Source organism: Blennius ocellaris (assembly GCF_963422515.1).
Source record: "Blennius ocellaris genome assembly, chromosome: 5".
Lineage (NCBI taxonomy): Eukaryota > Metazoa > Chordata > Actinopteri > Blenniiformes > Blenniidae > Blennius > Blennius ocellaris.
In genome coordinates, this window is record NC_137654.1 from 4,839,746 (window position 1) to 4,911,834 (window position 72,089).

Below are 72,089 nucleotides of genomic sequence, written 5' to 3' on the forward strand. Positions count from 1 at the left end.
TTTTAGGCACAGAGCCGTCCAGCTGTCATTTGGATGGTCAATTTGTGAAAAGACGGCCCGAAAAAATAGTGGACGTGTTGCTCAAAACTTCTAAAATATCTGTGTAATAGACCTTTTTCACGACAACCAACCATGAAGTCGAGTCTCAAGGGGAGAAGCCACTTCCTATTTGTGCTGGTCTCATTAAAAATGGACTGTATCTTTTCACCAACACTCCAGAACTGCAGAGGCAATGGCAGTGGCGAATACACAAACAAATACACTTGAAAAAGGGTATAAGTTCTTCTGTGAAGTTTTTCATGCGCTATCGCTCATGGGTCACCACCTCTTCCTCCTTTCTAAAGTAAATTATTCTAAACAAAACAACGCACAATTAAAATGATTTATTTTCTGTATTTTAACAATGTTTGAATGTCCACGAGTTATATTTTAACTATAGATTATGTATTTTAACTCGTTACTTAACTAACCTACATTGTATTAACTGAGCTTAACCACCACAAATTATTTATCAGACATAAACTGTGAGAGAGAAAAAATAAAAACATATATTTTTCAGGTTATTACTAGGGATGAGCCGGATACTCGTTTCAGATGACTATCCGGCACGGATAATGCATTTTTGATGAGTACGAGCATGATACGAGTAAAACCTGTCAGTGTTCGGTGCTGAAGGAAAATCCTCATTTGGTAACTGTCTGTCTTCACAGGCGATCATTGGCCAGTCACACACAGCGCCCGCCCCTCCTGACACATCTCTGCAGGCAGCTCATGCACACAGAGTGGCAGTTGCTCTTTCAGTACTGTTTAGATTTTCTTCAGCTCACCTCAATTTCGGTTTGTACGATATTTAAAGTTACTTGGTGAACTTGTTTCGTAACGCACAGTGCATTTGACAAGACAGAGCTGAAAATGGCTCGTGTCGCGTTGGACACTGCCTCCACTCTGTCGCGCTTTTTTCTCTTAGTTTGGCTGGTGATGTAAAGTGAGTTGGAAAACTTTGCTCATAATAAACGCGATGCTTTTGAGAAGAATACAGTGAACAAGGTGACATATTATTTCCCTGTTTGCCACCACTGGATGTTTACATGAATCACCAGGTTCACACAAATTATTAAAAAATAAACAGTATTACAGACCACTTACACACGTACACACATATATCTGAACACACAAAGTAGCCTATATTAATATATTTATTGTATATGGCTGTTCATAAAAATATAATATAAATATTATAAATTGAGTTTTATATACTGTATATAGTATAGTTTATTAAATATAAAACATTGAATCTCAATTCTGAGGCTGTTCTCTAAAGTTTTCAAATAAACAATAAATAAAGCAACTTCTGATCAATCATATCAATTTCAGACTTAAAATAATGAACTGATTTAAGCCCGACCCAGTTTCACTACAATCACGGCCACTTCCGGTTTAGGCCCCGCCCATTCCGAGCACAGGTATGGATTCAGATTATTTAGATGGTTGAACAGATACAAATAGTGGTGTACTCGCTCATCTCCAGTTATTACAGTCATAATGGATTCTTCTATACGTCATATTTTAGGACACTACAGATGCCACTGTTGGGAAATGTTCTCTGTTGATTATCTCCCCAAAAGTAAAACAACTTCATTCACGTAAATTTAATGACATTTTGTCAGAAGGACATGATTGGCCAGGGAGCCCATGCAAAGTTGCACCTGACGTGAAGTGTTTTGTTGTTTACCAGAGAAGATGTGAACACCTCCAACGTACCACCACATTACCGGTAATGACTACCATGGCTGATGCTCCTGGTGAAGCTCGCTGGAGCAAGAGCGGCTGAATGCAGAGTTGATCAGTTTCACGCTCCGGTATGCTGAATGATCGGATCACAATCCCCGGTTCAGTCAATCAGCGGCTTGTTTGTGGCTGTACGTGTTAATGAGGTCAACATCACTGCAGTCATACCAGAATCTGTTGCCCTTTGTGAGTTTATTAATCACATTAACCAGCATGTGTCAAGGCCTATTTTCGAATGCACACTGTGTGTGTAATTATGTGAACGTTGCAGGTTTCTTGCTCTTGAAGAGGAGGCAGATCATTATAGCCACTGAGGCGCCCAGTGAATTACCGCCTGTGGTTTCCGAGCTGAGCCCTGTGTGGAGAGAGAAGATGAACGTGGGACGGCTAATGAAGTTCAACAGTGTGAAGAGTTGATCGAGGGAGCTTATTACTGAAAACAAACAGCAGAGGGAAAATATACATTTCTCTATGGGAGATGCTTTACTTTTAATTGAGTTAGAAGCAGGAACTTCATTGGCTTAATCATACGACAGCAAAAAAAAAAAAACAACAATCATGCGAGACATACTACAGAGTGGAAAACATTAATTCTCTATTGAGGAGCTTGGCTGCTGCTGCTACTTTACAAAAATGTTTTTCATTATGGACAGATGTCCTTTGTCTTATTCCTGGAACATGGAAAGAGTCAAATCTACATAAGATGCATAAGACAATATAAAAAAACAAACCAATTTGCAGACTACTGCAAAATTGTTTCAGAGATGTAGTTATACTTCCATTAGTATAAACAGGTCTGTGTACTTCAGGCAGGGAATCATCGATTTCAGACTCAATTCCTGGAATACAAAGACATTAAAAGGCAGCGAGCCAGCCATGAAGGTTACACTTCATTAATACTTCAATAAGACTCTGGATTGCAGAAACATTTTTGAATGTTTTTCTAACTGTAATCTCCGGGAGTGATGGACTCTTCGGTCAGCATGTGAATCTGTGTTTTGTGCTGTAATATCACAATCCACATTATAGTGATGGTCTAAAAACTGTCCACTTGACATGTGCAGCTTCTTGTTATTCCATGGAAACTTTCAGATCCTGTGTCACGAATTGACACTGACTATTTGTTTAACAGTCGATGATATGTAACTATATTACTATATTTATTAGGAATAAAATTCTTGTTAAAATGAAGTTGAAACAGCTGAGGCCAAATCCACACCAGGCAAAACGATCTTTTTTCTCCCTGAGGTTCTCAAAAAAAACTTCCATTCACACGTCACTATGAACACGATTCAACACGAGGCTTCAGGGCGTGTAGTACACATGCCAGGCCATGAGGGGCGCTGTGACTGACCAAACACACAAAAAGTGCTGAAGAACACAGAGAACATTGAAATTTAGAAGTGGACTCCTGCTCATAAACTTTTATATAACTCTGAGTTCTATAGGTCTATGGCACCGCTCCTCCTGTTCCTCCTGCTCCTCCTGCTCCTCCTGCTCCTCCTGCTGCTAGCGTCAGTAGCTTCTGCAGCTCCACTGGAGCTTGTGGTCCATGATTGGTGTGGTTATTGATGATATTGCGGCCTGCGGTATGGAGGTGGGGGGAGAGGGAGGCGATTACATCATCTTTTTTCCACAGATGATCGTCTTTGCCAGGGTTTTAGAATTTCCCCTCTCAAAAAAATTCATGCTTCTAAAACACTGCCTCGTGTGGATGATAGGCCAAAAACAGCTTGTTTAGGTGAAGCGTCTCGCTGGTGTGGACGGCCTCTGAATCAGAACAACTTGGAAATGGCAAATAGCTTTCACTTATATAACTCTTTTCAAAAATGTGAGCAGTCCCAAAGAGCTTTACATCATTATCACCTTCACCCATTCACACAAACAATCATTCATGCATCAATGGAGGCTGCAGCCATGCAAGGCAATGTCAGTCCATCGGAAGCAACTTGGGGTTCAGTGTCTTGCTGAAGGTAGGGGGGGTGGATAAAATTAGAATTTGCATGTAACAGGTTTAAATTGACCTTATTTATATACAAATCACATATATAATATAATTTTTTGATTTTCAGGTTGCTACTGCCTGCTACTGGCCATATAAGGAAAACCGCGTTTTGGGCGAATTTCTCGAATTTTGCCACTTTTGACAAGTTTTGTGATTTAATGGCTCAACAGTAACGTATCATATATTACATTCACACATTTGTCATGCTAATCAATGTTTTATTTGTTTATTTTAGGTAGTCTGAGACAAGATGGCTGCCAGTAGTACCTCCACTATTGGTATTGTTACAAAGAGAACAATGCTAACACCAGAACAATTTGGCAACAACCTCAAGATAGTTTTGGGGAAAACAACTGACAGATCCACTGTTACCTTGACAGAATTCCGTGCCGCGATGGAAAGACTGTCTGTTCAGCCATTATAATCATTAATAATGTGCATGCTATTGATTTTTTTTTGGTGTGTTCTAGTATAAACCATACCTTTTAGTTCATAAATAAACAAAATAAAACAAGTAATCACTATATTTGTACACAATGTTGAGACAGAGTCATTGTCCATTATCATATATAGCTGAAAAAAGCGTGCAAAAGTGTGATATACGCAGTACATCAAAACATGCCAGTAGCAGGCAGTAGCAGAACCAAAATTGAAAATGCAGGTTACTTGTGTGTTTTATATATAAATAAGGTCAAAATAAACCTGTTACACGAAGGTTTTGGGAAAAAAGGTCATTTATCCACCCCCCCTACTGAAGGACACTTCAGCATGAGGGTAGATGGAGAAATGGAAACAACACTGGTTGTCGTAAACAAAAATGTTTGATTAATGAAAAATCTACCATAAAAAAGTGTAAATGAATGAGATGTGACTGCCAGTATTATCAGTGATGGATGAGTGGAAATGGTTTTGAGATAAATATGTGTTGAGGTACAAAAACGGAAGCAGCCACAACCCTGGCAGAGCTGCAGCGTATAGTCCACACAAGAAAGAGCTGGCGAGGAGACACAGGTTGACGGCCAGCTCACACACACACACACACACACACACACACACACACTCCCGAGCCTCAGCGCTCTTGTGGGATGTTCCTGGTCTGCAGTGGTCAGCAGTTATTCGTCCCTCCAGGATTAATTATTTTGAAATGGTTGTGGGCCAAAATCCCTGATTTGCAATCGAAGTTGATGTGATTTTTAGGTTGTTGTGATGAAATTCAATTCAATTCAACTTAATTTATACAGGAAGAAACCTGCAGAACCAGGCTCAGAGGAGGAGAAACCTGCAGAACCAGGCTCAGAGGAGGAGAAACCTGCAGAATCAGGCTCAGAGGAGGAGAAATCTGCAGAATCAGGCTCAGAGGAGGAGAAATCTGCAGAATCAGGCTCAGAGGAGGAGAAATCTGCAGAATCAGGCTCAGAGGAGGAGAAACCTGCAGAACCAGGCTCAGAGGAGGAGAAACCTGCAGAATCAGGCTCAGAGGAGGAGAAATCTGCAGAATCAGGCTCAGAGGAGGAGAAATCTGCAGAATCAGGCTCAGAGGAGGAGAAACTTGCAGAACCAGGCTCAGAGGAGGAGAAATCTGCAGAATCAGGCTCAGAGGAGGAGAAATCTGCAGAATCAGGCTCAGAGGAGGAGAAATCTGCAGAATCAGGCTCAGAGGAGGAGAAACCTGCAGAATCAGGCTCAGAGGAGGAGAAATCTGCAGAATCAGGCTCAGAGGAGGAGAAACCTGCAGAATCAGGCTCAGAGGAGGAGAAATCTGCAGAATCAGGCTCAGAGGAGGAGAAATCTGCAGAATCAGGCTCAGAGGAGGAGAAACTTGCAGAATCAGGCTCAGAGGAGGAGAAATCTGCAGAATCAGGCTCAGAGGAGGAGAAACCTGCAGAACCAGGCTCAGAGGAGGAGAAATCTGCAGAATCAGGCTCAGAGGAGGAGAAACCTGCAGAATCAGGCTCAGAGGAGGAGAAATCTGCAGAATCAGGCTCAGAGGAGGAGAAACCTGCAGAACCAGGCTCAGAGGAGGAGAAATCTGCAGAATCAGGCTCAGAGGAGGAGAAACCTGCAGAATCAGGCTCAGAGGAGGAGAAACCTGCAGAATCAGGCTCAGAGGAGGAGAAACCTGCAGAATCAGGCTCAGAGGAGGAGAAATCTGCAGAATCAGGCTCAGAGGAGGAGAAACCTGCAGAATCAGGCTCAGAGGAGGAGAAACCTGCAGAATCAGGCTCAGAGGAGGAGAAATCTGCAGAATCAGGCTCAGAGGAGGAGAAACCTGCAGAATCAGGCTCAGAGGAGGAGAAATCTGCAGAATCAGGCTCAGAGGAGGAGAAACCTGCAGAATCAGGCTCAGAGGAGGAGAAACCTGCAGAATCAGGCTCAGAGGAGGAGAAATCTGCAGAATCAGGCTCAGAGGAGGAGAAACCTGCAGAATCAGGCTCAGAGGAGGAGAAATCTGCAGAATCAGGCTCAGAGGAGGAGAAACCTGCAGAATCAGGCTCAGAGGAGGAGAAACCTGCAGAATCAGGCTCAGAGGAGGAGAAATCTGCAGAATCAGGCTCAGAGGAGGAGAAACCTGCAGAATCAGGCTCAGAGGAGGAGAAACCTGCAGAATCAGGCTCAGAGGAGGAGAAACCTGCAGAATCAGGCTCAGAGGAGGAGAAACCTGCAGAATCAGGCTCAGAGGAGGAGAAACCTGCAGAATCAGGCTCAGAGGAGGAGAAACCTGCAGAATCAGGCTCAGAGGAGGAGAAATCTGCAGAATCAGGCTCAGAGGAGGAGAAACTTGCAGAATCAGGCTCAGAGGAGGAGAAACCTGCAGAATCAGGCTCAGAGGAGGAGAAATCTGCAGAATCAGGCTCAGAGGAGGAGAAACTTGCAGAATCAGGCTCAGCGGAGGAGAAATCTGCAGAATCAGGCTCAGATTTGGCTAAATTGAAAGAACAAGTGAAAGTATTAACCCGTGAGTACATATTGTGTGTGACCGGGTATTAACCCATGTGCACATATTGTGTGTGACCGGGTATTAACCCGTGTGCTCATATTGTGCGTGACCGGGTATTAACCCGTGTGCACATATTGTGCGTGACCGGGTATTAACCCGTGTGCACATATTGTGCGTGACCGGGTATTAACCCGTGTGCACATATTGTGCGTGACCGGGTATTTACCCGTGTGCACATATTGTGTGTGACCGGGTATTAACCCGTGTGCACATATTGTGCGTGACCGGGTATTAACCCGTGTGCACATATTGTGCGTGACCGGGTATTTACCCGTGTGCACATATTGTGTGTGCGGGTGCTGTTTCGTAACAGTCATCCGTGAAATGTTGACTGCAGAGATAGGAGGCCTCTGTTGGTGTCCAGTTGGAGCGAGTGCGCTGCACTTGTTTTGTCCATAATCTCCTCAAAGTTTCATCTTTTGGGAATTTATGGACACTTACAGACGGACTGGGCATTTGGGAACACCCAGCCGCAACACAACGCTTAGGCATGACTCTAAAAAACTGCTAAATAACGCGATAATGCAGAGCACATGTAAACAAGACACTACGATCAGCTGTTGTGGGCGGAAGTAAATAACCCCTCATACGTCACAGCGCAAAACTACGGCAAGTTGGGAAAACTAGGTCAGATTCACAGGGCGGGAGATTTAAAGGCATTTTTAGACGTTCGGCGCTCAAGAGCAAGATAGTGGTGTGATTGTCATTGGTGTGTCATATATCATTCGAAAGGGGGAAAAATAATGCTAAATACTGGTGTATTTTAATAGAATTATTTCAGGGACCCTTTAAAGGTGTGTATGCTCTGACTAAAGTATGGTCTGATATTGGTGTGATGTTTTGAAATGGAGGGGCTGAAGGGGGCTAGAAAACATATATAAAGGCCAGTGTTACAGTGCTCAGTAGTCGTCGGGGAATCCATGGCGCTCAGTCATTGTTGAGATCCGCGGTTCAGAGTGTTAAAAAAGAGAATAAAGACTATTTTGCATCCAAGTCCGACTTCTCATCTACTTTTTGCTCCAAGACTTAAGTTTTTTTTACCATTAGAGTTGAATAATTAGAAAAAATGCTCATGGGATCATTCGGCACCACAACTGGCCCAGATCGATGTCCCATGATTTATCCACGACATTACAGAAAATATAAACCCTTTTATAGGATTGCTGAGTGAACTCTCTTAGGAGAATAATGCTTTACAGAGCAGCGATGTCGAACGTGTTGATCTGAGTGGCTGAATTAAAGGTATACAGGAGGATTTTCAGGAATTTTAGGAAAGAACCGCCCTCTCCACCGTTTGAAAAAAATGCACATGCGCAACGCTGTACCTGCTCCCGAGACGGAACGCCTACTAAAACGCGTGCGAGAGACGTGACGAGCCCAGTTCTCCTCGTGCACGCTCTGTTTACAAGTCACAAGTCGGCATCGCTCACATAAGCTCACTTTACAAGAAGATTTGCACCAGAGGGGGTGAAACTGTGTAAAAATGTCCGAGAATAATGCGTGGGGTCGGCCACCGGCATGATGAGAACCGTGTGGAGTGAGCTGCGCGCAGGGACGAGCACGTACGACGGGCTTACGTCATATATCACCAGAATGATTGACAATTGGGAGGACCAGTTATTTTGATGATCCACCCGGAAGAAGAAAATCCTCTACTATACCTTTAACATCCCCACACACACGTGCACATACACGCGTCTTACACGGATTGAGTAACACTGTTTAACTCATTGGTTCACCCCCAGGCAGTACACAGAAGTTTGTCCTCTGGAAAAACTTTTAAAGTTCTACTCTCATGAAAATGAAACAAAAAAGATATTTAAAACGAATCTAGTCTGAATATGTTTGAGAGAGGAAAGTTGATCTACTGAGGTATTTTGATTAAAGTATTAAACCTCGCAAACAATCATCTTAATTTTTTTTTCTATTTTCAAATTACAGCTTAATCTCTGTGAATCTTCTACGTATCATGACCACAGTGAAACAGTTTAGAGCATCACAGTTCATCCTCCCTCACTGTGTGGACAGACTGTTGTCACAAAGAATACAAATGACTTTGCTGGTGTTGCTGTTTATTGCTCTAATTTGTCCAGTACCATCTGCTTTTCAGAACACAAGCTAAAGGACAGACATCATTTGCCCCCATCTGTCAGTGCTTGTATGAGCTTCTCATTTGGATGTGGCCCATTTCCCCAGATATGGGCAAAAGCAAGTCATCTCACTGTCAAATCCACAGCAAAGTGTCATCAAGTGTATGCAGCTTTCAGTTTGCTCTTGTCTGTGATGGGAACAGTATGTTATAAACTATGCTATAACTATACTGTGAACTAACTATAACACATTTATCCGTCTCATAGTATCATTATAAAGTCAATAGCTTCACTAAACTTGCACCACTAGAATATATGCTACTTGTACTTTCTCTATACGTGAAGACAGTTATGGCGCTGCTGTCTCACTAACTTGATAATATATGGTGCTTGAAATGGCAGGATGAAACAAAATGGCAGCTTTGTTCTCTCTTGTCAAAAAGGTCAAGTTTTACTGACTTTTCCCAACATGTGTTACATTGTTTTGTTTGGCAGGTTCTTATCACACTTCTGATCTGCTCGCTTTTACAATTAGTCCAGGGTCCGAGGGAAATATTAGAGAGACATTGTGCAAATGTATCTACAAGCATGAAATTTGGTACAGATGTAGGTTAGGCCATACTGAACTCATTTGTTGAGGCCGCCAAAACCGATGATCACTGGAAAAATCCAATATGGCCGCCACTTAGTATCTCATTTTCCGATAGCGTCACGACTGAAGGTCATACAACATCGTGTAAAAGCACTTTATAGGGGTTTTCGACCTCAAGGAATCCAAATCCGAGCTCAAATTTTGCATAGCACATCCCATATGCTGAGTATATTTCCAAATTTTCTTTAAAAAACGATATTTCAGACTTTGCTGCTCAATTGTGGTCACGACTTCAATCACGACCAGATGCTGATATGGAAGAGTTTTTTTGTTTTGAAAATCAAAGGGAACCACCAAGTTTGGCTGACCATGGCTCACTTAGATCCGGCAGCAAGTCTGATATTCTGGAATGCATCAAAGCTCCAACTGGTCGGTCATCTCAAGCTAGGCGTGCAACAATTGTTGTGTTGGACATGGCAGCAGTTATTCCCATGGTGCGACCTACATCAGCAAAAACATTTGCCCAGTATGCTACACAACATATGATCCCGTTCCTGAAATCCCAGATAAATCCAGCAGTTTCCCGCATTGATGCCACATGGGACACCTATCCAGAAGAGAGTTTGAAGTCCCTCACACATCAACATCATGGTACAGGTCCACGAACTAGGGTTGGAAGTGGCAGCACACGAATCCCAAAACATGATTGGAAAAGTGGATTCCTCAAGAACAACGACAACAAGAAGGAGTTGTTCATTTTCCTTAGTGAGGAGATCGTCAAGAATGACTGGGGCGGGAAACTCCTGCTCAGTACCAAAGGCGAAAATGTTCTCTCCAACAGACAAGCCGATGTGTCAGCACTCCAACCCTGTAATCATGCCGAGGCCCATACGAGGATATTCCTTCATCTGGCACATGCAGCAGCCCAGGGCCACAAGATAGTTTTTGTTCAGACTGTTGATAGTGATGTGGTGGTCCTTGCCATACACTTCTTCTCAAGCCTTGGTTTCTGATCATTCATTACTAGCATATCAAAGAGGTAAAAGTGGAGGTAGCACATGAAAACACTCATTACCATGTTTACACAGCAGTTGATTTCATGTCATCTTGTGTGATTATAGGTGGAGGTGCTGAACACCTTGAAGGCTTTGGGCTCAGAACAGTTCAACATTGTGAGCTGCAACGATTCCTTCATGTTTAAAGGATTGTTGTGCATTGAGTTCAAGAAGCTGGATATTAGCCTGAAAGAATACATCAAAGCTCACGGGCCTCTGCAACTGAAAGAGATCCGTCCAATTCTCCAACAGGTTTCACTTTCTTATGTTCTTTGACTTTTAGTTGTTGTTTTTTTATCTTGTTTTATATCTGTTGATTTCATGTTTTGATTTACTAAAAATTCCTTGCTGCAACTTTCATTATAACATAGCTGCCATTTTAAAGTAAGAGAAAGAAAATGAAATCCACAGGAAAGGATTAACAATGTCTTTAAGGGTTGTAGATTCATGTTTATCTTCAGTTCTTTGAATTGATAGTAAAAATATAGAAGTTTTTGAAATGGATTAAATTTTTTCTGTTGTGTCTCCTGTTGCAGGTCGCTGTAGCGCTGAGTTTACTGAAGAACGAAGGAATTATTCACACGGACTTAAAGCCACGATATATTATGTTGGTCGACTGTGTTCAACAGCCACTTAAAGTAGAAGTAATTGACTTTGGCGAGGCGATGCGCGATCCTGAAAAACGGATGGGAAGAACTTTCCAAACTTTGGTGTTCCGGTATGACAACCAGATCTGTTCTGCATATCTGGAACACATCTGGATTGGCACTGTGAGTGGACATCTCAATTTCTTTATCAAACCACCACATAATCGCCTTCCTGCTTCGCTGTCGTCTTCAGATCTCCAGAGGTTGTGCAGAGAATTCTTTGTAACCACGCTATTGATGTGTGGTCATTAGGGTGCATTGCTGGGGAAATGCTGACCGGAACTCTATTGTTTAACATCTATAGTGAAACTGAACTGGTCAGTAGTACAATTCAGACAGAACACAAACAGTCATTCTAACCTTCTTGACAGGAACTTGCAATAAATTATTCATGATACAGTTTGTAGTCAGTGGTTTGGAGAACTTAGTTGTAGATGATGGATTGATAGATGTGTAATACCAAATACCACTCAAATTAGTACTTCTACAAATAATACATATTCCTGGAGTAATATTGATGTGTTTTTTTGAAAGCATGCTCTGACACTGTGTCTCCTCCACAGATGGAATGGATCGTATCCCTCATTGGACAGGCACCAGACAACGTGTTGAAGTCCGGGAAGTATACTGACCGTTACTTCAATAAGAGAAGCTCCAGCGATCTGACGCAGGGTTGGGTTTTAAAGGTATTATTTACTGCCTCTGTTTCAACGGTGCTTGATCAGTGAAAGTTGTCTATTTTCTGTTGCTTTCAGCATCGGTAGTGAATTAATTCATTCCTTTCTTCAGTCAGAAGATTCTGAAACGTCTTCAACAGAATGCAACCCGGGCCCCAACATGAAACTGCATGATCTCTTAAAGGTAGTTGAAACTTCTTGGAAAATATTTGTGTTTGTGAAGAAGTTCAGTTCTTGTGCTGAATTGTTTTTGCTTTGCTTTTCTGTCCCTGCCAGGTCACTGCTGCAATCCCAGCAGAAGATGAACAAGCTGTGGAGTGTGATCGGCTCTGCTTCATTGATTTAGTGGAAAAAATGAGGAGGAGACCCAGAGCACAACTCCTGACAGCCCCTCTGCTGCGAAGGAAAAAACCCACTTGAACAGTAAGACGGGTAAGAACATCGATAACAAGACCTCTTGGGAAAATCATTGAATAATGACTCCATCAGTGGGATGGGATTCATTTTACTTAAAGCTAACTTAGATAGTAGCACTAAGCTTGGTTGGTGAGATGTTTCACCTGTTATTTAACTAAACAAATGTAATTTAATCTTTCAGAATTCAGCACATCAACAAAGGACAACATCTTGTTGCTTTCCAAAGACTGCGGCAGAGAGAGGAACATTGAAAATAGACACCTGGAGACACCTTCAATCCAGCTCATGGAGGTCTGCAGCAACTGCAGCGATGATGGAGAGGAAGATCTTCATCTTTCTTCCTCCAACACCATCGGCTCTGACAGCAACCATCTGACCAGGAATCCTCTTCTGTCTAAGCTGAGCAGTGAGGACCAAGACAAATGGCTGAAGGCCATGATCAAAGTAAAGGATGAGAAGATTAAGCAGAAGAAAAGGGGGAAGAAAAGGAGAAGATTCAGTACAGAAGCCTCTGAGTGTCACACGCAACCTTCTAAAAGAAAGAGAGAGACACAGCAGACTTCATAAATAAATAAATAAACATGGAAACAGTATGACAGGGTGAAAATAAGAGCTGAGGATGGACTTTTGGTGAATTATAAATCAATTGTTTAAACATTCCTGTTCCATCTGGAGTTGAGCTCACCTATCGTACCTCTGTAGGATTACAGCAGGTGACAGGAGGGTCCAAGAGGTGATTGCCACACACTTCAGTAGCAAAGACATTCTTATAGACAGTTGGAATATAGCTGTTTGCTCCACTGTGCCCCAAAGACCAGACCACAGGTCCAATGGCATCATTCCTTTGCGAGTGTTAAACACAAAGATGAGGTGTTGAAGCAGTGGAAACGATTGAAGGGCACAGGTGGAAATGTAGAGCATCTGACTTAGAGAACTGACAAAATTCAAAGACAAGCCAGAATCCTGAAAGCAGAAAAGCTTGAATCCGCTTTTCCTTGTTCCAAGCCTGTTTTTCTCCACGAGGGTTGACCGGTGATAATGAGGTTAATGATCACACCTGACAGAACTGCAGAAACATGAATTAATGGAACACAGAACTATTCGTGCCGTCGCAGTGATGAATTAATATTGCAACACAAAACACTCACGCAATAGAAACTCAGCCTCAAAACAACTGGATAGAAACCATAAACTGAAAGAAGAGCAGTGAGGAAGTTCATCCCGACACCTTTCTGCCCAGTGACTGATCACAGTGCCGTCTGTTTATATCGCTGATGAATTAATCTATTATAATCTCATGAAGTCATGCATTAACAAGTCAGGAATGCTCTGGCTTTGGACGCAGCAGCAGTGTCATTTAGCCTGGTGGATGGGTTTTAATTCTTGATATTCTCAGAGAATAACTGATCTTTTAGTAATCTATAAACTGAGCTGTAGAGTTTCTCCGTGTGTGATTAGTCAGACGCCCCTTTCATGTGAACATGCCAGAGGTGGGACCAAGTCCTTGTTTAGTAGGTCACAGTCAAGTCCCAAGTCTTTGTGCTCAAGTCCCGAGTCGAGTCCCAAGTCCAGACTGTCAAGTCCAAGTCCTAAACATTTTTCAAGTCCTAAATAAGTAATTGAATGACGTACCTTTAAAATGAGTTGTTCTATCAGTGACACGCACCACAATGACTTGAATAGAAGCATAATTTAGATTTTTTTTTGTCACATTCCTTCAAGAAAGATATCTACTTTGCTTGATTGATTATTTAAAACATGTGTTGGCCAAATAAAACTCCAAAAAAGCTTCATGAACCACTGTCTATATTTCCTGACTCCACCAGATGGCGCTCTTGGTTTGCAGATCGAGTCTGAAAGACTGGTAATGAAGTGTGTTTTCAAACATTCGTTGAACAGACAGTGCCATCTAGTGGCTTCAGAAAATAAAGACAGTGGTTCATGAAGCTTTATTGTAGCTTCATGTGGTCATCACTACTAACCACTGATATAAACTCAGGCATCACAAAGTTTTAATCGAAATTAATGTGTCACCCTTTTCAACTGATTGGTCAGAAAAATCAAAATCTTCAACAACCTGGTCATCAAAAATCTTCAAGATATTTTACCTCCACTCTCTTTAAGGCTCACGAGGAGCCTGGCAATGGATACTCAACCGTGAGAAAGAAAAAAACCTCCAAACCAAATGAGACACCAGCAATACTAAATGAAAGTTTGAACAATGTATATTTCAACAAATAGGAACATGTGAATTAAAAAAAAGAACATGAACAAGAAACAATATAGGTTCATCTGATTCAAACTTTGTTATGTTTTGATACCAGTTCAATGACCAATGTTCAATCCTCTGATTCATCAGTTCTTTGTGGTATCAAGCTTGACCCAAAAAATAAACAAAAAAAGAAAGTAGCAACTAAAATGATCTGAGATCTCAGTCATAAAGAAAATTGGGAATTGTCCAAACGAATTGGAAAATCTGTTTGCTACCACCCATCCCATGCATCTCAGGTGGCATCCGGTCCTCAGATGACACACTCTGTTCTGTTACACTCTGTTAACACACACAAAAGGCCAGCATGCACACAATTGTGCAGAACAATTACTTCAAATAAAACACATAATCCATCTAAATGTATAATGTCCATATCTCATGTAACCCACCAAATAGGGGTTAAATGACAGTTTTATTTATTTATGATCATTTTCCTTTTTCATCTGATGTTGATATGTACTTTGAGTTTTATTTTGAAGCACCGGGCGTTTATTTTCTATGACACCCAAAGTAGTGGGCTAGGCTATTTGAGGTAGCTTAATAATACTAATTTACTGACTGAGCACGTTTCGATTCTCCAGTGAGAGTGGGAAAAAGAAGAGAAAAAGATATGAAAACCCCAAGCTTTTGTGTTAAAATAGTGAAATTATTCAGTTAATAAGGTCTTGATTTTAAATGTAGTTTTAATGGTTGGAGAACTGAGGAAGAGGAGCTTTTGTTTGTCTTGGCTTTTCCAGAAAAAACTCATTTCTTGGTAAGCTACATGTGTATTGGTCTGTATGTGAAAATCCCACGAGGTGAAGATGCTATTAAGAGTGAATTTTTTAACATTTTATGTTGAATTTGAGGGATATTTTTATATTTAGTTTATGATTTGAGTTAAGATTGTATTTGATTTATTCTGTATGTTATAATTAGCATATTGTAAGAATTTCTGTGTGAAATGCTAATCACCTTCACTGAAATCTAAAACCACCTTCATTCGGCATGATTAAAAAGGTTTAAAATGGCATTTTAAGTTCATTTATGAGACGTAAATGCAGCTAAGCTGTAATTTGGATGTATTCTGTTAATTAAAAAAGATTTATTTCATTTATATATAAAATGTAAAAGCCTATGTTAAAAAAGAGAGAATATAAATAAATGAATTCATTGTAATTACACTTTGCAAAAATTGAGTATTTTGGCAAATTGAAATGTATCTACCCGTGAACTATAATATTTAGATTTCCTTATAGAAAAGAGAATTTAATGTTTGGTCTGGTCAACCCAGGATGATCCAAGTCGAACCGTGAGCCACCACATCATTCAACGGGTCTTGTGGTAGGATTGTGTCAGTCCCACTGTCCGACACCGAGAGCCTACGTTGGATATTCCTGTTACCCTTGACTGTTTCCCTGACTTACCGACTTGACTTGAACAGTGATTGGATATACAACAGACACTTTCAAATGGACAATTTGTTTTATTTTGTAATGGACCCGTAGGTATTGTATTGTAGTTGTATTTTGTTATTGTTTATCTGTTTGTTCAAACTAAATCATTCAAAATAACTGCTTGTACCTGTGTCCAGTGGTTATTGCTTTTACTCCCAGCTCCTACGAACCTCGTAGCGATGTGCACGTACTCTGAAGTGGGTTACATCTCGGTAGTTCTTACTGTCAATTGCCAATAAATGCACCTTCAGACATACCTCAGTGAAGTGCCAGTAACCTGTGGAAATGTTGTCTGCATATTGTGAACTTCCTGACGGGTCCACATCAACACAGCGCACCTGGTGAGTTAGCTTAAATTATGACATGCTAGTGCCTTGGCTTAGCAACCACATGCGTGTTCGCTAGCATGCTTCCCACAGAGTTAACACAGCTAACGATCAGTAGCAGTTCGGAACGAACACAAATCCCAGCAAAAAACATACCTCGACTGGTTTTAGAACTCAAAAATCATTTCAGTCACATTTCACACTGTACAAATCTCACCAGGATGTGGTTTAACACAAAACAATGCTCTTTATGGCTCAACATGTCGCAGGTCCTCACCTCTGGACAGGACTACACTGCTACAGTGAGGAAAAAACCAGCACCGCAGTGCATTCATGGTATCTGGGACTCTAAATCTTTACCCCCCAAAATTTTATGTCTAAGAAAAATAAAACAATCTAAAAGATTAAACAATAACTTTGACAATAAAATAATCCTGGGTTACAAAAGGAAAAGAGGCTCCAGGCTTCAAGGAACTAAAGTGAAATGACTGCCAGGTGAATAAATACGTTTGGTTCAAAGTTTTTCAAGTTAGATTCTTGCTTTGGTAACTTAACACGATTGCTTCCATTTGAGTCATGGTGAGTTTCCCTGAATGCTCGGATGAGCAGGTCTCTTTCATTTCATTCATTTCATTAACCTTTGTTTAGTTAGGAGAACCATATTGAGATTAACAATCTCTTTTACAAGTGTGTCCTGGCAGCAGTACATAAAGGTTGTTGCTGCAAGGAATTGTGGGACAGCATCGATCTCATTTCCTTTGGTAAAAAATCAACCATCAGTGTTTCCTTGGCTAAAGGAGGCTATCAAGGAAGCATTGAGCCTTCTTTCCTTAGCTTATTGAGAAAACTTAGCCCGAAAACTGTGGATTCAGAGGACTTGTTTCCATATTGGATAAAATATGTCCTCTCACACTGATGACATCACTAACTGCAGGTGATCAGAACACTGCAGTGTGATTGCGCAATACCATGAGGTCCAACTGCTGTGTAATTCGACACCCAGGATTGCACAATACCATGAAATCCCTCCTTTATGGGCTGACCTGCTATCAAGTGCTGCATAAACAAGCTGCCATGCTATTGTGTGTTTTCTGGATGAGCTAACATGCTTATATGCTGTTTAAGGACTAGCAAACATGCGTGTATGTGGACCAGATAACAAGCTAATGTGCTCTGTGACATAATGCTAATGCTTTCAATACTTTAGTGAGCTTAGCATATTAGCATATGAGATAAGACCAGATTCCAGGTCAGAGACACCTAGGGAGTAACCTGTGTAAGTTTCTGATAGATCACAGCCCAGCATGCTAGTTAGCAAGCTAACAAAGTTTGTTCAATTGAGCAGATATTTGGTGGGTGGCCTAATCAAATTACTAAATTACTAGTTAATTAGCTGGGTCCCGCCTACTTTTGACCCCATATTTTCCAAATTAAGTCATTTTTGGTTAAAACCTTCAATTTTGATTTTGATCAATATTTAAAGGGGCCAGAAGGCATGAATGGGCCCACCATGTTGGGCCAGAGTCCCGCAGGGCGCGAGGTCCCAACCAACACTGCTTGCAGCTATAATTTTCATTGTTTCTCAAGGGCCCATTGAGACTCTTCTGGAGTGACGCAGACGGATCGATGACGCTCAGAGGAAGCAGCAGTTCTCTGAATCTGCCAACAAAATGTTATTAAACTAGTATATTTGTGAGGCTCATGGTTAATTGTTCACACTGTTATTCTAAAAAATAGAAAAAAAATAAAAATGTTTTGTTAAAGCTTGAGTGTCAGTAACAGTTTTTTTTTACAGTAATTTCTCCAAAATGAATTAAAATTTTCAAGAAAAACGTTTTATTAAAGCAAGTTTTATTAAAGCAATAAGCTAATAAGGGGTCTGTTGTACTTTCCCGACTCATTTGTCGGTTATAAAAGAAACAATATCGTAGATTAAATGTTTTTGATGACCAGATTTCGAGTTAGCCAGGACGGCGCAGGGGTTGAGCTAATCAGAACCAAGAGGGAGCAGATGGAGAGAGACAGAAAGACTTTACATGGACTGAGAGTGAATGCACCCTGTTTTTAGCACGTGAGGGTTTGGCATTTTGAAAGTGCAGGGAAGATGCAGGTTTTGGTGCCCCTTCCTCAAATGAGGGAAACTTCCTGGAGCTATTGAAGGCATGATGCTCTCCTAGAAGAACACAGGAGAAACCCAGGGGAGCGGATCACCTACCTGGGCTACAATGAGTTCATTTCAGCCTTTCCCAGCAAAACACTGAGCTACATCGCAGCAGAAGTTCAAGCAGTTAAAATGTTACTCTCCACATAATATAGATCAGTTCTCTCTGTCCCTCAGCAACGTCACTGAACCTGGCAACAATATCGAGCACTATATTGTGTTTGAGGAGCTTTCAAGCAGCAACACTGACACATTTTATGATTTACTCATAAATACGGTCAATGCAGTGGGTCTGGATGTTAAACTCATCTGAGGTCCGGCATGTGATGGAGCGAGATGTCTCGTCATTTCTCAGGGCTTCAGGCAAGGGTCAAACGACTGAGTTTCCACAAACCATTTATGTACATCGCTGTGCGAAAATCAAAATGTCATCAAATGACCCAAACAGCAGGCTCACTGTGTGGCATGACACTGTTATTTGGCACACTGGAAGCACTTTATGAAGAAACGTGATTTAAGACTTCGGAAGAGAAGTGGGGCAATATGCAGCTGGAGGAAGCAGTGCTAACGTTTAATAGTCTGTTGATACCGTTTGGCATCGAGGAAGCGGGCCACTGAAGAGCTCATGCAGAGAACCTGCGTGACCTATGGCCTTAGAGAGAATAAAATAACACAACCTCACTTCACCAAAGAGCTTCAGAGTAGATGGTGGACTTCACAAGCTAAGTATATTTGAATTCAAGTTCCTTCTGTGTTTTTCAATGCAGAATAGCAGAAGACATTATTGAACTACCTCCCTCAAAACACCTTGATGTGTCATAAGGGCTGTCCAGCTGATTAACAGCTGTAGAGCTCAAACCCTTGAGCTGTCATTGAACGGGATGCTGGAACTCTTTCACTGAGTTCCCTGAGTGGAGAGGATGGAGACTAAAGCGAATTAATGATGAGGTGGCAGAAGACGAAGTCATCGAGGATCCCAAAGTGTGTTTCAAAGGAACACACTTTGGATTATTTGCATTGGTTTTCCTCTGCAACTGTTCTATTAAACACAGGTATTTACCAAATGGCAAAACTTTTCTCACTTCTGAACCCAAAAACTTCCCACAGATGAGGCAGCCAAAAGAACACATGACTTAGTCAAGTTCTCTGCTGTCGGCTGCTGAGCCGGTCCTGGATCAATGTTTTTCTTCCTGTGTATGTGTTTTGAACTAGATATAAAGCTCAGAAGCTCTTTCTCAAATCACTCTCAGTCTGATTCCTGTGTATTCTGTCTCCCTGAAGTTTTCTTATGAGGAAAATTCTCCTGACATGAACCTTACCAACCACAGTGCAAATGTGAAATGCAGTTTAAGCCTGAGATGAATTAAAAACTCTCTCCGGGTCTGCATGAACGAGGCTAAACTCTCAAACCTCGCTTTGCTCTCCGTAGAGGGAGACATTGTCACTGATAACAACAAAGTAGCTGAAAGGTTTGCGAGGATGAAGGAGAAGAGGATGGTGCTATACGATATTCGGCCACATTACCATATACAGTTCAGATTTAAAATTCAGAGGATCCATTTTTGTTGGACATTTTTCTGGATGGGTTTCAAGCTGCCCAGTGCTGGATGGAAACATCTTCAGGAAGTTGTTCCATAGTCATTATTTCTGACGACATAGGCTAAGCTTGTTCATGGATGCTGGCTGTCTGGATTTTATCCTAAAGTTTTGCTTTTGTTTTCATTGCTGTCTGGGTCGTTGGTCGCCGTGTCCGATCAGCAGGTAACTGTTCAATAATAAATCCATGGAAATGTCCATGGTGCTGAAATAGTGCAAGCTGTGCTGTACAAGTCATCATAATCCACACTGCCGCCATGTTGTCCTCCTTTCTGTTTCTCATAATTAACGGTACTAATTAATCAGCTGTCGTTACAGACCGTCACTGCAAAGTGTCTCATGTTGGATTTGCTGTATTTTACATAATATCTGGTCGATTACGAAGGAAATTGTTTCTCTCTGTTGATCTATGATTTTATTTCATATCAAGCGTGACACTTTATTTTTACTTTTGAAGCCAAAGCCGAACGTTCTGTCATTCATAGGCAACATCCAAAGCCAGCTCAGATCGTTAACGCCAAGTTTTAACAAGAGAAATGGCAAATAGGCTTTAGGGACCCACTCAAAGTCCCCGCCCCCTCTGCAGTGTGACACCGGCTCCAAGCCTGTCCATAGGACAACATAAACAAGACTGACAATTATGAAAAAAGGTCAAGACATCCTGGTCCAAACCTCAAATGTCACCCTGAACAAGTTGTCATTGTTTATGACATTTCATGTTTGCCGTCTCCTTTTTTTAGGTCTCACTCCCTGAAAACGTTTTTCCCTCAGCCTACAGTCTCAGTTCCAAGTGTGAAAGAGTAAGATAATTATTTCCATAGTTCAAATTAAATTCATCCAAGCTCTAAGGTTTTACACATACTTGTAGCCAAATGAGTGATTTCCTGTAATGCTTCAGCGCTAAAGAGACTCATTTTGATGAACCACAAATTCAACTGTCAAGATTATCCTTGTAAAAGAAAAGCTTTTCCCCTCATCGACCACTACTTAGCTTTCTTTTTTCCTCGACATCCACCTACTAAGCCTTTACATTCCCCGAAGATCCAAACACTGAAAAACAGTCATGAAAAAATGTCTGCTAGTTTTGTTTTTCCAATCATTTCCTTTGCGATTGCTCCAGTTCTTTATTCATACTGTGTTCATTACTGTAATGTGGAAGGTTCACTCTTCCTCTCCTGCTGGAGCTGCTGTTATTCAACTGAAGAGCCAATAGAATAGTGATTAGTTCTGATTGATTGATTACCAGATGAGCAAGACAACAGCAGGAGGGTGGAATGTATGGTAATGAGTGTCAGTCACAGAGGCTGTTCAGTGACGATTCCAGAAGAGTTGTATGTCTTCATAAGATCACAATAAAAACAAAGGCAATGAAATGCTAATCATTTAATGGCTTTAATAAAAGTACAAAGGCAACAGAGTACGTAGCAAATGAGAATTCAATTTGAACTAGTATAAAAATATATTCCCATAATGGCCACACTCATTTTCACAAAAGGACAATTTAATTACGGTATATAATTTTAACCAAACTGTCACTTTACGCATTATGAGGCAATAGTTTGAAGTAATGCACTACCTTATCTATCATCATGGTAAATGGCCAAAACAATCAAATTTCAGCATTTTTCAAAATTATGTGCAAGTTAATTATTTACTACAACACTATCTGGATCAGCGGAAACACATTTCTTAAATTGACCAGATACTGATGACATGCGAGGAACCACAGCTTGAATCCGTTACGGCTTGGAGCCGGTGTGTGGAGTTCTGAAACCCAGAAGCAGACCCGGAGGCAGAGCAGGTGCAATTAGCAATGGTTTATTGCAGGCCCGCCCCTCCCTACACGCAGAACACGCACTGTGCGTTGGGCCCCGCGATCCATGGGGGGCCCCATTTTGCGCAAGTTAATTGAATTTCCCTCGGGATCAATAAAGTATCATCATAATCTGCAAATGCGCAAAGGATGCGCCTGCATTTTGCCGAGAGGCGCGTAGAACACCGCCACCAAGTCAGCCTGAGGCCGGAGAGAGAGAGAGAGAGAGAGAGAGAGAGAGAGAGAGAGAGAGAGAGAGAGAGAGAGAGAGAGAGAGAGAGAGAGAGAGAGAGAGAGAGAGAGAGAGAGAGAAAGAGACGAAAGCGCGAAGCGTCACCATCTGACCACTCAGCGGTCAGACGGGCCGGCAGGCAGTTGTTTACAGGTAGAGAGTAGAGAGAGAGAGAGAGAGAGAGAGAGAGAGAGAGAGAGAGAGATGGCTTCTAAACGTCAATACGATTCTGGAGCTAGCAAAAGAAAGGAAAAGTCCAAACAGTCAGAGGCTCGTGCTTCACTTGAAGGTGGGATGTTGTTGAAATAAGAAAGAAAAAACTTTGTGGCATAAACTGTTCCGTTTTTTCAGATGTGTGCATCTGTAAAGTTCTTGTTCCACTCTTGATAGAGGCCCCCAAAATAAAATCCTGCTTAGGGCCCCCACTTGGCCCTGGTTTATTGGTATTGCAAGACGTGGGAAATGAGGAACGGAGACTCCGGGGTGCAGAGTGCACAGGAGAGAGGACCGCAGCAGGGAGGAGGTGCGCTGAGGACGCACGGAGTGAGGAGCCGGGAAGCGCGTTCAGGACTGCAGCAGGAGAGAGCGCTGCGTGGAGAGGAGGCTGGAAGCAGGGAGGCGTGGAGCACATTTAGGAAGCAGGTGACTCGGAACAGAGAACGGATCCACCTCACTGCAGGGCTGAAGAGGTGCAAGCAATCAATTAGTAAATTACCTGCAGGAGTGTCAATGAGGGAGGATCCGGTGCTGGAGCCAGGTGTGAATCCTCACACAATACTTACATTGTACTGTAAATTGCATGCGTGCACGTGTGGTTGCTTGAGAAAGAAAACACCAATTCATGAGCTACCATGTAAACTGCTGTGTTTTCAGTGTATCCCATGTGTGTACGGCAACTGTGGAAGAGCATAGATGTCTGGTAGAATAACCTTTAGTAAAACTAATAAAAGACTAAAACTTTGCTGTTTCCAACAGACCATTGTGTAACAGAAAGTAATTCTCCTCTTGACTCCTGTATGTTTGTTTCCTGATTGTTGTCAGCAAGGTCTTGTCAAAGTCCCTCGTCCCTGCTGGACGGTCTGTCCACAGGTCCGTCTGTTGCCGGCTCAGTGGAGTTCATTCATGCTGTCAAATCTTTTGTAACGACTCTCTGTTCACCAAACACTGCTTATCTTTGGGTTTAAAAAAACAAACAAATTCAAAACCATTTTGGTCCCTTTTAGTAGATATTAAAACAGCAGGACTTATGTATTTGAATGACATAATTTCAAGAAGAGCTGATGACAAAACCGGCTAAAAATGTTTGCTGTTGTCAAAACTGATCTTCTACAAACTAAAATACAATGTCAAGAAACAAAAGTATCTTTGAGCGTTTCATAGACTCCCACATTATTAAATTCAGGTTTTATTTACAGCTCATGCTTCGGTGGAATTGGGGCTGTGGCTGTGTTTAAAGATGTGGTGCAGACTGAGCGCAGTGAATTCAGATTACTGGAGAATGAAGGCGTGCTCACAGACAGAGGCCAGATTGCTGTTTCTGACCCTCTCTGCTTCACGTTCTCCCATTTATCTTATTGGTTCCCTGGCACTAGCTTGTCACTTTTGGTTTGTTATTTAATGAGCAGATTTCACGAGCCATTATAGTCCAGATACATCTCCATTTCCTATTCCCTCAGTACCCTACTCTTGGAGTGAAGCAGGGATTGTTGCTCTGACACTAACTTGAATTCTTCAGCTTGTATATAAATGAAACCACCTGATATGACGTCTAAAGTTACTTGAACATTACAATCAAACAATTTTGTGGAGAACAGTGTGTTGGAATTGGAAAGCAACACTGATTATCAGTGGACAGAGGAGTTGTGGAGACCTCAGACTCAAATTGGTTTATCTTGTTATATGAGAAGTGTGAACTGAGAGAAGAAAATGATTAAAATGACGGTGAGGTGAAATATGGGCGACTTATGGAAAGTGATTAGATTTCTCAGATTGATTGATTTATTTCGAATGAAGGAACAATTAAAATGAGATGAAACAATGGAAAATAAAATTGTAAAAAAATCAATACACATTTGACTTATTTGAAAAGAGTCAAATGGGGAGAAAGATGGGAGAAGAATCACTTGGCAGACTCTCCATAGGTATTTTCCTCTTTAATTGAGAGCTTGCCTCCATCTAATTGGTCTTAATTTAAATCAGTTGAAAGGACATGAGGTTAACGGTGACATGGCTCTGTTATGTGACCATATGCATAACCAGGCTTTAAATGCTCTCTTATAAATGAATGAAATAATGTTACTGTGAAAGTTCAGAATTATATTTTGTGTCTTATAATTAAGATGTCGATAACTAAAATGTGATGCTTCGCCCCATGCTGTGAAGTTGATTACTGCTCGTCAAAGAATGATGAGTATTTTGTTATTATCTGTAATGACAACTTGTGATAACATTCAAGTGAACTTTTTAGTAACAACACATTTAAAATAACTGTCTAGCTGAGGATAATCATTCCCAAAAGTCCTTCAAACAATGAGACAAAAACCATCCTCCATTGGAAATAAAAGAAAAAATGTTGATTCAAAATAGGGAAACAAGTAATCATAAAGTTCTGACCACCTTCTCCAGCCACGGACAACAAACAGTGATCCACAGTGTATTCAAACAGAACCAAGAGGAACCCGTGGAGCCTGTTGAATCAGCCCACATGAGGCCCTTTCACTTCCTCGGAGAGCCTTGGTCGTCCTGATTCCTCACTGCTCCACATCCTTTCCTTCCATTGGACACATACTGGCTGCTGCACATCTATTACACATGAATATCCCAGTTGTGTCGACTGTTTTCATAAAGAAATGTTCAGTTTTTGCTCAATACATATCAATAATCATAATGTCGTGTTTAATCCAAATTGGTTTAATTGTAATTATTTCGATTCTAATATGGTCACATGAAAATCATATTACACTGCTCAAAACAAAATAAAGGGAACACAAATAACACATCCTCGATCTCAATTAATGAAACATTGCAGTTGAAAGTCTTTATTCAATATATAGTAGAGTGCATTGAGAACAAAATAAGATAAATAAAAATTAATGGAAATCAAAATTATGATCCCATGGAGGTCTGGATTTGAAATCCTATCAAAATAAAAGTGGAGAATCACATTGTAGGCTGAGTGTGTGTGTGTGTGTGTGTGTGTGTGTGTGTGTGTGTGTGTGTGTGTGTGTGTGTGTGTGTGTGTGTGTGTGTGTGTGTGTGTGTGTGTGTGTGTGTGTGAGATCCGTGTGGAGGGACCCAGACATGATGTCCAGATGTCCTCCATTGGACTGAGGTCTGGGGGACGGGCCGGCCAGTCCAGAGCATCAACACCTTCATCATGAAGAACTGTGGACACTTCAGCCACATGAGTTCTGGCATCATTACTGACTGAGCGCCAAACCACTCCAGCAGAACGTTCTCCACTGTGCTGGAGGATCTGGCTGCAGCAGAACGTTCTCCACTGTGCTGGAGGATCTGGCTGCAGCAGAACGTTCTCCACTGTGCTGGAGGATGTAGCTGCAGCAGAACGTTCTCCACTGTGCTGGAGGATGTAGCTGCAGCAGAACGTTCTCCACTGTGCTGGAGGATCTGGCTGCAGCAGAACGTTCTCCACTGTGCTAGAGGATCTGGCTGCAGCAGAACGTTCTCCACTGTGCTGGAGGATGTAGCTGCAGCAGAACGTTCTCCACTGTGCTGGAGGATGTAGCTGCAGCAGAACGTTCTCCACTGTGCTGGAGGATCTGGCTGCAGCAGAACGTTCTCCACTGTGCTGGAGGATCTGGCTGCAGCAGAACGTTCTCCACTGTGCTGGAGGATCTGGCTGCAGCAGAACGTTCTCCACTGTGCTGGAGGATGTAGCTGCAGCAGAACGTTCTCCACTGTGCTGGAGGATGTAGCTGCAGCAGAACGTTCTCCACTGTGCTGGAGGATGTAGCTGCAGCAGAACGTTCTCCACTGTGCTGGAGGATGTAGCTGCAGCAGAACGTTCTCCACTGTGCTGGAGGATGTAGCTGTAGCAGAACGTTCTCCACTGTGCTGGAGGATGTAGCTGCAGCAGAACGTTCTCCACAGTGCTGGAGGATGTAGGTGCAGCAGAATGTTCTCCACTGTGCTGGAGGATGTAGCTGCAGCAGAACGTTCTCCACTGTGCTGGAGGATGTAGCTGTAGCAGAACGTTCTCCACAGTGCTGGAGGATGTAGCTGCAGCAGAACGTTCTCCACTGTGCTGGAGGATCTGGCTGCAGCTGAACGTTCTCCACTGTGCTGTAGGATGTAGCTGCAGCAGAACGTTCTCCACTGTGCTGGAGGACGTTGCTGCAGCAGAACGTTCTCCACTGTGCTGGAGGATGTAGCTGCAGCAGAACGTTCTCCACTGTGCTGGAGGACGTTGCTGCAGCAGAACGTTCTCCACTGTGCTGGAGGATCTGGCTGCAGCAGAACGTTCTCCACTGTGCTGTAGGATGTAGCTGCAGCAGAACGTTCTCCACTGTGCTGGAGGACGTTGCTGCAGCAGAACGTTCTCCACTGTGCTGGAGGATGTAGCTGCAGCAGAACATTCTCCACTGTGCTGGAGGATGTAGCTGCAGCAGAACGTTCTCCACTGTGCTGGAGGATGTAGCTCCAGCAGAACGTTCTCCACTGTGCTGGAGGATGTAGCTGCAGCAGAACGTTCTCCACTATGCTGGAGGATGTAGCTGCAGCAGAACGTTCTCCACAGTGCTGGAGGATGTAGGTGCAGCAGAATGTTCTCCACTGTGCTGGAGGATGTAGCTGCAGCAGAACGTTCTCCACTGTGCTGGAGGATGTAGCTGTTACAGAACGTTCTCCACTGTGCTGGAGGATCTGGCTGCAGCAGAACGTTCTCCACTGTGCTGGAGGATGTAGCTGCAGCAGAACGTTCTCCACTATGCTGGACGATGTAGCTGCAGCAGAGCGTTCTCCACTGTGCTGGAGGATGTAGCTGTAGCAGAACATTCTCCATTGTGCTGGAGGATGTAGCTACAGCAGAACGTTCTCCACAGTGCTGGAGGATGTAGCTGTAGCAGAACGTTCTCCACTGTGCTGGAGGATGTAGCTGCAGCAGAACGTTCTCCACTGTGCTGGAGGATGTAGCTGTAGCAGAACGTTCTCCATTGTGCTGGAGGATGTAGCTGCAGCAGAACGTTCTCCACTGTGCTGGAGGATGTAGCTGTAGCAGAACGTTCTCCATTGTGCTGGAGGATGTAGCTGCAGCAGAACGTTCTCCATTGTGCTGGAGGATGTAGCTGCAGCAGAACGCTCTCCACTGTGCTGAAGGATGTAGCTGTAGCAGAACGTTCTCCACTGTGCTGGAGGATGTAGCTGCAGCAGAACGTTCTCCACTGTGCTGGAGGATCTGGCTGCAGCTGAACGTTCTCCACTGTGCTGTAGGATGTAGCTGCAGCAGAACGTTCTCCACTGTGCTGGAGGACGTTGCTGCAGCAGAACGTTCTCCACTGTGCTGGAGGATGTAGCTGCAGCAGAACGTTCTCCACTGTGCTGGAGGATGTAGCTGCAGCAGAACGTTCTCCACTGTGCTGGAGGATGTAGCTCCAGCAGAACGTTCTCCACTGTGCTGGAGGATGTAGCTGCAGCAGAACGTTCTCCACTATGCTGGAGGATGTAGCTGCAGCAGAACGTTGTCCACAGTGCTGGAGGATGTAGGTGCAGCAGAATGTTCTCCACTGTGCTGGAGGATGTAGCTGCAGCAGAACGTTCTCCACTGTGCTGGAGGATGTAGCTGTTACAGAACGTTCTCCACTGTGCTGGAGGATCTGGCTTCAGCAGAACGTTCTCCACTGTGCTGGAGGATGTAGCTGCAGCAGAACGTTCTCCACTATGCTGGAGGATGTAGCTGAAGCAGAACGTTCTCCATTGTGCTGGAGGATGTAGCTGCAGCAGAACGTTCTCCACAGTGCTGGAGGATGTAGGTGCAGCAGAACGTTCTCCACTGTGCTGGAGGATGTAGCTGCAGCAGAGCGTTCTCCACAGTGCTGGAGGATGTAACTGTAGCAGAACATTCTCCATTGTGCTGGAGGATGTAGCTGCAGAAGAACGTTCTCCACTGTGCTGGAGGATGTAGGTGCAGCAGAACGTTCTCCACTGTGCTGGAGGATGTAGCTGTAGCAGAACGTTCTCCATTGTGCTGGAGGATGTAGCTGTAGCAGAACGTTCTCCACAGTGCTGGAGGATGTAGCTGCAGCAGAACGTTCTCCATTGTGCTGGAGGATGTAGCTGCAGCAGAACGTTCTCCATTGTGCTGGAGGATGTAGCTGCAGCAGAACGTTCTCCACAGTGCTGGAGGATGTAGGTGCAGCAGAACGTTCTCCATTGTGCTGGAGGATGTAGGTGCAGCAGAACGTTCTCCATTGTGCTGGAGGATGTAGCTGCAGCAGAACGTTCTCCATTGTGCTGGAGGATGTAGGTGCAGCAGAACGTTCTCCACTGTGCTGGAGGATGTAGCTGCAGCAGAACGTTCTCCATTGTGCTGGAGGATGTAGCTGCAGCAGAACGTTCTCCATTGTGCTGGAGGATGTAGCTGCAGCAGAACGTTCTCCATTGTGCTGGAGGATGTAGGTGCAGCAGAACGTTCTCCACTGTGCTGGAGGATGTAGCTGCAGCAGAACGTTCTCCATTGTGCTGGAGGATGTAGCTGCAGCAAAACGTTCTCCACTGTGCTGGAGGATGTAGGTGCAGCAGAATGTTCTCCATTGTGCTGGAGGATGTAGCTGCAGCAGAACATTCTCCATTGTGCTGGAGGATGTAGCTGCAGCAGAACGTTCTCCATTGTGCTGGAGGATGTAGGTGCAGCAGAATGTTCTCCATTGTGCTGGAGGATGTAGCTGCAGCAGAACGTTCTCCATTGTGCTGGAGGATGTAGCTGCAGCAGAATGTTCTCCACAGTGCTGGAGGATGTAGGTGCAGCAGAACGTTCTCCACAGTGCTGGAGGATGTAGGTGCAGCAGAGCGTTCTCCACAGTGCTGGAGGATGTAGGTGCAGCAGAACGTTCTCCACAGTGCTGGAGGATGTAGGTGCAGCAGAACGTTCTCCACAGTGCTGGAGGATGTAGGTGCAGCAGAACGTTCTCCACTGTGCTGGAGGATGTAGGTGCAGCAGAACGTTCTCCACTGTGCTGGAGGATGTAGCTGTAGCAGAACGTTCTCCATTGTGCTGGAGGATGTAGCTGTAGCAGAACGTTCTCCACAGTGCTGGAGGATGTAGCTGCAGCAGAACGTTCTCCATTGTGCTGGAGGATGTAGCTGCAGCAGAACGTTCTCCATTGTGCTGGAGGATGTAGCTGCAGCAGAACGTTCTCCACAGTGCTGGAGGATGTAGGTGCAGCAGAACGTTCTCCATTGTGCTGGAGGATGTAGGTGCAGCAGAACGTTCTCCACTGTGCTGGAGGATGTAGGTGCAGCAGAATGTTCTCCACTGTGCTGGAGGATGTAGCTGCAGCAGAACGTTCTCCATTGTGCTGGAGGATGTAGCTGCAGCAGAACGTTCTCCATTGTGCTGGAGGATGTAGCTGCAGCAGAACGTTCTCCACAGTGCTGGAGGATGTAGGTGCAGCAGAGCGTTCTCCACAGTGCTGGAGGATGTAGCTGCAGCAGAACATTCTCCACAGTGCTGGAGGATGTAGCTGCAGCAGAACATTCTCCACAGTGCTGGAGGATGTAGGTGCAGCAGAACGTTCTCCACAGTGCTGGAGGATGTGTGTGCAGCAGAACGTTCTCCACAGTGCTGGAGGATGTAGATGCAGCAGAACGTTCTCCACTGTGCTGGAGGATGTAGCTGTAGCAGAACGTTCGCCACAGTGCTGGAGGATCTGGCTGCACACACACACACACACACACACACACACACACACACACACACACACACACACACACACACACACGCACGCACGCACGCACGCACGCACACACACACACACACACACAGACACACACACATACACACACACACACACACACACACACTGCCACTCCTCAATGATGAGATTTCCTGCTGATTTTTTTCTTGTTTTCTGCTATTGATCTTTCAATTATCAAAATCTTTTTTTGGTTTTTGTTGTTGTTGTTGTTGTATTGCCTACTTGCCAATTTATACTCCTGCTTAAAAATCATATTAATGTCTAGATAGAGCTGCTCAGGCTGGTTTAATCTCTTTACAGTTGGAAAATATTTGGATCAGTGTGATTCCTGTAAATAATATATGTAGCACTAACAAGGATGTCCCCCCTAGCTGACGCGATGCTGCAAACAGAAAAGTCAGTCCCAGAAACAAAGTCCCGAGCCCGGTCCCCCCCTGCCTCACATCCGCTCTTTCATGACCAACACCAAAGTTGAGCAGCAAAGAAGAGAAAAGGAAAAAAAACAAAAACAACAACCAGTGCAAAGCTGACCACACTGACAGCAGAGGCTTCATCCAGCCGACATATTAACATATTGAGGGCGTGTAGTAAATCACTGACCAATCAGCAGACGGCTTCTCAAACTCAGACCCGTTCCGTGGTCCTGGTACCCTGACTGAAGGGGAGCGGAAATGCGACCGCCTTTCCGGAAAATTACAAATTCCTGCAGTGGAAACGCGAACCGTAAAGGACTATACTGGTCTATCCTCACACTTTTTGTGCGGTGGAAACCGGGCTTTAGTCTCTTCCTGTTTCTAGAACAAAAACTGTTCTGACATCAGAAGGTTCTCAATCACATCATATTGTCTGCCCAAGCTCCCGAAAAGGACATGGGTAAAAAAAAAAAGAAAAAAGGAAACAGCAGCCCAGGCTTTAACTTTTTTTTTTTTTTCAAATCTTCATAAAAAGTGTACGTACATGATTCCGGCTGGCAGTGCCACTGGACCAGAGAGTGCTTGTGAGCTTCGGTGCAGAATTTGATCCCAGAAGACAACTCTGGTCCGGATCCAACAGGGGAAAGTGAGCACGCTCTAATTAGATGAAATTGGATAAACTATCTTTCTCTTCCTCTTGATATTTTGGATGAACACAATTTAGCCTGTCTTACTTTTCTCATTAATATTAAAGAATCTCCAAACTGCTGATATCGCTCGTCCTCACTTGTCTCCCAGCTGCTGACATTGCTGGAGGATGACATCAAGTAGTACTCGGGAGGTTACATCATGCATCTTTAGGAGTCTGAGTGCCCTCTGCAGTAACGGAACCGGTACCCAACAATGGCACCAGTACGTCCCTAGTTTGTTTATTCATATTTTTCTCTCTCAAAGTGTTTTTCTCTGCTCTGTATCCCTCTGCACTGGCTAAGTGAGTGTAATTATAAAGGTATTAAAGCGATCATTAGCAAGAGCTTGTTGGTTTGTGATGAAAATCTAGCATTTTGCCAATGATGCATGATGAGCCCCCGCTCGGTCAGAGCGTCTCCCCTCTGTAATCATGTCCTTCTTTCCCACTGCTCACTTTAAAAACAACATCATTCTTTCTATTTCTGCTAATCGGGTGGAAAGCAATGTTCTGTTCTCTGAGCGTTTCCTCAGAGATTCTCACAGCGGTAATTCCTTATATTTTCTGCTGTTCTTTGGGGGGGGGGGGGGGGGGGGGGGTTGATGCTGCTCTGAATGATATGTGAAAGTCTCCAGAGCCTCATGATGTTTTCTCAGAAAAGGTCACGGTCAGCACTTTCAGTAATCTCATGAGAAAGTAAATAAACATTGGCCATTTTTATTGATTGTCAAAAGGTGAGAGAATGCTAAAGCAACACTGACAGACTTTTTAATGTGTGTGGACATGACGAGCCTCCCGTTGTTTAAAGCACACAGTCAGGGTTTAGGACAAAATATCATTTATTAACACCCGTTTATGATTTCCACCAAAACATATCTCAAGTTCTCATTGACAACAGTTTCTGTCTGTCAAATCTTTAGATTGTATTCTTTGTTTGGGTATTGCAGCTTGTTTTAATGTCTTTGAGATTCTCAGACTTCCTAATAATAATCAGTGGATCATATGGCCAACTGGACATTGAGGCTAAATCATAACAAATAATAATTTGAGTTTAAGACTTTTAATCATTTTGAACGCAGATTTTAAAATCTGGATATAAGTAAATATAACTACTACTGAACCACTGATACAATAATTACTGTTCAGAAGAGCAGGACATTGTTATTCGCAAGCACTATGTCAGTGGCCATTACGTGTGTGTTCAGGCAATTTCACCTCAAAACATTTAGCTTTTTCTTTATTACTGTATACGTCCTCTCATCTGTAGCAGACCGCCTCTGAATTGACTATACCATTGTACACCCACCAGATTAAAGGTCAGAAACTCAATTTACTCCAACATGGAATGGTTTTCTGTGTTTCTTGCTGCTTTGTTTCTTTAAAGAAAAATAGACAGTGTCACAATTACAATCCTATTTAAAACTTTTATTGTTCAGTGTTGTGCATCCTGATCAAATAAAGAAAAATATACACAGTCATATGGACATATTGCAAAACCCCAATGCCACCTTTTAAGCACGACCTCTTCCTTTCTCCTTGGTGAATTAACACTGATTATGATGCACATTTTAGTGTGCTAGCAGTAATAGTGGAGCCTATTATGTTTAATGAATGCGTCTGTGCTCTAGTGGGCTTTCATTCCATGTTTTAACATTAATAGAGAGGCTGTTTGATCTTCTGCATAGGATCCTGTGCTAGTGTATTTGTAAAAAGCAAAAGAAAAACACTGAACTCCATGACGTAAGTTGTGTCTATCCCTGGTAGAAAGTCCTCTGAATGGAGCCTGGAGGAAAGGGGCAGACATTATAAGTTTTACTTCTTTCTGCTCCTTTTCATTCATTTGAAATGCTGTTGTTGCATTGTTTCAAATTAATGAAATAAATAATAAAATGCATTTTTTTTTTTATGAGATTCTCTGTTTATATATCAGCTATACTTGTTTATAGAGCAAAGTGTGGATTGTTGCACCTTGCTTTGATTGTCAAAGATGTTTGGTGATGTAATACATTATATTCCTACCTGATGTTCTAACACCGTGTGTCTTATCTTGAACATGTGATTTTGGAACAAGGATCTGCTATATTAACTTTGATTTTGGCCCTTTGGGGGGAAAAAATGTTTTCATTGAATGCTATGAACACACTGTCTAATATAAAGTTAAAAAACGAACATAAGAAAAAGAGTAAGTTAACAAAGATAGAAAAATTATTACTTTGATGAAAGTCATCTGTATGGCATTGTCTGCAAGACATCATAACCATTTTGCAAATATGACAGAATAAACATGGAACAAATTAAATTACATTAAAGCACAGTCTAAGCAATTTCGGTGTGCTATTAAAAGAGACATGAGTCTACCTCGCATAATATATGATTTTACAAATGATTTATAAATCTTAAAGTTGTTGGTATTGTGTTTTACAAGCTATAAACCTATGTAATTGTGATGTTCTGTGTTTCCTGTTTGTTGCATCTGTACTCCCTCTCTCCCCTTCTCCTCGTGACGTTCTCGCCAGGGACAACTACACACGCCTGTGGCGGATCTTAATCAGCGTGGTTCTGAAGCCAGCATCTGATCACAGGGCGCTGTCGGATTATTGTCTTTAGTCATGATCTCCCGGAGACGCCTCCCGTTCCCATTCGTCACCGATGCCTGCTGCATGCGCTCCAGTTTTGTTTTTTTCGGCTGAATTCCGGCTCATCTTGTGTTTTCTTCTGAGCAATAAACTGTTGACTTTTCCTATCATTTTTTTCGTCTCTGCTTTTGTGTCCTTGAGTACGCCGTCACAGTATGGGAGGCTTTTTTCATGCATTATCTGAAGTTCTATCACATAATAGCCCATCAAGAAGGTTAGGGTGAAGCTCATCATTTAAGAGCATCAAGTGCAGAAGTAATGGCCAGTTTCTCTTATTATTTAGGTGGGGGGCTTTATTATTGGTGATACAGAAGTACTACGAAAGCACACAAAACCAGAGCAGACTGTGAGATGAAGCAGGCCAATAAAATCATATTTCTGTGAGGACACATATACATGTATCTGGGTTTTTACAAAAACAGATATCTGCCCCTCTACGTTTAAAGACAAATCTTGATTTACGCGGATAGAACCTTGGCTCAGAGCGACTAGGAGCATGCCAAACTGTAGGGGGCAGTGCAACGAGAAGGATCAAACCATGAAAGCCAATCAGAATCCTGGAAAAAACACAACATCACAAATCGTGATCCTCCATTTTTGAGGATGTTGAACTTACAAGCATACAAGTTCAAGATGTTAACACTAAGACAACTCCTGACTGCGGCCAGCTCAGGGGATTGGTTCGAAACCGTAGATTTACCAGATGCTTACTTTCATGTAGAGATACACTCCGAAGACAGGACATTCCCGAGGTTCACGTTCGAGGGCAGAGCATACCCAGTGTCTCGTGCTGCCATTCAGTCTGTCTCCAGCCCCCCGCACATTCAGCAAGTGCACGGCGATGCCACTCTCCGAGTTCATGTGTTAGCGTATCTTGACGTATCCAGGGCTTTAATCGCCAGCTCCAGAGAGCACACAGACGTCATCGTCAAAGAAAGCTGACAATAACGCCGACGCCGGCGATGACCCTTTCTGCTGCAGCAAGTTTCCCCGATAGGCAGAGTGTCTTTTCACAAAGTCCACAGATACCTCCCTGAAAGGCTGGGGAGCTCTGTCCTACAGGGCAATGGTGAGAAGAGTCTGGTCGCCTGCTCAATGCAGAATTCACATCAACCACCTGGAGCTGTTTGCGGTTTTCTTTGCCCCGCAGCAATTTTGTCCCATCCTGAAGCGCCAGCATGTGCTGGTCTGGACAGACAATACAACAGTGGTTTCTTACATAAACAGGCAGAAAGGAACATGTTCGTGGGAGCTGACATTGGTGCTGGACGTCTTGTGTGGACCCCCATTTGAACCTCTTCAGTTGGTTGATATGAAATTTCTTTCAACAATTTGGCGTATTTACCAAAGGTCATCCCGGAGGCCTACAGTTCAATGGCATTTGAGCTCCAGAGCTATTGCCCCCCTCATTCTGAGTCTGAAGAACAGAGGAGGTTACATGTATTGTGTCCAGTGCGGGCTCGAAGCATGTACACTGACTGCATCCAAACCGTGTGGTTATGTGACCAATTATTTGTCTGTTTTGAGAATCCAGCCAGAGGTAAGGCCCTGTCCAAGCAGCGACTCTCTCACTGGATTGTTGAAGCTACATCCTTAGCCTATGACAGCAGAGGCCGCTCGTTGCCCCATGGTGTGAGGGCGCATTCTACAAGGGGCATGGCAACATCATGGGCCCTTTTTAAGTGGGTGTCGATGAGGGAGGTTTGTGCTGCAGCTAACTGGTCATCCCCGCACTCGGTAGCTCAGTCTGTCTTCTCTGTGGGGTCTACAATGCACTAGAGGGTGGTGGTTAGACTAGTTTGGTAACTGCTCTGTGGGCCATGAATATATGTCTCATACAATATGTGATGTACTGAGTGAATCGACTGAAAGGGAACAAAATGTTATGGATATAACTTCTATTCCCTGAAGGAGAGCAACAAGGTACAACACTTGGTTGCAATTCAGCTGGGCTCGGTGAAGAGCAGTTATTGAACGGAGTAATGACTGTGATGGCGCTGGATTATCTGTGCGGGCGAAGCCCCTCATACGTCATCACAGATCATTTGCTGTCAAGGCGTGAATCGAGGTGTCTTCAGCAGGCCTCGTGGGGGCGTGATGTCCCATACAATATGTGTTGTACTAAGTGAATCAACTGAAAGGGAATGCACTGTTTTTGGCCCATCATTTGCAAGAGGCAGTGATTTAGGAGCCCAAAAAATGTTTTTATCAACACGGGTCCCAGAGTGGGGAAATTCTGAGCCCTGTCTCAGCTTTGAGGTATGGACGGCTAAGACGCTCATCTCCAGAAAAATGACAATGTTACCACTCCTACTCTTGACCTATAACCCCACAAGCCTCCCCAACATCACTTCACAAAAACAACCACATTGATTGACCACATGTTCCTGGTCATGCTGCAGAACATCCTGATGCTGGTCGGTTTATTAAGGCAATATGTATGATTTTCCGAATACATGGAGGGGCAAAACATGCTTGAGAACAACCGTATAAGCCTCATTATGATGAATCGAGAGTGGAGGGTCACCAGATGGCTACCAGGAGAAGATTTCATGTCAGGCCTTGTAGAACCAGCAGCTGGTGGGAACACTTGTGGGTTGTTGTGAAAGAAGAGTAAATAGAGATGTTCTGCATCTCAAAAACATCTCTGATCACCCTCAGCGAAGAACTTTGTCCACACATTGAAGGGCAAACTATGGTGATGAGAGAACCGTTTGGGAGGCTGAAAAAGATTGCGTTAACCCTTTATTAGCGGAGGAATGAGGTACGGTTGCAGAAGACTGCAAACGTGACAGGCTGTGTGCTTTGTTGTGAGTCAGACCTGCAAAGCGATTGCTATCCATCTGGGTCGAAATTCACAAAGCTGTCTTATTCTGACCCGAGGCTGAGGATCTGGTGTGGGGATTTCATCCGGCCCATGGCATGCCTCGGTGTGTGGGAGCAGTCAACGAAATCACATCGAAATCAAGCAGCCATCAGCAAACTCCATGGACTACATCAATAAGAAGGGCAGGCATTCCCTTAGGTTCAGGCTGTGATTTCAAGTACAGATTTATGGATATCGTGATAAAGTGGTCTAGGAGTGAGCATGATGTATGGGATCTTGCAAAATCCAACATGAATGCATATTGGCAAGATTCCTCCTCTGAGAAAGAGGATTGCGGACAATGAGGGGGCCATATCGATTTTTATTCTTGGTGACCCAGCATACATTTTGCTTCTTTACCTGATGTAGGGATAAACCAATGGTGGCTCCACACCACAGGAACAGTACTTTGGGCTTTGTTTGTGTAGGGCAAGCATGGTCATCATATGGGGACATTATTGTAGAAAAACTATTTGTCAGTGCATATGGAGAGTTGTCTGTATTTCAATCAGTCTGTCCAATGTAAGAGCTGTCAGTGTATAAAAGTATTTGTCAACATGAACCTGAATCAGAAAAAGTCATCTTGTAATTTGTCTTTCTGTAATTAAGTATTTAAATGTGTAAAAGATCTGCTCATATGCATTACAATTTGTACATGTAATAAGATTTGTCAATGCGTACAAAGAGTTGTCAATATGTACAAAGATATTTGTAATTGAAAAGTCTGTTTTCAGCTTCAAATCCTGAAAATACAGACAACTCACCCGTTACAAGTCCAGCAGTTTGATAATTATCTGTTTTATTATACATGACCTTTGCTACAGTTCTGCTTCTGCAGGATTCAAAGTTGTAAAGCCTCGGTTTAAATGCTCTGAGCTCAGGCTCACAGGCACCTATTACTAAATGGAATGGTGTGAAGATGACTTCTTGGACTTAAATGTGCGGAAAACCAAAGAACCACTCGTTGACTTTAGGCAGACCAATGATTTGCCATTACAAAGCACCATTCACAACCAAAAGGTTAACATTTTGGAATTCTATGAATATCTCGATGCTGTGTTTGACTCACAGCCTGAATTTGATGTAAACACTGAGCTGATTGCCAAATAGAGTGAACAAAGACTCCATTCAATGAGAAAGGTAAATTATTTTACTGCCTGAGACACAATTTTACAATTTTTTGACGAGAGTGAGGTATACTCCGGAACGACTTATAGTCCAGAAAATCTGGTAGGTAGAAATGTTATGCATCACATTACTAAACATCTTTGAAAATCAAAGCATAATCATAACAATCCAAATTTTGTCATACTGATAAACCAAAGTGATATCGAAACAAGAAATGGAAGCCCTCCCCATCTGAATGCTCACTCACCAGCAGTTTCTATCGAAGGTGACACCTTTATCACAACACTGGATTTCAATAGGTTTTATTTAATTTATTAATGTATTTCAATGGGACAGTGTATATTAATAAACAAACAACCAGTGCTGTAAATATGCTGGATTTAGCTCAGAGCCAAATTCCATCTACAGTCCCATGGGGTGAAAACCGACCAATCATAGAACATACATAGGTGCTACAATACATGGAAGACGTAACGCAGACTACAAAACATATCAGTTGGGTGTCTAATGAAAGAAATTGTAGTTTGATGGTGCATGGAGACCTTCTACATACACACCCACTGCAAAAGAGATTAAGAACAAAGTCTTTAGAAAAACACTGATTTTACTTTCCAGCTGCTTGAATTGCCAAATCATTACAGCAAAAGTGGTGCCACACTTTAAAAAATAAAAAAAATAAAGAGGATTTGCTTGTTTGATTTGCAGCTAAGACTGAGACCAGAAGCATGTCTGTTCAGTTCGGATGAAAACACAGAAGACAGAAGATCTGAGCTCAGAAAAAGACAAGCACATGTCAACCACTGCACAAAAGTCCTACATACATTGAATCTGTCAGCCAAAAGATAATGATCACTGACAGGTGAAGTGTATAAACCTGATTCTGTTAAAGACAAGGCATTAGATACATGAAATTAATATTATATTCTCAAAGCTGTTGTGGTAGATGCAGAAGAATTCCCGGTCAGTGTCTACAGAAATGACAGAAGGAAGAAAAACCCTAAACAGTGAGAAGGCCATGTTGCATCCTTTTGTAAACTGTGAAAACTGTGAAAGTGATTTTGCACAAAGTGTCAGCATGTCACATATCAGAGAGGTGGAGGTAGTCTGATGGGCAGGGTTGCCATATTTGATTGATAGCTCTCCTGATGCACTTGGACACATCATCAGTGATAATACCTGGGGTCATCAGGTGTTTCAGGCCTTTCAACTTCAGACACCGTCGCTCAAGTGACCCAACCAGGAGTAATCAGTTCCAGGCCTGTGTCCAAGAAGCATTATGCCATGACTTGTTCCTCTTGATCCACAGCAATCTCGATGCTTTCTAAGCTGCCTCTGAAGCTCGGCCAATGACCTTCCTCTTACACACACCAGTATGCCCAGGAGGTTGTAGGCTTTTCATAGGGGCTCAGCTGCAAGCTGGTCAAAGAGTGGTCTCAGCAATGGCATTAGGAAATTTGAGTCGAATTTCCAGGTCCACCTTCAACTGCCAATCGTGAGCTATCTCAAAGCTTCGGATGGTGTCCCGCTCTCACAAATGTGATTCCTCATCTTGATGGTAGGTGATGCTCAATGGCACTGCAGATGGGCTCTGCAATAACCTTCAGCACCTGGTTGTGCTGCCAGCAGTAATGGCTCTCCCCAAGCACTTTGGGTCAAGAGCTGAGGATGTGCTCCAGAGTACCTCTTCCCTGGCAAAAGGGGCATGATGGAGATTCTACCTTGCTCCAACAGAAAGGGTTGGGTGGACTGGGCAGCACATCAAACACTGACTGAATAAGGGATTTGATGTAGAAAGGTTCTGCCTTCCACAGCTCTGGCCATGTGACCTTGCAATCAACAGCCTGTTCCTACTTGGTCCTTGCCCTCTGCTGCCGCATTTCCACAGTCTGGTTTGCACAAAGCTCCTCGACTCTGGCTCTGACTTCCTTCTGCAGGTCCCTTCTGTCTTTTTCCTTGCCTTGCTGTCGTTGGTAGCTCGGCCTACAGCCACAGATCCCACCAGTGCTTGTATAGAAATACTGTACATTTCAAATGATTCAAATCCTTTATCTGCAAATTCACCTGGATTAAAAAGCCCCCAAGAATGAAGAAAACCTTCCTACTAAGACCAAATTTGCAAGGTGGTATGGAAATCATTCTGGGTCCTATAACTGATCTATGGTTATTACTTCATGAGTGGATGACTTTTGTGGACTACGGAAAGACTATTTGTCACTATTGTGGCAACTGGTTATCCTAAAACCAATTTAAAACTATACAAATTTGAACACAAATAATGACATAATTTGGGTTGCAAGAAGCCTTCATACTTGATTCAGTTATTATTCTACTAATGTAACCTTGAATAAATATGTTGAATTAAAAGGATCATTTATAGACATGATTTTATCAACATTTGAACACTCGTGAGAAAAATGTAATCCACATGGTAAAGTTTATATTTTATTTATATGTCCATAACTTTGTCAAAATCACTTTTATGTCAGTTCCCAGCCCGCCATTTCTACCTCGATGAACCATGTCAGTACAATCCTCAATATTGTGACAGTGGTGCCACACTGCACCTTCTTGAAAGAGTCTGGCAGGAAGATGTGAGAGTGGGAATGACAGATAATCAGAAGGGAAAAGGTCAGCCCTACATCCATTACTCAATGTCCAGCAGATATGCTTCACTGTCGTCTAAGATGGTCTGCATTTTTCAAAAGCAAAACTATCAAAGATGTTTCCCACAGATGATCCTCCCTGTGCCACACTAACACATGTTCTATATTTTCCCATATATTGTCGCATAGTGGAGGAAATATTCCAAATCATCTCTGAAATCTTACAAACTAACCCAGATCCAATCAACTCTCCTCAGCTCAGATGTTCAACACGCTTTAAAACTTCACATGTGATGTGAAAAAATTTAATCATTGAAAATAGTTTGACCAACTTAAATTCCTTCAATTGGTAACATCTAAATGAATCAAGTTCTTTGAAAATGAATTAATGAATTATATTAAGTTTGAACACATTGATTCATTTGGATGTGAACAATTGAAGCAATTCAATGAAGTTGGTCCATGTTACGCCCCAGCCTAGGAGCTACTGGAGCACAACATACAAGTAACATCATCCCATTAGTCCAAACAGCCACAACAAACTAGTTCTCAGTGCAAAAGTGAATATATTTACAATGGGCTCTAGTGTTCAACAACAAGTTAGTAACAACAAACCAAAAATCACCCTATTCTGTCAGGGGTAAAAGTTACCTAACAAACAAAAGGAAAACAAACACAAAGTCTTTCTTTCCCACCTTTAATAAACAAGAAAAACAGATTGAACTCAAAAGTTACAGCTCACTCCAACAGATGCACACACTGCGCTCTGGCGGTTTGGCAGAATGAAAGACGGCTCCGCCCCTCTGACCCAAGCTCTGCCACCTGCGTGGTGTCATCCTTATGAATCTGGGTACTTCCTGAGTTTGGACCGCCGGGATGGCACAGCCCTATTTGCATAGTTGATTGACAGTGAGACTGGCACAGGACACAGAAAACACACACACAAATACGACCGCAGTCGTAGCAGTTGCAGTACTGGCATGAAGGCTAACCATCGGTGACGGCTTTTCCATCCTCTCCTCCTCCTGCCTCGGTCCTTTGCTCAGTGTACTTAATGTTTCCTTCCTCCTTGGCCTCCATTAGTGATAACGGTTTCTGCATTACGTGAAGCAGATCGTTAGCTTTGGAGTCAAAGCTCACCAAGTGTGAGACTCAGCTCTGCAACCTACAAACATCCTGGCGAGTGACCGATGTTAGCCTGTGGTGGCTACGCTATCAGCTGTGTGGTTACAGTTGAGCTCAGTGGCTGACACAAAGTAAATGATGTGACCAGCCATCTAGTTTATCCATTAACTGACTTGATTAATTTTACTTTTGCTATCTAATAGCAACTGTTATTATTTTATGGAAACTTGCCTACTGCTGTGAAAGTAACTCAAAGTATCTCATAGTGTGCAAGTATTACCAACCTGCACAGCGCGATATTTTCCCATCCTGACACATTCAACACAATCTCAAATGGGTGGAAACTCCTCCGACCAAGCAACCCTCCAGGGGGGATCCCAAGGAAAACACTTTTCCTCAAATTCCTTAGTCTCGGACCATATCTGGATTTTGCAAAGTAAAACTTCCAGCGCAAATCACCGACCCTATTTCGATGAACACCGACATGCTGAGATAATATTTGTCCCATGCGAATCTGCATTTCAATGATTTGGGGTATTTTTGTTGTTGTTTTGTTTTTTGCGTGGATGCGCTCCCTCTGCAGAGGGCGCCATTTGCACAGAGGCAACCTCCCCCTGGTCTTGGACCCCCAGCCAGCATGGCCCAGACAAACACTGCCTGCCATCCGTCCTCCCCCACCGCGGATCAGGTGGCTCCTGGTGCCTGCCGGATTCCTATCCAGAGAAGGAAAGCACAGTGTGGATCCCATGTCCGGCTCCGTGCCGGGGGCCCTGTCCTGTCAACGCAGTTGCAGTGGCTTCGCTCTGGCTTTCCCCTCTGTGTGGCCTCTGGGCACCGAACCAAGCCAGGAAACCCCCTTTTCCGAGTTGAATTATGAATTATCGACAGCATTTTACAGGAGCAGGGCATTACACAACAGGCCTATGGACCATTTTCAGGAACGGCCGAATGAGACCAAGAATAGGGACGTTTCTGAAGATATTGAGAAGGATGATCTGCAGAGCAGCATTTGGTTAGACACATTTTTTGTTGGCCAATATTTCAACAGGTTTAATACAAACGCCCTAACTGCACATAATCACAACAGCGCTGCTCATTGTTCTGAGGATGTGTTGCGGCTTTGACATGTGTACTATCGCCATGACGACTACATATCACGTGGCAACAGCAAATGTGGTGACGTGCACAGACTTGGCATCACATTCAAGCAGTAATGTCTGTAAATTCGGGTAAAATACAGAGCTCACTTATCCCGTGCACAAGCACTGCTAGAAACAGACGTGGAGAGGTCATTAACAATTTTCCATTGGTCCCTAGGTAATACTAATCCTGTGCGAATAGGGCTTTCTGCCGTGGATTATCCCTTTTTTGGCTTTTGTATTGCTCTTATAATTAATTTAGTCATATTTTACAATGTATATTTGCTTTAGTCTCAAAATAATTATGGGGATGTGCCTGAATTAGCAAATATTTTATACTTGGCGTCCTGTTTCGATAGCTTGCGAAGCATTTTGAGTAACACTCTGCTCGTTTGGAAGGTGGATTATTGCACCATGCAGAGGTTCCGCTGTTAATTAATGGTGCAGGAGTGGATTGAACACAATTACCAACCAGCAAAAGAATCAATCACACCAACGAGGTGTCACCACCATACGGCCTGGATCAATGAAGCGACTGAAGTTAACAGATGTGACAACATCATTGTCATTCTGTTCACATCCAATTTAGTTTGGTTTCAGTCTGACTATATCATATATTATCATACAGCTTTCAGAACAAGGTTTCCTCTTCAATCACAAATGTTTTATGTATTGTAACAAGGAATTGCAAATACCTTGAAATGATTTAGCAGAAAGCTGCCACCTCTGAGCCTGGTTCTGCAGGTTTCTTCCTATGAAAACTGGAGTTTTTACTTTCATACTTACATGCTTGCTCATGTAGATTTGGGGGTTTTCTCTGGAAATGTGCACTGAAATTACTTCGTTGTTTTAAATAGAGTTCTAAAAGTCCTTAAATTGAAAACAAAATTGTTCACTTTACTGATTTAGTGGTTTTACTGTGTTTTCAGACGGAGTTATTACCAAATAGCTGAATGAGATAGGAGGTCCTTTATGTTAACATATCATGCTCCAAAATGACCGCATTCTTCATTATATAACTTGAAATGTCTACTATAGATTTGCCAGAAAATACTATTTGAGGTACATGAAGAAAGCCAATCAACAGTAAATATGTTAAGTTCAGTGGGAGTCACATCATGTAGAGTGCGACTAAATCAGTTTTTTCCTTTCTGTTGGTTTTAAACACATATTCCTTATTGACACTTAGATGATACAGACACAACCCGTGGGACACGGGAGGAGTTGGATATTGAGCAGTACTGGGTTTGGATTGATTTCATGCCACTGTCAATGAATACGAACATCCAGGGGAGATCTGAGACAACTTTAGCGCTCAGCTGAACCACAGCAGAAAGGAAGTGACAGCAATTTAAAGGCTCAAAGATTTCCACCTCAGCTCATGAAGACTGGGATGTTAAATACACAAATGTATGGGACCTAATTCACTTCACCTCCTCCAAGTGAACAACACGTTCTCTTATGCCACTACATCTTATTTGGCCAAGATGTTTGCTATATATGTTTAATTCCATATTATTTTGACTGAAATTTGGTTTACATTTTATTGAGGGCATGTCTACTGAACCATCTTCATGCACGTTTCCAAATGTTTTGATTCAGTTTCTTGCGTCCTACGATAAACGTCTGAAAAATCGAATAGTCTTTTATCAAGTAAATAACATACTTCCTCTTTTAACAACCGGAGGATTCAATCATCAGTACCCGCCAGAACTTGAGCTGATTATTATGCTTCGTTCACACAGCAGGTCTTCGTGCTCAATTCAGGATTTTTTGCTGGTATCCCAATTGTGGGCTGATCATTCACATGACCTTTTAAAGGCGACCTCTATCAGACTGATGTGTGAATGTGATCAGACCAGATGGTTTTGGGCCCCAGAGCACATGTCCAGAAGACGGCGTGAAGTTATGCCGAGTACGCCATTTATGCGTGACAGGCCGGTCAGCACCAGGGTTGCCAGATGTGACTCACTGTTTTTAGACCAAACAAGGGAAAACCACACACCTCAATAAAAAACAGCTCAAATGTCAGTCTGTGTAGAATTCATGGTAAAACCATAAAACTATCATATATGCAATAAAGAAAAAAAACACGCCATAATGCATGAAATAAACGAAGTAAAAGGGTAAGAGAATGTGGCTCTCCCACTGGGGGATACCTGCCCAATGGGGCAACCCTGGTCAGCTTGAGTAGATTCATCTTAAGTGGTTGTTAAATATGAGCCGACAGAATCTAGACAACGTGAGGAGGGAAAGAAGGATAATGAAGAAAAAAAGAGCACAGCTTTTAGAGCCGCTTCCTTCAGCGCTGATCTGTGACGTCAGTCACACGTCAATGACGAAGTGTTGCCGCAGTTACCCTTAAAGGAAAGCTCATTAGTGATCACTATTTACGCCGTTAAAAAGTAATTTAGTTACTTTACTGATTACTTGTTCTCAAAAGTAACTAAGTTAGATTACAAGTTACCTTTTTAGTTACTTTCAGCAGCTGCCAACAGCACCTCCCATTATCTCAAAAATAAAATGACAAGTGATTTAGCTAAAAACTCAGTGATGATCACTACCTGGCTTCCTGCACCATGTTTATACATATTTTAACCTTTGACCTTCATTCTTTGTTGTATTTATATCTGACTCGACATTTTATTATTCTATTTTCTTACTATCACTAGTATTTATTTACCCGGTAATGTAATTTTAGTCTGTTATTGCACTATTTATCGATTTAGGTATTTGCTCTATGTGACCTTTTAATTTGCCTCCTCAAGGACAAATAAAGTCTCATTAATTGATTTATTTATTGGAAAAGGAAAACAAAAAAACAAAAATGGTGTAACATCTCTGCAGTTGTGTTATTTTTGTAATGTTATGGTTTAGTGTTGACATTTGTTTGTTCCAATTCTTTTGTGTCACCTGAACGCAGCGTAAGAGGAGTTGGCCTGTGATTTAGTAATTAGAAACCCGACTCCTTGAACGGACTCACGGGTTTTTGAGTCGTTCCTCCAAGTGAATCGGTTGTCTGAGTCATTTGAGTCATTTGATTCAGTTGAGCATGCGCACTGTTTCCACCCGCTCCAGGACCTGGAGGCTCAGCTGAACTGCGACATGAACCACGGGGGAGAATCATGTATTCATAGTAAAATGAATACATGAACCACGGGGGAGAATCATGTATTCATAGTAAAATGAATACATGAACCAGGGGGAGAATCATGTATTCATAGTAAAATGCTGAAACTTCTGAGGAAAATAAAGAATTTTTAGTGATCCTGGTCTCCTTATTCTAGATTATGTGTGTTGTTTCTGAGGTTTAGTTGAATCAGAAATAAATTAGATAAATGACTAAACTGAATAAATACCTGGCATCCAGAATGGCAGATATACAGTATATATGAATATATACATATGATTTTATAGTTTTTTTTTCTTCCAACGTTTTGATTTTTTTTTTAAAGTATCAATAAATAATGTGACGTTCATAGGGCAGAACTAAGAACTAAGCATATTAAATGTAACACAATACACGCTACGGTGGTATTTTCACATTGTTTATTGTGTATTTACCCATGTATTATTCATGTATTTATCTCTACAAGCTTTGTGAAACAAACAATGTGTGTTTTCTTTTCTCCGCTGTCACTCGGAGATTTTCAGGTGAGGGAGGGGGGGAGGGCTCACCGCTCATGAGGTGAACGACACAGCAGAAGTGCTACTGACCGATTCAGTGAACGACTCTTTCGAGTTTCGAGCTGACTCGGGCATGTGAGCTGAACGACTGAAGGGAGGTGAGTCGGTCATTCGTGCTGAACTTCACCTACGAGCTGACTCGAGCTGCTGAAAGCCTCATGTGACTGGAAGGAGCCGGAAGCTGCTGTGCTTAGCAGCTAGCGTTAGCGGCCTAGCTACAAGCTGCTTTTAGCAGCTCTTTTAGCAGCTCTTTTAGCATTAAAGCTGCTTTTCTCACAGGGCGACTAAAGTGAGTAATGGAGTTAGACGAGCTGCAGAACAGTGACATTTATATTTTCCTCTCTGCATCTGGAGGCTGTAGCAAGAATGACTCAGTGAACGAGTTAATGAACGTGAAAACTCGTGAGTCACCGTTCAGTAAAGTGACTCACGGGTTTTGAACGATACGTTCAAATTTGATCGTCACTACTGCGATTGGCTGAGAGTGGAGAAGGAGGCGGGTCAGGTGAGTCTGCAGTGTGTGTGGCGGTTTGGAGGAGAACTGAGGAGCACCCGATTCAGTTTAATGTAAAAGCAGCTTTACAGATAAGAAACTCATCTTGCGGGACGCTACAATAGTAATGCACTGTGACGAGGAGAAGTAACTTTAATCTGATTACTGGTTTGGAAATAATGTTGTTTGGGCATTTGGTTTAGGTATTAACATAAGTGTGCCATCTCCAGTTTCCTGGCCAGATAGTATTTCAAAATCCAGGAGACCTTTGGACCCGTTGCCAATATTCAACAAATACTATGAACATCAAATCAAATTAAGTATAGACTGAGGTCGGCAAGGGGATTACACACTTTACATTGATTGCCAAATACCAATTTAAAAGCATTAATTTACAAATTTCAATACCTTTACACAAACAACCATTTCAAAAACCACTCTACCATTACTCAGTTTTCTTATTTACTTCAATTGTTATAGAATTTAAGATTGCCTCCCATTTGGGAGGCAAAATTGACGCGCTTCCATTAAAGGAAGTAATCCAGAAAAATTCTGGCTCCGTACGTCGTTGGTCTGACCGTCATACCAATACCTTTACTCATAAATTGACCATACCATGTACTCTGTCACACCATGTACTCTGTCACCTTTACTGAAATTCTTCATACTCTTGACACAATAACTCATCACTTAACCTTTCCGCTTCTTCTTGTTCCAACCGACCTTGGACAATTGGTCAAAAATGACCCCAATTCAAATCAATGTGTTTTCGCAATACTGGGTTGTTATTCTTCAAAATCTTTAAAACAAAGAGTTGTAATATTTTCATATTCTACGTATTCCTCATAAAACATGTTTGTGACATGAGGCCATATGCATTTTTATTTATTTTTGCATTAATTTTAAGAAATTGCAGTTTTTTTATCACTACCCCACTCTTGCACAAGTGGGGTCAAAAATGACCCCAAGCAGTTCCTATGGAATCTTTTATGAAACTTAATTCTTAGCAACTCTGACAGTCTCATTTACACATTTGATATCATCTCTCACATCTGATGCAACGTTGACTGTCAATACTGTTCCACTAAACATGTGATGTCAGCGGTCTCACCACCCTGGAGGTCATTTTACCCAGCAACGTACATGTAAGTATTATCTGCATTTATGAACTTTCATTGACAGATTATGATGTGTGATCAAATTAGTGATCAAATGTGTGATCAGATTAGCCTACTTTGTTGATAGCTTACAGTGTATTTAGGTCGGTAACACAGTATTGTGTTCACTAACAGTAGCCAACAGTATTGTTATATGATTTATAATTTTCTGTGCATTTTAAACATTGTCCTTTCTAATCTTTTTATTTATTTAACTCCAGTAACATGGCTGCGAGGAGGCCAGCGAGGTCTCTCTCAACTTGTGGAACTTGTGCATTTAACACGTTTCCTTTGTCTCCAGTGTGTTGTGAACGTCTCCCAGAGCGTGGATCCCGTCCCCTATGCTGCTCCTGCGCTCACCGGCACTTCAAGGTGAGTTCCCCTGTCCACTTGTGGCTCTAAATACACTTCTGGCTGTTTGTACCTACATGAACATCATGACATCATTACTTCAAGCTCTGAGTCACTGCACAGCTAGAAAACCTCTGTTTATGGAGTCTCAGTGAGGCCTGAGTGTGAATCACATGTTTGGGTGTAACACCATAACATCCTATTACATGTTGATTTATGTTTGAAATCTTCCTGAATGCTTGCTCTTAACGTTTGTTTTTGGTGCCTGCAGAAAACGAAAGCGTGGCAACGAGGGAGATGTGGGGTCATACATAAAGAAACCTCCGAACGCCTACATGCTGTTCTTTAAGGAGCAGAGGCCCGTCGTTGCCACCGAGCTGGGCCTGACAGGGAGCGCCGGCATAAACACTGAAGTGGGAAAGAGGGTAAGTTGTCTGCTCCTACATGTTGGAGATACAAATTCATTACTCATGTTTAGAAGCTGGCTTGTCTGTGTGTGTGTGTGTGTGTGCTGACAGTGTGTTGTCCACAGTGGAACTCGTTATCGACAGGAGCAGCCCAAATATTATGAGGCGGCAAGAGCCAAAGCACAGCTCCACCAGTTCAAATATCCGGTTCATAAATATGTATGAACTCTCTCCTCACCTTAAACTCATTAATGTTCACAAGACGTCACTAAAACTGCTCAAAAGTTTGTTTAAAAAAAAAAGCTATTTAGTTATTAGTGTATTTTCTGTTTTTAGGGGAGGAAAAGACCACGAAGACGATGTCCTACCAGGAATGGGGGTCAAAACGCTCCACAGGCCCAAAGCCCACTTGTTCCCCCCGCCTGCTTTTACCTGGACAACATTACTACCAGCCACAAGTCGGCTCCTGGTTCCCCCAGACACACTTCCCTGCTACCGCCTCATAGCAACCACCTGTAAATAAATCAAAATGAAAAGCAAAAATCACTCTCATTCTATCATTTTTTTTTTTATTACCATATGAGGAGTAGCATTATTTTATATTTTATTGTGGTGAGCACCTGGACGGAGGTTCTTGCAATGGAGTGGGTGTGTGGGTGACGGAGGTGTTAAAAGAGGACGTCCAGTCACGCAGGGGAAAATGTTTGACAGGTGAACTGTCCTGCCGCTGGAGGCAATAAAGGAAAGCAGACTGGACTCCTTCCTTCCTCCTTGTTTTCTCATCTACTTTCCTATTTTCATTTGAATGCAGCATCATTTCTGTTTGGTAAACAACCTTCCATGTGTATGGGACAAACCTTGGTCCAGCAGGAAGTGAATTTGAATTCTTTAAATCTCTACTGGAATGGTCTAATTTCAAATTGAATCTATTGAATGGGAATCACAAGAAAGTCATGATGACCCCTGGTATTTGTGCCGGGATGCCAGCCGGCCAGTGGACCACCGGGAACATCGTATTTCCAGTTAATATTTGTATCAGAGGAGTTTATGCCAGGTAGAAATCCTAATTACTGTCATAAAAGCCATTTCTTATCATCTGTGTTCGACTAGTTTAGCCTAGTGTAGAGTCCAGTATGTGTGGCACAAAACATTGAATCGTAAAACTGAATTTTAATGGAGAGAAGGTAATCTGAAAAGTGAATGAATGTATTTATTTATTTAATGAAATGCATATAGTTGTTAGTTATTAATCCTGCTTTGCTTTGCTTCTGCATGCTTATAGCATCAAATATTGTGGAGGACAGGTAGCGGTCAGAGCTAAATGCTTCAGGTCCATGAGGAACAATGAGGAACCTCACAGACTGCAGGTTTGGAACAGTCAGAGTCGTGTGGCTCATGTTCATGAGTTTGAGTTCCTGTCGATGCAGCTGAAAAACCTTCATGTACAATGGACAACTCCTGTATGACTGAGAGCCACTGTTTCTCTTCTGCTGCGGTGGCAGTTCATCTTCAAACATGATTATATTACTTAATTAAAGCTAATTATGCTTTAACAAGTATCAATACTGCTAACAACAAAGTAGGCTAATCTGATCACTAATTTGATCACACGTCATAATCTGTCAATGAAAGTTCATAAATGCAGATAATACTTACATGTACGTTGCTAGGTAAAATGACCTCCAGGGTGGTGAGACTGCTGACATCAGATGTTTAGTGGGACAGTATTGACAGTCAACGTTGCATTAGGTGTATAAGATGAGATCAGATGTGTAAATGAGACTGTCAGAGTTGCGAAGAATTAAAGGTTCATAAAAGATTCCATTGGAACTGCTTGGGATCATTTTTGACCCCACTTGTGGAAGAGTGGCGTAGTGATAAAAAAACTGCAATTTCTTAAAATTAATGAAAAAAAAAAAAGAAATCCATATGGCCTCATGTCACAAACATGTTTTTTGAGTAATACCTGGAATATGAAGATATTACAACTCTTTGTTTTAAAGATTTTGAAGAATAACGACCCAGTATTGCAAAAATGCATTGATTTGAATTGGGGTCATTTTTGACCAATTTACCCCACGTGTGCATCTAAGGGTTAAAATGATATGTTTTCAATGCATTTATCCTTCTCTCAAAACCATTTTGAACCCTTTATCGATTCAACACCAACAATTTAAGCAGATCATTTTGGGTTAAATCAGTGCTTCTCAAATTGTGGGGCGCGCCCCCCTGGGGGGGCGTGGTGGGGTGTCAGGGGGGGCGTGAGGCGGGCGCGACTTTCAGTATTAGTGTCTTTATTCATGCTTGAACAATAAAAAAAGTGCCTCCAGCCACTAGGTGGCAGCAGTGCTCAAACTAATCAACAGGCTTCCTGTTCAACCAGTAGAGAAGAAGAAGTACTACACATGAACACCGGTGTACAGAGCTGGCGGAGGAGGAGGAGAGGTGGAGAAGTTTCTGACAGGAGTGAAAAGAAAAAAGGATGAGGTGTCAGAGGAAAAGAAAACAGGTGACAGTAACCGGTATAAAGCTAGTAAGAGCAGGAGATATGACGATGCTACATCGCCCTTGGGTTTACCGTGAACACGTCGGAAACCAGGAAACACCCGTTTGTGTTTTATGCCTAAAAACTCTGGCAGCGGAGCATGAAACCAAATAAATGAAGACGGCACCTGGAGACCATACACCATACACCTGGAGACTGTACATCATACACCTGGAGACCATACACCATACACCTGGAGACCATACACCATACACCTGGAGACCATACACCATACACCTGGAGACCATACACCACACACCTGGAGACCATACACCATACACCTGGAGACCACACACCATACACCTGGAGACCATACACCATACACCTGGAGACCATACACCACACACCTGGAGACCATACACCCGTTATGTCAGTAAGCCACTGGAGTTTTTTCATGGTAAACTCCATGAGTATCGCCAACAAGCCGGTCATTTTGTCAGCGCGGCATCAGTAAACAAAAAAGCCTGTTAGCCTCTTACAAAGTTGCCCACCACATCGCAAGGTGCATAAAACCTCACACCATAGCAGATTTATTTTGATAATCAGGCGATTGTATGCAGAATGCTGGTGCCAGCAACTGATACAGTGGTTTATACAGATAAATAAATAAATATTATCAAGTTCTCAATGGTAGTACAATTCGGGGGGGGGGGGCCCTGAAAAAAATTCTGTCCTCTAGGGGGGGCGTGACAGAAAATAATTGAGAACCACTGGGTTAAACCAACTCACTCAGATTTCATAGGATGTCCCACTTCAAGACACTTTCTCAGTTCTGTGTTCTGCTTATCAAGATTTTGATCATTTTCATTTCCATGAGGTAGAAGTTGCTGTTGTACTTCAGCTTTTGTCAATTTTGATGTATCAACAGAGTCACAACCTGAAAGACAATTCACTGTGGCAGCCAGCTTCCCGGCTTCCTAGGCCAGGAAATTAAAATCGACTTGACCCGAGCCGACTCGACTCAACTCGACTCGACCAGACTCGACTCAACTCGACTCGACTCGACCAGACTCGACTATTGCTGGTATTCTTTCCCTTGCGGTACCTGAAACCCATGTGGTTCGATCACTTTTGTTCAATTTCACAGGCTAGCATGTGAAAACATGAAGCGATTATTTTTGTTAAATTTTACATGCTAGATGGTTGTTCAGAGTGAAATTGAAACGAGATAAGTCCAATAATTTGAAATCCAAGCCTTCAAATCAATAATGCTGACAAACATTATCTTGGATGAGTTGTCCGGGTTTCCAGTTTTGTGGACGAGTTGTCCATGCACCATTTGGCCTGTGGGCCTTGAGTTTGACCCTTGTTGTAGAGGACGGGGATTTAGTTTAGCATTTTAATACTTTAACATTTAAAACTTTTTAATACTTCGTTTTTATCACAAACTACTTGTTGTATGTTTTGTTCAAACTGAGCTCCTCGCCCTCGGACCAATTTGGTAAAAAGGAGCTTTGTGCCTCATGACACAAACACAGCAGGGGGAATCAGTGACACACACTAAACATGAGCTTCACACACCTTGCAGGCGAGCAGACACACCGCACACAGAGAAATCGACTGGCCACTTCACGTTCAATCCAGACCAGTAAAAGGTTTTCAAAAGTACGCGAGACTGCAGGGACGTTTGAAAGGTTGATAATAACATATCAAATCTAAACGGACACAACCAGCAGGGTATTTCATGGGCAGGAGCAAATTGAAAAACCTTTTCCCTGCATAAGTGCATACGTTTTCTTACATAACGGAGTTTAAAGGGTGTCATCCCAGACAGACAATTCTCAGTTAGACAACAGTTTTTTTCCCCCCAGATAGACGATTCTCGTTTAGATGACTTACATTAAAATCGCTTAAAAATGAAATCATTTCAGTGACCTCGGGTGAATAGTAATGTATTGTTACACAAAAAAGACACCATTTAAAATCGTAGCGGGGTAATAAAAAAAAAAAAAAGTCTGTCCAATGCTGGACTAAAAACATTTAGACAACTTATGATAAAAAGTCGATTATTAGAAACGTTTCAGTGACCTCGGATGAATGGTAAACATTGGCAGCTGTATTTCTGGGGTTGAGCCATATTCTCGTTTCAGACTCATACTGATACAGTAGTGACACTCTTTTTTTAGAATTATTGATTTGAAGGATTGGATTTCAAAGTGTCTCTGTAAAGGTGTAAAGACATGATTTAAATATGACTGATACAGTCTTCAGCCATGTGGAACATGTATGTCCAGTTTTGGGGTGGGGGGGGGGGGGGGTGTATTGTTCGCAATGAAGGCCATTCTTTATGAGAAACTAAGCCATAGGATACTATACTAAATGTATATATATTGGCAGTGCTCATTTAATAGTGGATTTGTAAATCTACAATGACTAAAGGAGAAGATAAAGACATTTATTTGGCTGCAGATTTATTGTCAAAACAATTTTCGAGACAGACTTTTCCAAGAGGTCATTGATCACACCACAGCACTCCAAGCAAATGGAGGCCCAGCGCAATTTATTTGTGCTCACTACAAACTCCATGGCAGCATTCAGAATTGTATTATTTGCCATTACATTATTTTCAAGACCACAAAAAGCTGACGTTTGTCACCGTCCTCGGAAGTTTCGGGAAAAGCAGCTGCTATTTTTATGGAGCTGCAGCAGAAGGTGAGATGTGAACCTGGATTTTTTTTTTTATTCGGAAAGGTATTTATTCTGGCTACACGAGTATATATCTATGATGCAAAGGCTTTTGATACTGCATTTCTGCATGGTAAAATGGTTTTTGTACCCATAACAAAAGTTATTGAGGGGTGGATTGACTCAGACCAGCACTCGTGAAGGCCTGGGCCTGAAATGCACGGCCTGCCACTGATGGGCATATACCAGATATATGAAACATATATAAAGATCAATTTGAATAATTTAATTAAAACTACATTGTACAGGATTTATTTTCTCAAAAGAAATTCTGAAATCTCATCCGTGGACATGTTGTCCTCTCACCCTTGTTAGTTCACTTTTATAATTATTATCAACATATTATTTCTCCATATTTCCACACCATAATGTAGATTTGGAAGAATGAATATAATAAGTTGAGTACATTTTTATCTAATTCTGATCCGAAGTTACACATTATGCTAATATTATTGGCAAATTTTGACTTCAGGATATTTATATGCGGCTCCCAGCCGAACTTTTCTTCAAAAACAATTCCTCAAATGTAATTCCTTAAAAAAAAACGAACATATCTCATGACGGTCTAACTCCAGCTCATGTTCCCTGTTAGCGGTTGAATAATCCAACGCTTGCTGAATTCTGCTTCACAATAATTGGAAGAACCGACATCGAAAGATCAAAAACCCAAAATGGGGAATCCTTTTTAAAATTTTAATTCTTCAGCCAATATCTCTTTAAAACCACCACCAATTTAAACAATTCCACTTTTAAAATCTTTAACTTTTCAAACTCTTTAACCTCTCTAAAAGATTTTAAACCTAATAAAATATTGAAACTTTTTAAAATTATTTTTAACATTGAAGTGGATGAAAAACTCTTGAACCACTACAGGTTCACCATTCTGTCAGCTAAACACTTTATTTAACTTTTAGAACATTGCCACATCTGTCCACTGTTCTGGTCACATTGTCAGAGTCAAAGTATGGAGGACCTGTTCAATGGTGCTTGTAACTTTTATTATGTATAAAACAAACGTTCCGAATGTAACTACGGTTCTATGAATCCAGGATGACGGCCAGAGGCGGTGCTTAAAGCAGTGAATGTTCCCTTCGCGCATGCGCAGTTCGAGTATGCATACCAACAATGTCACCTGTGACCCCTGGGTGACCCAAGAAAGGTAATAAGTTCCGGGATCACCCGAGGTTAGTTTTCTACAGAATCTTTTCGCAGGAACGCAAGCATTCTGAGTGACATGATGTTCTGGCAGTCATTTGGGATTCATAGAACCGTAGTTACATTCATAACGTTCGCACTATTTCATCCCTGCTACAGCACTGAATGACTTATACCAGCGTAGTCACGAGGAATCCCAGACACCAAGCCTCTGAAGATTGAAGGACCACACCCAGTGGATGAGGAGTAGCGACATCCCCATTGTAGAACCTGGAAAATGTGCATGGCATCATCCATGAGGCAGCAGCAGATATTTGCTCCAGGGGCACTCCCTTAAGGGCAGCCCAAGATGTAGACACTCCTGGTAGAATGTCAATGCACACCCGATGGTATAGGGAAGCTTGACACCCGATACGAATGGTGAATAGTATCTACAATCAGTTAGATAAGCGCTGCTTGGACAGAGCAGAGCCTTTGTTGGGACCCCCATAACACACAAAAAGTTGTACAGACGTGTGTGTGGCTACAGTGCTGTCAATATAAAATCTCAGGGCCCTGACCGGGCACAAGAGCTTTGATCTGGTCCCATCTTCTCCTGATGGGGGATCACATCGTGCAAGCCTAATAGGCTGATTAAAATTTGAACTGGACAGCACCTTAGGAATAAAAGCAGCGTTCGGTCATAATGTGACACCTGTACCATCTGGGTGCCACTTCAGGCACGATGGGCTGAACGACAATGCATGCAACTCACTGACACATTTTGCTGAGACGATGGCAAGTAAAAACACAGTTTTTTGTGACACCCACTGTGGCTCCACAATTGCCAGGGGCCCAAAGGGAGGCTGACACAAGCTATTCAGCACTAAGTGCAGGTGCCATGTAGGGGCTCGTGGAGTTCTTGGGTGGGTGAAGTCTCAAGAGCCCCCTTGAGAAACAAAGCCCCCCACTGTGCCATTGTCGATCCTAGCATGTCGGTCCAATATTGCAGCCACATAGACTTTCAAGGTGGATGGAGTTCGACCCTTATTGAGGAGAGACTGCAGGAATTCCAGAACCTTGGGTACAGAGCAAATCACTGGGTCCTCCCCATGGCTTTCGCACCATTCCACAAACAACTTCCACCTGTTGGCATACTGGAGCCGAGTGGACTGTGCTCTGGCATTCAGGATGTTATGCCTGACAGGTTCTGCACATCTGCTCAGTAGTGATTCGGGCCTTTCAGTGGCCAAACACATCAGCGAAGGCGGTGGGGATTGGGATACGACACCTGACCCCCCTTCTGGGACAACATATCTTCCCTGTTGGGGAGGCAACATGGATCGGTGAAACAGAGTTTCCACAGCAAGGGGAACCATGTCCGAGCTGGCCAGAAGGGGGCCACCAGCAACAATATGTGGCCCTCCTGGAGAACTCTCTGAAGTGTCTGCAGAATCAGAGGTAGCGGTGGAAAGGCGTAAAGGAGGCACTCTGGCCAATGGTGCGCCAGCGCATTTTGGCCCAGAAGAGTGGTGGTTTCTCTCAGGGAAAACCAAAGGGGGCAGTGGGTTGATTCCTTCAAGGCAAAGAGATTGACCCCTACTCTGCCAAAAAGACTCCAAGTCATGCGCACCACCTCTGGGTGGAGGCGCCACTCTCCCAATGGAGGCTTTTTTTTCTTTTCTTTTTTTACCCTTATCCTGTTCAGCAGCATAGGCAGACAATATGATGCGATTGAAAGCCTTCTGATGTCAGAACACTTTTTGCTCTTGCAACAGGAGGAGACTAAGAGTCTCCACATGTTGCTACCTTTATTAGAAGTTGGCATGACTGCTGTACACGACTGGGGGGGAACGCCCAAAGAGAGAGAAGAGAGAGAGAGAGAGAGAGAGAGAGTCTGAGCAGTTCTATCTAGACAGGAACATGATTTTCTAGATTAAACCATTCTGAGCAGCTCAATCAAGACAGTAACATGATTTTCTAGCAAGAGTATAAATTAGCAGGTAGGCACACAAAAAAAGCAAAAACAACAACAACGATGACAAAAACAAAACAAACGTCACAAAATAAAAACCAAAAACATGTTTTGTTCATTGAAAGAACAACAGCAGAAAATTAGAAAAAACAGCAGCAAATCTCATTAATGATGAGTGGAAGTTTGTGTGCGTGTGCATGTGTGTGTGTGGTTTGTCCACTGGGTGTGGCTGGTGTGGTTGGAACGGTTTTGTGGGGGGGGGGGGGGCACAGTACCCAAGGCCACCTAGGCCAGACGCTGCCACTCCAGCACCCGGACCTGGGGAGGCCCTGACAAACCACCCCGGAGAGCCACACCCCAACCCGGAAGGCACCAGACGTAGAGTGCAGAGAAGACCCACCCAGGCAAGAGGGGCCCACAAGAGAAGAAGATAGGGTGCAGAGCCCCAGTGTCACGGCTGGGAGCCGATGCGTGGAGCTTGAACCCAAAAGCAGACCTCAAGACCGGAATTGGTGCACTTGTCACAGTCTTTATTGTGCATTGACACACACACACTTCTTGGAACGGGGACCCGGGGACTCTCGGGCTTCTTGGAACAGGGACCCGGGGACTCTCGGGCTTCTTGGAACGGGGACCTGGGGACTCTCGGGCTTCTTGGAACGGGGACCCGGGGACTCTAGGGCATCTCGGAACGACCCAGGGACTCTCGGGCATCTTGAAACCGTTGGAACGGACCCGGGGACTCTGGGGCATCTTGGAACGGGGGCCCGGGGACTCTCGGGCTTCTTGGAATGGACCCAGGGGCTCTCGGGCATCTTGAAACCGTTGGAACGGACCCGGGGACTCTGGGGCATCTCAGACTGGGCCCGGGGACTCTCGGGCATCTTGAAACCGTTGGAACGGATCCAGGGACTCTCGGGCATCTTGAATCCGTTGGAACGGACCCGGGGACTTTGGGGCATCTCAGAACTCACCTGGGGACCCTCGGGCATCTTGAAACGGGGACCCGGGGACTCTCGGGTTTCTTGGAACCGTTGGAACGGACTCGGAGACACTCGGGCATCTCGGGCTCACCCACCCGACAAACACAGACTCGCATGAGACCGCAGTCGAGAGCAGACAAACAATCCTCTGGCACCGGACCCACCTCACTGCAGGGCTTAAGAGCTCGGAGCAATCAATTGCCTGATTGCCTGCAGGAGTGTCCGTGAGGATCTGGTGCCGGAGTGAGGTGTGAATCGTCACACCCAGGCCTCAACCCAAGCTGCCAACCCAGGACCGGCCGGAGCAGGGCCCCCAGGCCACGATTGCCGGGAGCCCCCCCAATCCCGGCCACGAAGGCCGCCGCATCCCTGGGGGCCGGCCCCGGGGGGAGGCTTTTGATGGGAGAGGGAGTCGGCAAGCTGGTTCAGATCCCACAGTAGATACATGGCCCGCAGACTGGCCAGATGGGGGGCGGCCCACCTGAGAAGGTGATGGGAGACTTGCTACAGTTGGGCAGACCTGGTCCCCCCTTGGTGGTTTATGTGGAAGACCGTCGAGGTGTTGTCTGACCGCACAAGTATGTGTTTCCCCCTCAGGTATGGCAAAAAGTGCTTGAGAGCAAGTTGCGCTGCTCGCAGTTCCAACACGCTCTCCCGCACAGACCACCAACCCTGAACGATCCTGTGTTGCCAGGATATTAACTTGTTCAAATGCATGGAAATATTTAGTATGAACTTCACATATCATGTCAACGTATTTAATAAAATAAACTGTTTTTGTAGCTTTTGAACTCATTGGTGAAATCAAACAGGTCTGATTATCTTCACTTATTTCAAGGGTTTGACGGTCTTGTATTGAAAGTAGGCTGTTCGTGCCATACTGGGGTATTTATTCTGATTACTAATCAAATCAATCAAATGGTATGGTTAGTTACCTGACAGGTGCTCTCCATGATTATGATTTTTGCCAAACTTTTGGAACTTGAGCAGAAACAATACAATTTCTGAACATGAAGACACCTGGCTAAGTAAACAATGACCAACTGCCTGCTCGAAGAAGACAAAGAAGAAGATGAAGAGGAGGAGGAGGAGTAAGGGTGCATGGTGGTAGAGTATGTGGAAGAGGGCGAGGGGCACAAAGACACTATGCCATTCCAGATCCCAATTTGGGCTACACTTGTTGACTATGTGCTCAATCATGGCCTCACAATGGCAGAGGCAGGTCATCGAGTTCAGCGCAATGTGGCCAGATCAAGAGTGTCTTATATTATCCAAACCTTCTGCAAGGAAAACAGGTAGGCCTATGTACTCATTCAACAATGGGATTACTGTATTGGTAGTACAGTTTACAAAAGTATTCCTCTGTACAGCAATGCATTATAGCAGAATTTAAGTACATTACGTAACAGTAAGAAAACAGTACAGTTGGAAACTCATTCTCTGAGAAATTCACAAGGCACACAGTAGGTCTAGAGGACAGGATAGTGCATCACAATACAAACGGTAATATTGTGTATTTGTGAATTCTATGTCTAGGATTGGACAATAACCTTGTACTGGTGCCAGAAGAACACTACTCAGACGAGAACAAGAAAAGATCTGCAATATAGTGATGGCAAATAATGCTGTCACACTACAGTTAGAGAGATCCGTAATACCATAATACAGGACAATCTAATATTTCAGAACATCAACACTATCAGCATATGAACAATAGACAGGGTATTGAAGAAGCATGAGATGATTATGAAACAGCTCTACAGGGTATCATTTGAGAGAAACTGATAGGGTGAAAGAGCTGCGGTTCCAGTATGTAAATGTAAGTCAGTGGTGTGTTACTGGTTATGTATCATTATAACCTGTTTACAGTAAAGCACAGAGTCCACTATATTGAACTTTTGGTGGAGAACACAAAACATTCCTATGTAATTTGCTGTTATGGCATGAGTCTACCATATAACTGATTTGATATTGTGTTGTACTGCATTGTCGAGAATAATGGCATTGTAGGGAAATGAGAGTCCTCAGACCCTTGTTTTTGTGGATGAAACCGAAGGAAGAAGACGTGGCCAGAATATTTTTGGTCACTGGGCCACGGTGGAGATCCCAGGCCAGCGTGGGGGTAATTTATGCTGCCATTTCTGAAAATGGTGTGGCCACTGTCGTGGATTTTTTGATGGAGTGCTGTCCAGGGCCAAGTACTGCGATGTCAGAAATCTTCCACGAACACAAATTAATAATTCTCTAACTATACTGGTACTCAGCTAGTCTACAAACAAAGAAAACAGGCTGGGAGACGAGATCTGGATGCAAAAATAGTTTTATTTCTAAAACTCGGAGCCCCCCGGTCGACCAAGAGACACAAAAACCGTTCGTTCGGTTCATCCTTATATACACATTCTGAGGGTCCACCCACCGTTTGAACTGCCAGGTGTGCCTCCACTTTTTTATCTGACTACCTAGAAACAAGCGGGGCTTCCGTCGCCACGTTCAAAGAGACTTTTCTCTGACCATCTGGAGATAACCGTAGTGTCCGTCGGCATGTTCAAAAGAGACTCGGCTTTGTCTTTTTCTGCTTACTCTGCGTTTTTTAATGATGTCCACTCTGCGTTTTTAATGGTGTCCTCGAACTTATCACGGGGGGGCCCTTTCTTGCACCTGTTCCTGTTCTTTGAACTTTGTTTTTCTGCCTCTGCTAATTACTTGTCTTTCACTGTGTGTCACAGAAACATGGAGAGAACGACATGGGAAGAGACCACACATGCACTGAGGAGCTCAGGGGGAATTTTAATGTACAAATAAACAAATAAACAAAGCCTACATTGGCCTACTTCTCCTCCATGATGTCTTACCACAGCGATGTAATCTTGCTGACTTGTGACTGTGCTTTAAATTGGAAACAATTAAACAGACTCGTATTGCAAATCAAGTTGCGCGGAGCTAAACCGGAAGTGTGATTACGCGCATGGCGCCGCCCACGCAAACTTCCGGAATAAGGTCAATATTGTAACAGAAAAGGAACAAAGCTGAGTGGAGTAGAGACGAGGCAAGGTGAGGCAAGCCAAGCCGAGTTGGTCTGAGTAGGTGCTAGTGGGAAATTTCCATTTGAGTTCCAGTCTAAAAGTATGACTCAGAGATGGACATGAACTGGAACACCAAACTCCCTCAACCCTGTGGGTTCGGGAGAAATTACAGTGAATCCGAGCCTACAAAGGGTTTTACTTTGGCTGTAACTCACATTCTTCTGCACCAGAGGATTTACGACCGGTCCAAGGCACTCAAGGGTAGACAGCCCGGGAGAGGTCTGGGGAGAGGATTGAAAGGGAGGCAGACAGCTCAGCAGCTCTTTCTGATTGTGACACAGCAGGAATCAATATGGGCTTTTAGTGTACAATGATGACAGACGCCTTTGTGGCATTTAATTACGTGGGAGGAGAAGCAGGCTAACAAGACAATGACTAACAGCAGCTGTTGGTATGCTCGTCATTTTAATTGCCTTTAATGACACACATTGATGAAGTTGTGATAAATCTTGATGAGGTGAGCTGCACTGTGTTCCAGGACATTTATCTCCACGTAGAGCTGAATATCAAGCTCTCATCATCAAAGAAATTACTTTCCAATCAAAGGGCTCTTTCTTAATATAAATATTTGACTTATGATTGGTAATTCCACACCTTGGGCTTGGATTATTTCGTCCTGATTTCTATCCAGTCAATAGCCTCCAGGATAAAAGGTCCTGGTTTGTGATTGACCACCATGTCATCAATAAATTACATGTGGATAAAACAAATGTTTGGAATCTACAGTTACAGTATAAATAAAGTGTCAAAACAAAGACGCATTTACATATCTGTGCATCTTAATTTTCAGGTCAATTGTGATGTGCGTTCCTTGTTTTTTCGATAACACCACAGCAGAGTGCATTCAGTAATGATTATATCTCATTTCATTTTTAATTTCATTTTGGACATGCTCAGTCCACAGTTCACACCAGGGAACCAAAGATATTTCACCACACAAACAGTGAATAAATACAGCAGAACAACATAATCAGATAGCATGTCCGAAAAGGAGTGGGAAGAATTATAACTTATTAAATCCCAAACGTTCTTCATAAATATATCATTTTCATTAACTTCCTCTTATATAATTCCTTAAACATGTTCAAACTATTAGATTAAGACAATTTATCTGATGAAAAGGTATTAATAGTTTTTAAAAAGAATTAATGATGTTATATAGAATAAATAAAATAAAATTGTCTGACCATATCAATTATACACACAAATTACTTAGGTATACATATTTACAATGTATATACATACAAATGTATTCACACATATACCCACATGTAGACATATACAGCATGTAGGCACATTTGCTCATACTCCATCTTTATATTGTTTAAAAATAATATCTTTATATCTTTTGTTGAACTGGTTTATGTTTGAAAATATCTTGGGGTCCACTCAGACTGTTCCATAGTTTCACTTGAAGGAATATAGTGGTTAAACATTTGTTTCTGTGTGACAACTGAACATATTGTATTCAGTTGTGTTTCTACACAGCTGGAGTTTCTCTCAGTGCCCAAGTTGGGAAAACACAGCTATAAATCCCTGCTCGGAACTTTCCAAGTTGGTTGGCATGTCTCCTCAGCGCTCCACTTGCAAAAAAATGGTCAAGTTAAGATTGGATGGACAGATAAGAGGTCAGAGGTCACGTTGTCCCACAGAATGTCGAACTCTGAGAAGAACCAGTTTGAAGCAGTTTTGGAGACAAAGGAATAGCAACGTCACCATAGCAACACATACATCACGAGGAACTGACCAATGTGAGTTGAGTTGGTGTATGCAAGGTATAAATGACAGCCACGCGTTGCATCTGTGCCCTTCTTCGTTGTAAACCCGGCCTGCACGCTTGGGTCTGCAAAGAAGAACGGACCGAGCTCGTATTACGCAATCTCTGATATGTGGAACTTTGTAGATTTTTGTAGCATTCTAAATGCATTATGTAATCTGATATATGCATTTTTGTAATCTCTTGTTTGTGTGATTATTAAATTGTCTATTGAAGAAATGAACTCTGTTTCTGCCTCTCCCGGCTCAAACGAAAACGCAGGAGTTCATGGGGACACAGGAACGAATTCCAACACACTCCACGTACCAAAATAAAAAACTTTGTTGTGTAAGCTTTACTGGTAAAGATAGATGACAGCCTCCATCTCTCGCAATGAATAATTTTCTTGGGAACAGCTTGATTTTAGTGTTTTGGACTCAAACCTATTCTATTAAGAATACTTATTTCTTTTTTTTTTGTAGGTTAACTAAAGTAAGTGTTGTATTTCTGTAGATATTGGACCCAACACTGACCCTGTGGGATGCCGCAACCATTCTCAATTTTCAGAAACTGATTTCTTTGAGTTAAATAACTCTTTAGCCAGTCCAACACCTTGCCCCTGATGCCATACCATTCCAGTCTATTGAATTAAATGTTGTGATCTATTGTGTCCAAAGTTTCTTTCAGGTCCAGAAAAATTCAGGAAAACTCACCCTAATACTGTTTTTCCTCTAAAAAAATTTGTGATTTTCTCTATTGAATTTATCAGTGCTAGTAATGTTGATCTGTTTGTCCTGAATCTGGACAAGTTTTCTGTGAGTAAATTGTGTTTGTCTATGAATTTATCCACATAGTTATTGAACAGTTTTGATTTTGGAGAACTGTTGTAGACAAAGTGGTGTGCAGTCATCAAAAATGATTTTCCTTTTTGTTATTTTTTTACACACTGAATGTTTTTAGATGTTGAAAAAATATCAGAAGCAAAAAAAGATACGTACTTGAAATTTGACAGCTTTTGAAATTCAAAGTCTGATTTCGATAGTAAAAAAATTCAGAGTTAGAAATTCGAATTCAGAATCTGATGGCACAGTTTAACTTCCATAGGAGCATGGCCACAATCGTGTGCGCCCCGCGGACACTCGCGGACATTGGTAGCATGAAGGGACCTTTATAAATATCTCAAGGAGGCACTTCTCTTTTAAGATAATTCTTTATCGATCTCACAGATGGAGAAATTTACAGTGTTACAGCAGAAAAGCAGGATGGTAGAACAAAAATCACACAGTACAAGATAAAAATTAGATAAAAAATATGGTAAAAAAAAAAAGTAGCATCAATAGATAGTTAAAGAGAGCCAGTAGCTTAGAGATGTCAGTCTGTATAGACTGCATTTGGTTACTGTTTTGAACAATAATAAGACAGCAAAAATTCAAGACAATTAAATAATAAAACAATATTGACAATTGCAGATTTATAATAGCAAAAAAAAAAAATATGCTTAACAAAAATATCAATGCATTGACTGTGCTTCTGTGCAATCAGCGATGAGTCATTAGCAGCGAGTCCAATCAGCAACGACCTGCTGTCAGCAAATCCCACACATTTCCATTGTGTTGTTGTGAATTTGATAGTATTTTCTCTATTTGTGAATTTTTTTTGTATTTGGTTGTGTTCTTTGTATTTGGGCAGTGTTTTCTCTATTTGGTAGTATTTTCTGTATTGGGTGGTGTTTTTTATATTTGGTAGTGTTTTCTGAAGTGTGTAGTGTTTTGCACTTCCAGGCCACAGTACTATGTACATTATATTATTTGAAAGGTATTACAAAACACCAAAGCAAACAAAATTATTTCTTTATTCTTTAACAGAGCTCCAGACTTGCCAGGTGTCTGTGCCTGCCCCTGTGGCACACCTCACGTTTCCAATTATCCTGTCGTCTTCTCCTCCTCGTCAGCACTCGTGTGTGGCACCTGTTGTCTCCCCTTTCCTTGTGTATTTAAATCCCTCTTCCTCGTGTGTCTGTTTGCATTGTTTCCAACACCCCGGTGTTGACATGCAGCTCCGACCATGAAGTGCATTTGGAATAAGAAGTAGTTCTGAATATAGAAATAGATATCCCTACCTGTCAGAAGTTAATGGGAAACAGTAATTTGATGCATTTTGCTCAGTCTGCCAGTGACATATCTTCAAAGAGCGCCATGGTTCACTTGTCACTTGGGGTTGCAGACGGATGACAGTTTTTCTACAACTCCAAAATAACTGGCTGGTTGAGCTCCTTAAGCAGCATGACTGGTGTGCAAGTTGTTCTTAACATATTTGAATCATTGTTTTTAAAGTGAGAAAACAATGGACAGTTCTGTCTTGGTTGACACTATGCCTGGTCAAGTTTTCTATTTCGTAAATCCAATAACCTGCACTTGAGACTTAATTTCCCCTCAGTATTAAACTTGTATGGATTGGTCAAAGATGAGCTTTTACACAATTTTAATTGTTCTCTCCTGATCGGCTCTTTTAAAACGGCAAATTTTTTGCGAGATATCCCGTCTGCTGTCCTGTCGTTTTTCACCCACACAGAAAGAGAGGACAGATCTCTTGATGAAGGGAAGCAGCGGCGAACATTAAATATAGTTCAACAAACCTTGAGATTGGATTAACACAGTAATTTATTACAAAAGACAGAAATACTGGCCTAACAAAGATTAGTCTTATACTTAGCTGATAAACGCGAAGGAAAACAGCCAAGGATGAAACACGTTAGCTCAGTACGAGGAGGAAAAGACAGAGAGTGAGCCAGCAGGACCTTCCGCCAGATAAAACACGCGCTGCGGTAAATCCCCTCTTCCCATTGGCCACCGCTAGAAGGAGGCGTAAGCAACGTGCTCTCCTATTGGCGGACCTTCACACAGACTGAACAAACTACGCTACCCATGATGCATTTCGGTATTTGTCCACCATCTACAGCTCAATAACAAAACAGTCCGCCGCCATTTTAACAGTTTTAAGTAAGTCTATGCGGGAAGCGTCACAGTTCGGAGGTCAAAGAAAACGTTATAACTCTAACAATGCGCTGGGGATGTTCGCCAGTGAAATCTGTTCGTGTGTGTTGATGTTGCCGAGCGGCTGCACACCACACAGTACGATCAAAACTGTTAAACCTGTGATTATTTATCGCAGTGTGTGTGTGTCGTCTCTCAGGTTTGGGAAATCTGCCCACAAGTTTATACTCCTGCTGTGTGAACCGGGCTTTATGGAGATCAGAGTTGATCCGCATCTGTTGCTCGGGAGATGCTCCCTGCTCAGTGTTTCACACAGTGATGTTGCTGCCTGACCTGCCTTGTTGGCATCAATATGAGCTAATGGCTATCATGCTAGCGATGCTAACTCAGTTCCACAAACAAATGTGGGGTTGGTGAAAGCAGGCATTCTACCAAGTGTAATTCTAGTTATGTTTTCTGGTCCACCCACAAAAAGTGTTGCATTCAGGTTTAATTTTTCTTTTTTTACAGAACATAATAGCATGTATGTTGACAAAGACCTAAAGGACCTGAAACACCACACACTGCTTCTACTACACATTTGTGCAGAAGGTCCTCCAGCACTTTTAACAATTGCTAAGTTTAGAACTCCCTCCCATTCAAATGTAAGTTTTCCTTGTTTTTTTTTACATTCGTAACTTTTATTCACCCCTGAAGTCATTTTTTTTTTACATTTCGATCCGCCTAAATTTGCTCTTTTTAGTTTAAATCTTCAGTGTTTCCTCAGTTGGGTCTTCTGCACTGAGCACAGACTGTGGGTGTGTATTGGTGTGTAGGTGTCTGTGTGTGTTTGCCCTTCAATGGGGGTGGAGTGGGTATTTTTGTTTTAATCATTTTAAACAGGTTTTTTATAATGTGCTTAATAAATATGCATATCAATAAATACGGAAAAGGTATATCGCAGTAGTAGAGTTGCTCATCAAATTTTAGCTTGTGTGGTTCTGTGATGTGGGGCTGGTACATTATAAAACAGCTCTTTTCCTTCTCATCTACTGTTCCTATTCATTTGCAGTTGGGTTTCCATTCGCTGACTGCTCAATGCCTGACCTTATCACCTGCTGGCAACATCTGCTCCCCCATTAGCAATAAGCCACGGTACATTGATTGATTTAAACACCCAGCACCTAATAATCATGCCAATCAAATGACATCCTGTTATTTGAAATGCAATCATTTAATAATCACTCTATGAGACAAACATCCTCCATTAATGTGGTGGTGCTCCGTAGTACTGTAACTTAAAACACTATAGAGGTGTCTTACAATTTGTAAGACAAATGTCACGCGTTGGAGGCACGCTGTGCCCAAGTTGTGTTTACATTATGGCGGATCGGAGTTTTGACGACGAAGAGAGGGCTGAATTTAATGACATTTCATCATCGGGCATTTCAAATGCAGTTATTGAAGACACAGAATGGGGTGAAGAACAAACTGTGAGCAGGCTGAAGGCACGTTGCAAGGGATAGAACCGTACAGATTCAAACCCGGACTGACTGATGCCGAAACAAACGGCGGCGAAAGTGATGGCAACAGTGAAGGAGGCGGCATTGCCCACGATATCGACCGTTTACAGAACACTGAGTGGTAATAAAAAGTTTCAAGGTTATTTACCAGAATATAGAATTTATTGTACTGAATAGACTGCCCCATTGGCGAGAGAAGTAAAAGGCCCGTCGGTTTATTTTGTATGGACTGTTTAATCCAAATCCTATTTAATCCAAGTCCTACATTTTTGTGAATGAGAAGTTGCGGACAAAGAAAAAAGACAACACTGTTTCTTACTTACCGTATTGCATATTATGCCTTTCGACAACACCACGGAGAACTACAGGGACCGGATGCTAGACAGTAAGATACATTTCTTGAAATAAACCACCTCGAACATACAGGAGTCCAATACTTACTTTTAACAGCACAAAATGATTCTTTGAAAAATTTCCTATTACCTGAGTATACTGTTTTCTCTTCTAATTAAATGTTTATGTTTTTATATTGCAGGCGAAACTGGTACACTGCATGTCGCCAGTTTGTCTGCTTGTGCTGGGGTTATTTGGGCCGAGACATCCGTGTACGACTGCCGTCTTGTGCCGTCGACAGCATCAGAAGAACTTTTCCTTCGATGGACTATCATGGGTTTGAAGAAGCTTCATAGGGTCTATGGCAGGACTATTCAACTATATTTGTGGGAGGGCCACATTTTCAGAAAGCGAAGGACCCGGGGGGCCGGACAATTCCCTGAGCTATTATTCCTGATCTCAGCCTGACACGATGCTCTGCCACATTCAAAAGAGTTTTATTTTGGTACATGGCAAAACAGTACAAATCACTGACTTTATGCACGTCATACTGTTTTTGTTTTGGAACAAAGGCTGTTCCAGCCCCATAAACACATATTTGAAACATCTGAAAGATTATGTATGTCTTTCTGTATAATTTTGTAAATTCTGACATCTCTACTTGTAATACAAATCCCTTTCTTTCAAGCATTTTAAAATGTCTTTCTTTTTTTTAATTAAAAAAAAAAAGTAAACAGAACTGATCTGCGGGCCGGTCTGATGTCATCCGCGGGCCGGAGTTGGCCGGTGGGCCGCCAGTTGAACAGGCCTGGTCTATGTTGTTATCTGTGGAAACGACTGACACGTTGCTTGATGGCATCTTCTTTCACCGGCCGCTGGAGTTGTGCGCAGAGCGGGGCATGCTCTTCAGTTGCTCCTGTAGACCTCTCTGTTGCAGGTGTACGACACAGACTTTCCACTTCCATCATCAAACTGTCGACGTATTCTGAAATGAACAACTCAGTTTTACTGCAAATAAACTGCTTTTCAGAAACTTCCATAGTATTGCCTAATTCCTGTGATATTTTTCTTTGAAAGTAAAACACTGTTTGGTCATTAGAAATTTGTTGTGTTATTTTGAAGTTTATTAGCACGTTAAATAAGAAATTGATTGCTCAAATTGATGTAGCTATTAAGTCATCAATACATAACTTACTGTACGGTGGATTTGCCATGATCTTGTTCACCACATGTCCACCTCGCTTGTACTTTGGGAAGCGGATGACATGCCGCTCTTCACCAGCAGCTGTGGTTGCTGTTGTTCTTGATGAATTTTCATTATAGTGCAGTCCAGCGAGAAGTGTTGTTTCAATAAAACATGAAATATTCACTTTTCTGTAAATGTTTAGTAAAAATCAGAGTGCATTATTCAGTTAAGATTAACTGTAGTTGAAAATAAAAGTTCAGTCAAACCTGCACAGCAGTCCAGTATACGTGTACACGTACATCTTGGGCGCAAATTGAATGATCAGACTATAAAAGGCCTCAACAGAAGAAGTCTGGTGCTCTCCTGAAAGCTTTGAAATGTCCTTACAAAGCATTTTGTCCTTCACAAGAGCTTCAAGTTTTACAGCTGACAGAGAGCCTGCAAATCAATAGCAGATAAAATATCAAAAATCTAACTGAGGGGGGGGGGGGCAAGAACTCTCCACGGAAAATTGTTGATAGTGTTCACATGTAAAAACTCTATTCAAGGTAGAAATATTTAACTGAATTTGTGCCCTTAGCTACCCAAACAATTCAATTAACTTGCAGAGCCCCATCTCTGCCTCCACCCCATCCACCCAAAAGAAAGCAGGCATGTCCTCACCACCCTCTGGGACAATTTGGGCAATTTCTGTATCAACATTCAGTATCTACTTACTGGGTTTGAGACACTTTTTTTTCCTCGCTCTACCGCGGAGTGGTCTATGGGCACATTTTGGGAACAGTTCACCATGGCTTCGATGAATATTCTGTACATGCCGCTCAATAGACCGCCACTTTGCCACTATTGTCTCTCCTTCGCGAGGAGGGTTGAAGAGGTGTTGAGGTAGCTGACCAGTACAGATGGTTGACAATGCTCTGTTGCCATGGAAGCAAGTCTTCACCCTCTTTTCTAGCAGTGATCGCTTTCAGTTTCTTTGTTACGGCTACAAAAAACAAGCCATGTGTAACCCGTTGGAAAAAAGAGAATCAGAAATATGATTTTTAATATATTTTTCATTGAGCATAATTTTCATTTAATTCCTAATTGTAGTATTTATTTCATTCTGTATTTAATGTATTTATTTATTTTATCCCAGAGGTATACTTTTGCTTTAACTCATTCAGTGCCAGCCCTTTTCAAATTTGGCACGTCCCAGTGCCAGGGTTTTTTCAACATTTCAGCGTTTTCTCAAAGCCCATAGAAGATTTGGTTCTGTGTAAATCTTGTCAAGAAACATACCAAATGAAAATTCAGACTTTCCTTTATCATCAGAAAAAATCTGTTTGTTTGTACCTGTTTCCATTCATTAGTAATGGCCTCCTGAACATGGGTGGGTATCACTGAAAATCCTGGTTTCTGACCAAAAAGCTGAGAAAAATGGCTTTTTGTGAAAAACAGCATTTCAAGCAGAAAATATCTTTGATCATAATTCTTTTTGCTTCAATGGCATCTCAAACACTTTGAGAAGTCTTCCCATTATATAATGAACCAAAATAACACGGACAACATTTTTTAAAGTTATACAAATACAACTTTATTGCAACCATGTAGAAGCATCAACAAGCATTGGAAAACGATCATGTACGAGGTAGCAGATACATAACAATAAACATTTTTTTCAAACAAAGTGCTTCTTGTGAAAGAAAACTTAGCAGCTGTGCGTCTGTCTGCACCCACCACTACAAATATTTCTTTTTGCTGTGGTAGTCTGTGAAGCATTGTCCTGGATGCAAGGGAACACTACAGGTCTTGCAGATCAGTCTTGTCTCACTCCTCTTTCCTCTCTGCTCGCAGACCCTACACTTCCTTCTCTTTTCTCCCGGCAGCCGCACAAGTGTGTGCTTGGCTAGGTCTCCATCTAGCCTGCTCTCTGGGTCACAATTATATGGTGCCCTTGGTGTGTACCCATCCTCACCAGCATCCTCACCGCCTCCATCTGCACCCTCCTCCTGCATCTGCTCCCCTTCTCCATGCTCTTCCACCCTCTGCTTCGCTGTCCAGGATTTCACAACGCTGCGTGTGAACTCCAAGAGTGATTTACACTTCCTTGGGTACCTGGCTCTGTAAAGCACAAATGCATTGAAAATGCATAGCTGAAACAGGTAGGCTACAAATTTCTTGGACCAGTTCAGTGTTCTACGCATGAAGGGGTAATAGGCAATGTTCTGGTCCAGTCTGTCCACCCCATTCATGTAGGAGTTGTAGGCTGCCACACACTCCGGCTTCAACTGTTCAACCTTGTTCCTCTGCCCCCTTTGCCACACCTCAACTCTTTGCATTGCATCTTGATGGCAGGTTGTTACCATCTTCACCACCCGTTTGTCCTGCCACGCCGTGACCATCACCCTGCCATTGTGCCGCACAATTCTGCCCCCAACCTCCAAGTCTTTCTTTGTGGCCTCCCTAATGACCTTGGGCTCCCCCCTATTTGCCCTCAGTGTGCCACAGACATGTGTTTGTTTTTCCAGGAGACGCTCACACAGTGCAACAGAGTTGTAGTAGTTGTCCATGAATAGTGTGTAACCGTGACCTGGCAGATGATCCAGGAGGTTGAACACAATATCTGTCAAGGTACGAGCTTCCCCAACATACGGAAGCATGTTGAAACAGTAACCTGTGGCAGAATCGCACAGAATGTATGATTTTATTCCGTATTTTACAGGCTTTTGAGGGTTGTACACCCTGAAAGCCAACCGCCCCCTCCACAGCATCATCCCCTCATCAATGCAAATGTTTTGCTTTGGTTGGTACATCTCTTTGAACTGGCCCAGAATGTAGTCTAGCACGGGCCGTACCTTGTACAATTTGTCACCATGGTCTTGATCTGCATTGTTGTTGAAATGGAGGAACTTCCATATGATTTGGAATCTGTTCCTTGGCATGGTTTTGCTGAAGTAAGGTGTAGCATCTACTTCATCAACACTCCAGTACAAGTGAAGACTAGGTTTTTTGATATAACCACTGAGAAATGTAAGGCCAAGAAATGTTTTAAGCTCTGGCACAGACAGTGGTTTCCATGCCTTACCTCTGCTGTGGGGTGGCTGTTCAGGGTTTGCATCAAAATATTGCTGAGCATACAGGTTTGTCTGTACCACAATATAATGGAGCAGTTCATCAGGGAGGAACAAGCTCAGGAAGTCTGC